The sequence below is a fragment of the Cibotium barometz genome, chromosome 20, assembly GCF_041138505.1.
Source record: "Cibotium barometz isolate CiBa-2024 chromosome 20, ASM4113850v1, whole genome shotgun sequence".
NCBI classification, from domain to species: domain Eukaryota; kingdom Viridiplantae; phylum Streptophyta; class Polypodiopsida; order Cyatheales; family Cibotiaceae; genus Cibotium; species Cibotium barometz.
Window position 1 is genome coordinate 56,421,559 of NC_141065.1, and position 72,089 is coordinate 56,493,647.

Here is a 72,089-nt window from a genome sequence, read left to right on the forward strand (position 1 = left end):
ATCAAAACTAAAACTTGCATAGAAACCATGTTTCCTTAAAGGACTGTCTTACGCCAGAATGTTGGAGAGGGAGCATTTGGTATATGTGTTTTTCTAAGGGAAGTTCGGTTTGCAACAGTTGTTGGTGGTGGGGAGTGTTTGCGGCAAAGCCTGTGACCAGTCTCGGTATGGTTAAAATGGTGCGCTTCTGCCGGTACGATGGATGAGGGCCAACGAAGCGGTCCCTGAGTGAAGTGCCAGGACACCTAAGGAGGATCCTGGAGGGTTCTGACCAGGCGAAAGGATCAAGCAAGCAAAACCTGCTTTTGTTACAAAAACACAGAGTTTACACTTATAGAGTCATGCATTTTTGGCTTGACAAATGCACTAGCCACATTCCAATGGCTTATGAACACTGCCTTTAAAGATTTTCTTAGAACATTTCTCGAAGCTTTCTTAGATAATTTGTGCATTCATTTTTCAATATTTATCCTGTTTACAAAAGGTATTTGAATGATGTAGACCTTATCGCCTATCTCTAAACCCATTTAGATGCCAATTCTGGGTTAAATACAGAGTCATCTTAGGACATATAGTATCCAAAAGCGGGATTTCCACATATGAGAGTAAAATCAACATTATCTTAGGACATATAGTCATCTTAGGACATATAGTGTCCAAAAGTGGGATTTCCACATATGAGAGTAAAATCAACATTATCTTGGAATTACCTCCACCAACGAACTCAAGGGAATCCAAAGGTTTATGGGACATGTAGACTACTATAGGAGATTCATCCTCTTCTATGCCGAGATTTCACATCCCTTGTACAAGCTTCTTATCATATTTGAGTGGGGAGAATAATGCCAACAAGCCTAAGGTACATTAAAGAAAGCTTTGGCTAATGCTCCCATATTTCTTCCATGTGCATATTTATGCTTCTAACTTTGCAATTGGATGCATCCTAACTCAACCAAGTGAACATAAACTAGACCACCCCCTAAGATTTGCAAGCTGACAGTTGTGTGAAGCTAAGATGAATTAAACCACCCCCTAAGATTTGCAAGCCGACAGTTGTGTGAAGCTAAGATGAATTAAACCACCACAAAGCATAAAAGTTTAGGAATGGCCATGAAGAAATTTCAACATTACCTTTTAGCTAATAATTGTTTTTTCTATGTTGATCATGAAGCCTTGCTATACCTTGTCCAATAAACCTTGCTCTACAGGAAGAATCATTAGGTGGTTATTGTTGATTCTTCTCAAATTTAATTTCATAGTGGTGGTACAACCTAGCAAGAAACATGTCATGTTTATTTCATGTTCCTAATGGTGAAGCACCAAGTATAAGAGATGATGATCTATTTCATGTTCCTAATGGTGAAGCACCAAGTATAAGAGATGATGATCTACCTGATGTTACACTGTTTAAAGTTGAGGCTATACCAGAGTGGAGTGAGAAAATCGTTAATTTTCTAGCTATTGGTTTTTCAAAAGCAAAGAAGTTAAGGAAAGATCTAGCAAGGAAGTTAAGGAAAGATCTAGCAAGGAAGTTGCTTAAATAAGTAGAACTTTACCAATTGGTTTCTAGAACTCTTTATAGAAGAGGTAAGGATGACATATTAAGGAGGATGAATACTTACACATCATCAGATAAGCACACCAAGGGGTAGCTAGTGGGCACTTTTCAATAGATATTACTACAAGAAAAATACTCTAATTTGGGTATTGGTTGCCCACGCTCCTCAAAGATTGTGCACTATTTGTCAAAGGATGTGACGAGTGCCAACGATGTGCTAAACCACAAAAGAAGGGCATGATGCCCTTGCACCCTATTAAATCTCTAGAACCCTTTATGAAATGGGGCATTGATATTATGGGACCCATTAGTCTGGCTACACGTAGCATCCAAGAAAGGTACATTTTAATAGCTACGGGTTATGTCACGAAATGGGCCAAAGCAAGTGCTTCATGAAAAGTGAATTCTATGGCTATATCTAAGTTTCTTTATGAGAATATCATTGCCCACTTTGGTTGTCCCTTTTGAGTTGGTGAGTGACCAAGAGAAACATTTTATAAATACTGTAATCCACACCGTACAACCCTCACACTGCAAGTTCACACCATACAACACTCAAGAAAATGTGGTCAAGCTCAGAGCACCAACAAAGTCCTCATCTCCATATTAACAAAAACTATTGAATCTTGATGTAATGATTGGGAATTCAAGCTCAGAGTAGCTTTATGGGCTTACCAAACCTCTTACAAAGTTGCAAAGTTACACACTATTTAAGATAGTATTTGGGGTTGAGGAGATAATGCCATGGGAATTCATGATACCCAGCTTAAGGGTAGTAGTTGACTAAGAGAATTGAGGGTAATATGTTAATTGATTGGCTCTTTATCCTTGAACAACTGGAGTAAGAAAGACAAATTACTATGCTAAACATGTTAACAAAAAAGGATTGCCAAAAAAAAGTGGTTTGATAATAATCTCAAGGATAATGAAATCAATGGGGGAGACCTCTTACTTATGTACGGAGTTTGCCAACAAACAAAAGAAACTAAAATATACCAAAAAAGGACCATTTTGAGTCTGCAAAATAACACCTCAAGGTACCATGCATGTTGAAACCATTGAGGGGGTTGAAAACGTTGCCTTCCTTAATGGTAGTAAATTCAAAAAGTATTATGGTCCTCTTAGCCTTGTGGGCTGCACATGATAAGAAGGTAGCCAAGGAGGAAGCAAAACTAAAGAAAATATCAAGCTCAACAAGAGGCTAAAGAAAGGCAAATCCGACAACAGCAACAACGATGAGAAGTTATCCTTAGATCTGCACAAGCCTTTGTGGGAGAAGTCAAAGGAGCCACAAAGGAACACATAGCACCTCTACGAACGTCTATTCAATTGCCTAGCCCTTATGGTAAAGTGCTCTACAATGCATTGCTTTGATATAGGGGCTACCATAATTTAATTTCCTTCAATGCATGGGGAAAACCTCAACTCTTAGAAACATGTGACACTCACATCTAAAATGCAAGGGGATGAAACTGTAGGTAGAACATGTCCACAAAGATGGCTCCACAACATTGCTCCCCTAGTGGTGCATAAAAATATCATGAGTGGGTTTGGAAAGGAGGAATACTTAGCTATACTTGATAGTACCAATACTGACAATCCGGGTCCATGATAGGGTCACTCTTATCAATCCATGAAAATTCCATGCTCAGCCTATAGTAACAGTAGAGTCATACTTTCATTCTATTATTTTTCATATCTACTTCTTCTCAAGATCTTTTTTAATTTTTATTGTTAGTCATATTTTTAGTATGTGTATAGGTACTATATTGTTGTACATGTTGCTGCAAGCTATATTATCATGGATTAGCTTTTTTTGACATGCTTCCTCCTAATATGGACATGAAATTTTATCAGGGAGCATAACGTGGGGATAAAAGTGATGATATTTGTATAAGTTACCCATTCCTGCTTTCTAACATACCATGACTTTGCAGAAGGTATTGTAGATTTTTTGTAACCATCCCTTCCAACTGTGCTCCATTAGTGTTTATTGGCTAGGAGTGCCCTTTGTTACTTATTGTGGAATATCAATCTCTAGCTTTAAGGGCCGTAAGGGGCTTTCATAAGAACGGATGGAGCTTATGGGTTCTACCTTGTAGATGAGCAATGGAGTTGACACTTGTAGCAAGGCAATTTGTACTTACATAGTGGGTCGCTCTAGGGAGAAGAATGGGATTGGGACTTGGATAGCCAAGAATGGTTTTGTAACATTTTGTGATGTAGAAGCTTCACCATCAATCACCATGTCTCATGTGACAGGGTTTCTCTTTGCCCAGGATCCAGACTTGTTTGGGTGTTGGTGGTGAAGGTTCACTTACAATAGTCTTCCCTTTGTTTGAATTTGAGCTACTGAAGATTTTTTCCATCACTAAGGAGACTTGGGAATTTGTAAGCGACAACGATGTGACTAGTGGTATATATTTATGTTTTGGTATCCAAATACAATGGATACTCTCATCGTAGCCTTGAGCTTTCAATAAGCATTTAGGTATCCATTTTGGGGTAACCTATCATTTGGACCTCCTATGTTGATTATTATGTTGAGGCCTTCTTTGCTTTGTTGTTTGAGATGGTACAGATGGAGAAACCTTGGGAACCCATTTAAAGGTAGATTTGGATTGCTACTTTTTAGCCTTTGTCCTTCTTACATGGAGGTGTTTATCATGTGGAACTAAAAGAATTGAGAGTTCCTTGAACAGTGGTGGTGGACAATGAAGTGGAGGGGGTTTCCTTAGATTTTGTGGATGTTGAAGGTTCGTCCTTGTTGGCGACTCTCGACAAGAGTGAGAGGTGGTAGGGGGTTAGTAGAATGTTCAGCCATGGCTTCACCCATAGAGACATGCACCATTGACCAGTCAATCATACATACAATAGCCTTCATCCATGAATAACCAAGTATTACCAGTTCCGGTAATGTTATTATAGGCGTAGTGAGGAAATCTCCCATCAAGTGCTTATTTCTATCACAATATGTCTCTATTTGTAGTAGTCCAAAACCTTGTGATTTCTACTATTAACACCTTTTCTAGCTCACCTCAATCATTATGAAAAGCTTAATGTATCCTCAACTAGTATGGAGGAACAAGAGAAGACAAGATTCTATGAAGGAGCATACTACATTGGCAACAACTCGTCTTACTCCAATAAGAAGTTCACAAAGAAAAGCTATGTCAAAGAAAAAAAACTCTTGAAGAGAATTTTTTTTTAGAGAAGAAGGTAGCCTGTCTAATGGATAGAAGAAGAATCAGTGGCAATGCATTCTTTCTTGGTGCAGGAGCCATTTCATGGTGTTATAAGAAGCAAAATCTAGTCAACCTTTCCTCTATAAATACAAAGCTTTAACCACCTTAGGCTATGAAGCTATCTGGCTGAAAAGATGCTTGCAAGAATTTGGTCTTTATGGAGTTGATTCTCCTACTCCTATTCTTTGTGATAACATATCAGCTAAAGCCTTAGCCAAGAATCTAGTCATGCATCAAAGGACCAAGCATATTGAAGTCAAAGAACATTTCATTAGGGAGAAAAACTCTAGACATAGTGTTATAGCATTTCAATACCAAAGATAATGTTGCAGATGTCTTCACTAAAGACCCAGGCAAAGAGCTCTTTTTCAAGCATAGAGCAAGCCTTAGCATGATGGAGCTTCCTTAAGAGCAGGTGTTTGAAAAGTAAGGGAAGCCTCCACAGTAGCTCCATACTTGAAGCAAGGGAAGGCTCAATAGTCTTGCACAACAAATATGTTTTAGATTTTTTAAGGAAAGGTGTTTGAAAAGTAAGGGAAGGATCCACCCAGAGTAGCTCCATACTTGGAGCAAGGGAAGGCTCAACAATCTTTCACAATAAACAAGTTTTAGATTTTTAAAATTTTTCATTTTGCAGGTCTGAGTCAGCTATTTGAATCAACTATCAAAGTCAACTAACTAAATCAATTGACTAAAGAAGCTTCTAGAGTCAGCTTCCAACTTGCAGAGTTTGTCAGTCAGTTTTTCTAAATCAACTTTCTGAATTAGCTGACTAAATCAACTATCTAAGCTAGTTGACTGAATTAGTTTGTCAGCTATATAAAAAAGGTTTAGAGATGTTGCATATCTTGAGGAAAGGTGTTAAAAGATGAAAGTTTCACACTATATAAGTTTTGCAAAACCCTGGAGAAATATGTTGCCTATTTGGTAGAAATCGATTACTACATCGAAGGAGAATACAAGTCACCATGAAGTTAGCTAATAGGAAGCTCAGAATTCTCAATCACACCTAACTAAATACATCGGTGAATATGAAGACTTGATCATGACATGTCTAGAAGCTATTCATCCTGGATCATTATAAAAGAATGTTCTATATATGCAATTGCTAAGAGCATAGGAATGATAATGAACTGAAGTGAACAAGATAGGGTATAGAAGCCACTTCTGAGTGTAGCTTTAGTTGACACTCATAACACTGTATGAATTGTCAAATCTAAGCTATTTGAACTCCTTAGTACTAGGACTACGGTTTTTAGGATTATCCCATCCACAAATTAGAGTCAAAATTTATCACTCTTACATCTCAACTATTTTAGAAATATAAACAATGTTGATTTAGTTTTAACTTGTTCATCCAATAGATATGTTGGATGTTATGTCGCATTCTGTCCTCACCGTTTTTCAGAAAAGCACCTCACAAAGAATAATGTGATTGCAAGCATGCCAAAAGAACACACTCATAAGGTGACCACATGTATGGCACTCACACATGAAAACATATGCAAGGAAGCATAAATGGCACTTAGAATTAAAGCATCAAGCACAAGCAAAAGCAAAAACAACAAGCATAAGAGGCAACAAAGACAAAGTCTACACCAAAGGCATAATGAAGAAGACAACGCCAAAAGGTGTGGACACAAAGATAACCAAAGGAGAAGCCTCGGAGAAGCAGTCAAATGCTAAAAATCCCACCTAGGATAACATTATAGTTTGTAGGCCTATGGAAATCCATAATAACAAAGGCATATCCAAAGGTAATTCCACATATTTACATGCACATTTTGTTGGCTTTTCCAAATTGTCTTTCTATAGCGACTCATCAACCATTTTGACAAAGACTCATGTGGGTTCAACGGCAAGTTTTTCCCACTTTAACCAGTGCTTTAGTTGCAATACTCACTCCCGCTCTACCATCAAGGATGTCTAGAATTCGATATCATTTATAAGATATGGAAATGGTTGCATTCATATCCTCCCCTTTATAGTATTCTCCAAGCTTATTGATTGGAACTTTTGGAATACTCTCGTCACTATAAGTTTCAGTATCTCCTTCTTTATCATCTGACTCTTCATATTTGGATTTTTGATAACCTCCTAATAACCAATCTCGTACATTGTTCCACATTGCAAGGTTTCCCAATAAAAGTTATCAAAGGGGAATGGTGACTAGAGTAGACATAATAGTATACAACAATTTCACATCCCTAGGTTGCTTACCTCTTTCTTATGTCTGGGCTTTATTAGGAAACCATATAGATTTTTCTATAAATAGTACAAGGTTTAACGGTAGTCTACAACAATTCCACATCCGTGTGGGTTGCTTACCTCTTTCTTATGTCTGGGCCTTGTTGGCAAACTATATAGATATTGCTATAAATGGCCCAAGGTTTTTCTAGTATATTTGTTTCTCACTTTCATTTCTTGGATATCAAGGAAGAGTCCCCAAAGGCCCCACCATGGAATCTAATCCATTTTAAAAAGATATTAGAAGTGAAGTGGCATTGATAATAGATGGAACATTAGATCTCAATGGAGATCAAGGAGTCAAATGTTGCCAAAGGTTTTTCAAGTTTTGATCTTAATTAGGATCTTACAAGAAACAGATCAAGACTTAAAAATAGTTGTGAAATTGACTAACATAACTCTAAGTAGATTTTTGAAGAATTAAGATTGTCATGGATGGAAGTATTAGAGAAAGATTTGAACGTGGAGTTAGAGATTTGCTTCTTCGAAAGAATGAGAACTTAAGTTTATTCTCATGAAAGATGGGCTTTGGGGGATATAGTAAGTGAAAGGGAGAAATGTCCATGATTAAAAGGGGAAGAAAAAAGATTTTGGCTACTAGGAAGAGATGTATTATCATTAGTACTAGCTCTTTCTTGCCTTTCTAATATGCTAAGATGTTGATTCTACACACCCTAATTGAACATGCTAATCCCTTTCTTGCTTTTCTAATATGCTAAGACGTTGATTCTACACACCATTCCCATTTGGGCCACAAGTGTTCTCGGCATGGAATTGCAAGGTAAACATGCACCCAATGTAATGAGAGGGTAGGGTTAAGTGTAAATAAAGGTTTCCAAGTCAGGCTTTCACTTCATGCAAATGTAAGCATAGAAAATACGACATGCAGTAAATCTAACTATAACAAAGGGTTATTATTCTCTGAGCAACTTTACACCAAGCGACCAGTAAATCTAACTATGATAGAGGATTACTATTCTCAACAACTTTGTACTATACAAAGAGTAAGTCTCTTCATAGATAATGATATATATATGAATAAATTTCATAATCTTTTTTGAGCATTAATTTCTTGACATATAGAGTAAACTAAAACATCATGCATACATAGCTTGCTAAAATTGGCATTAATTTCTCAATGTATAGAGTAAACTAAAACACCATGCATACATAGCTTGATAAAATTAGCATTAAGTTCATAATTTGATGCTCAAAATTGGCATTAATATGTATAGAGTAAACTAAAACACCATGCATACACAGCTTGATAAAATTGGCATTAAGTTTATAATTTGAGGCTCAAAATTTAAAAAATCCCCCCATTATAATATAACGTGTCATGCATCAAATACTTGATACATATTCATAGCTTAGAGAATAATCCTCATTTTTATAAACGCCACAATTTATTGATACTTTATGTAAAATTTACATTATTGCTATAAAGGCATAAACTTATATTATTGATACTTACATAAAAAATTAAATATTTTGTGTAAAGGCATAAACTTACTTTATTGATATTTTATGTAAAAACTATCTCACAAATCACTATTATAACTATAATTCCTCTCTTAATTATTTTAAATATATATATTTTTTAAAATGTGGTCTTTTAATAAAAAATATTTGTGTCTTATTAGTAATTTTTGAATTATGTTTTCTTTAACACATAAAAAATCATATAAAAATACTAAAGTTTTTATTTAATCCAGTTGAATAAAACATACTTTATTTAATCCAGTTGAATAAAACATACTTTATTTTTTATAAGTTCTTTATATTCTTTAGAATAATTCTTTAGAATAACATATTTATCTAAATAATATTAGTTTACTTATTCTTTAGAATAATTCTTTAGAATAATTCTTTAGAATAACATATTTATTCTTTAGAATAACATATTTATCTAAATAATATTAGTTTACTTAGAACACTCTACCACTTCTTTTATTCATTACTCTAGTATTAATTAGATAAATTATTCTTAGTTAGGTCAAATATTTACTTAGATCTCATCAAGAAATCTAGGATAAATTTATTATTTTATCATTGTAAAGGTAGAAATTAGGCATTTCTATAATATAAACTAGGTAACTTATGATGCTAGTTTTATCATGAATATATGTTAAATATTGGTAATATTTTAGGAAATTAAGTTTTAAAAATTTATTTCTATTAAGAATTCAAGTATTATGGGTAAAATATGTGTCATTACTCAATGCTTGCTTTAGAGACAATGCACTAGAACTATACTTCTTTGAGAAATTATTTTTACACAAGTCTGGGTAAAATAGGTGTCGTTACTTGATGCTTGCTTTAAAGACTATGCACTAGAACTATATTTCTTTGAGAAAATATTTTTATGCAAGTCTAAAAAATAGTAACTTGAAAAAACCCTTCTACCTTAGCATTGCCTTTTAGTTTTTGTTTGGCTTTCTTTTCAACTTTAGCCAAAGCTTCGTTCTTCTAAGCTTGGGTGATTTTTTTATCTCAAGGTTTATTCCCTTTCAATGGCTAATATTTTGATTGGAGTAGGTTCTTTCTACCAAAGGTGGCAAAAAATAGTATTATCAAAAATGTCAAGTATCTATTAAAGATAACATTTTGGATAAAATTATGGGCTAAGCTAAGTTCTTAATAAGAACAACATCTATACCCACCAAAATTTTCCTTATGGCTAGATAGTAGAGTCTATAACCATTGCTTTTTAAGATGTATCCTATGAAAATAAGGCCTATGATTCCAAGCTTCATAAGCGGTAATTGTTTATAAGGCCTTGGTGGGGTATCCATTTAGCATAACTACCTCCAACCAAAAAACATGAGGTAAATCCTAGCCTTTAACTATGCAATAATGTGCCATCTCCATGAGAGATCATTTTGCTGAGGTGTGGTGTTTTGGTAGAATAATCCAACATAGAGATTACATAAGTGTTAGCAGATAAAATAACATAGAGATTATGGATTGAACATTAAACATAATTATAATATAAACCATAATTTAGAGATTATGAATTATGGAGAGATTAAACATTAAACATAATTTTAATATAAACCATCATCAAGATTATGCAATACATAAATTACAAAACATTACAATACTTACAAATACAAAGATGTACCTAATTACAAAACTAAATCACACATATGACTATGTATGTTTGTATCTTCCTTTCTTCTATATATGTCACCTTGCTTAGTGCTTAACATAGTAACAACCTAAATCAAGGAACAAAACATCACATTTGATCTGACATGACTATTTTAATCTTATCCCTAAGCTATCCCTATATTAAGGTAAATTATTAATAAGATTAATGGGTTATTTTATGAGCTAACACCTGGCACACTCCATGGGTAGCCAATCCACTTTGATGAGACAATGATTATTTGGATAAGTAAGAATAAATCTAGATTTTGTAACTTCTTGAATCTTAATCAAATCCAAGTCCAAACTTATATAATGGATGCTTAAAATTGACATCTGTTTTATGAGTAAAAGGATAAACTTGCCTATAATAACCTAATAGAGAAGATAAATATTTTGAAAAATAGAATTATACTTTTGGATTTTCAGATTCTTTAGAATCCTTATTCTATACTTTTGGATTTTTAGATTTTGTAGAATCTTTACTTTAGTACTCTGCTATCTGGAGTGTTATGATGACAATATAGTCAGATAACTATGCTATGCCTTTGCACATAAGTATGGGAAGAAGCATCAACAACTTGAAACATTTTGTTGAAGGTTGAACTGGCATGCCAAGAGGCAGAGTATAGCAAAAGCCTGGCGGGATTTTATCCGGTTACCAGGTTGCTTGCCACCGGCTCTTTTGAGAACATGTTAACATGTTAACATGTTAATAACATATTAACACATGTTATTAACAAAAAAAAAATTGTGATCACGTGAATATAAAATCATTGGCTGCAAGAGAGCACTATTGGGAAATCCTTAAAGCCTCCATTGGCAAAAGTCCATTCTTTTCGGTGTTGATCGATGATAGTACGGATCTCACCTTGGAAAAGCACATGATCGTGTATATAACTTACCTAGAAGATGAAGGTAATAGTCCATGCGCTTGCAAGTTTGTGGCTTTGCTCTCGTTGGATGATGGGAAAGCCCAAACAAAGCTCAATGCATTGATGACTCTCTTGGAAGAAATGGGCTTGTCTCTTGTGAAGCTCATTGGTTTGCATCAGATGGAGCCTCATGTATAAGAGATGTGTAGTTAACAAACAAAAATGGGGTTAATAACATCATATTATATTAATTCCTCTAATTTAAAACTGAATTACCATGTGAGAAGGATTTTACCTATGGAGAAAATGGTGGAAGTCCAATCTAGCACAGCAATATAATGTGGATCAGTAGTAGAACCAATTTTAAACTTTGATGAAGCAATCTTGGAGGTAATAGTAGTATTAAAGGGTTAGTGTTTAGTGTACTTATGGATGGAGGGTTTAGTGTTAATGTGCTACTAAAAGAAATGGCCCAAAGTTTAGATACCATAGAGATACCACCAACACCATTTACATTTAACATTGCACACATCAATGGAGTTATGCCTAAATTGACATTGTCTATGGCCAAGAAATTAGTGTAGGTGATGGTGATTTCCAGTATCTTTTGGGATCCTATGGAGATGGATTGGGATCAAAAGTTATATTCAATCAAGACTATAGGAATTTCAGAGAGCTTAGAAGGTGGCAACATGTCACACTCCTTTTTCATTGGTGTATGGTCTGGAAGCAGTAGTGCTGATGGAATTCTTTGTTCCTTATTTTCAAGTGGTTCCAGACTTTCTTCAAAGAAATCAGCCACATGCCATCTGGAGTAGTTGCTATTTAGGGGAAAAAGAGGCTTTAGAGTAGCTAGATTACTGATGTCATTCAAAGGTTTTAGGAGCTCTTTGTGGATCATAATACAAAGCTCAAGATTTTTGATGTGGGTGATCCAATCCTATTATTTAACTTCAGAATGGGTTCCCACCTTGGCAAGCTTAAGCTACTAAGGTGGATCACAACTTACTAGATTTATGTAAAATTTAGTATTGGCACATTCAAGTTGGCATCATTAGATGGTGTGAAATTGCCAAAGCCAGTAAATGGGTTTAGAATGAAACCCTATTTTGGTAAACTCCCAAAGTTGGCAACAATGTATATTATGTCTATTACCATCATAACTGATGAACTATAGACCTTGGCTTCAAACCCATCCAACATATTATAGCTGTAGCAGGAAGTTCAAAGTCTACATTTTTTTGGGATCATTTAGATGCCAACCTGCTAGTGTGCAGTTGATGCAAATAGTGTAGTGCAAGCATGCTTTACAAAATGATCTTAATAGATCTAGAGATATTGAGTTAGTTGGATTTCTAATAATTTGGAGCAAGGTAGCAGCCTTGGAAATAGATCAAGTAGCCTTGACGTAGACTATTAAAGCTATCTATGAAGATTTGATGCACTCTAATGTTGACAAAGCCTAGATGCAAGAAGAGATACTAGACTTCTAGCAGCAAAGTTTACAAGTTCAGAGCTGAAGTGCCAAAAAAATATGAAATAACATCTCTTTACAATGGGATAGCATGAAGCTGTGGTTGGGGTTGAGCCAAAATCTAGATCCTTAAGCAAAAAATAGAGGTAGGGGATATATAGTAAAAGATCTAGAGTTTGATGGCCTTATAGCCAATGATGTAGATTCCTTTGAGGCCAAGATGAAATAGCTCATGAAGAATCTCTATGCTAGCTACATGGAGTGGTTCATATTTTTTAATCTAAATTCCCTCATTCTTAGAAAGCTATATGATACAACCGGAGTAGGTGGATCTAGAGGGGTAGGCAAATTTGGAGATATGTTGGCAAAGAATCCATTGGCTCCAGCAGTGCAAAATCGGAATTGAATCCGGATAACTAAGTACATGTTCAAGCTATCAAGATAAATACAAGCAAGTTACCTCGCAGCAAGATAAGCTGTTAGTTTGTACTTAATGGGAAAGTTTATTTATAAAGAGCATGCCAAAGCTTTCCACTACAATATTACAGTAATGTTAAAAGATGAGATGGTAGATTTGAAAATGGCTGACTAGGAGTTGGAGAGAAGGAATGCTGAGTTTCAAGATCAACAAGCAAAAGATGTAGAAAATATTAATCAACTTAAAAAGAAAGCTTCATCCCTCATCAAAGGAGTTAAAAGTAGTAGCAGAAAAGCTTGATGAGGATGAGGAAGATATCTAAAATCCTAAAGCAAACCATATAAAACACATTGAGATTATGAAGCTGAAAGAATAGGTTAAGGAACTAAAAGCTTCTGTTCATGCGCTGATGAAGGGGATTAAAAAATGTGCAAATTTTATTCAACATATAGTAGAGACACTACAGGCCACCATATAGTAGAGACACTACAGGCCACCATCAATTTCCCCATTATGCAAAATTGGCATGTGATGTAAATGATTATAACACATTTTAGCAGGAAGCTCCACCTCTTGTGCCTAGCAACCTCCCCTCCAACCTTCGTAGGCTCCAAATTTTCCCTCTAGTGACCTCCTTAACCTATGTGGTAGATTTTATGCTTTCCAAGTCCCTTTTACTTTTGTGTGAAGAGAAGGAAAAGAGAGGTGTCGATAAGTTATAGGGAAAGGTGATTTCAATCATGGATTTGGCTGGGGCTTTTGTTTGTTTTTTCAATTCATTTTGAGTTACATGCTGATTACTAGTGGTAAAGGTAAATACATTAAAGCATTACTAAATTTGATTGGGTTTTTTGTTTGTTTTGAGTCAATGTGTTGGTTGTGCATGTTGATTATCTAAGCCATGTGGTAAAAGGAAAAACATTAAAGCATTCTCTATCCTTACTACGAGTGGATATATTTTTGGCCTTGAAAGCTAGGCTTTCTTGGTCTCTTACTTTGCATCCAACTCTATGTAAGTGTGTACATGGGTTTGTTTCCATTCACACTCAATACTTTGATGCATTTTGTGGGTTGGTGGTGTTTTCAGGAGTTTGTAGGTCCATTTCAAGCACATTTTCTTTGGATCATGAGAAATCTTGAAAGCATATGTGAAGAGCTTTTTAAATAAAGTGAACTACTTTGCACATTCTAGTCCAACATAGTGGTGGTAAGTAAAGATAAGTTCTCCATCCTAGTCTTGCACGGCATATTTTTCAGCTTAGAGGTCATACCAACACCTCCAAGCCTACACTAAGCATGGTTGCATGCATAAGTGAAGAGGAGTGAGAGGTTAATATCTTTTGTTCTAACCTAGAATCAAGGGGATTAACTAGCTAGATATTTGGATGGTTGTAACTACTACTACATAGTTTTGTTTTCCAAGAATTTTTCGTGCTTCATTGCTAAGAATTTGATCTTAAATTGCATTGCTTCATGGCTGATCATTACCTTTATGTGGATACTGACAATTGGTTTGAGTTGTAGGGTGTTGATTATCTAAGCCATACAGGAAGAGACATACAAGTGGTAAAGGTAAAAATGATAAAGTATTCTCTATCCTTACTAGGAGTGAATGTATTTTTGGCCCTAAGAGCCATGGCTTTCTTGGTCTTTTGCTTTACATAACCAACTCCATGTAGGTGTGTGCATGGGTTTTATTTCCATTCACACTCGATGCTTTGATGCATTTTTATGGTTTAGTGATGTTTTCAAGAGCTTTTATGCCTATTTTAAGAATACTTCCTTTGTTGTTCAATCAACATGTTGCTTTTGATTCATAAGAAATCTTAAAAGTGTATGTGAAGGGCTTCTCAAGCAAAGTGAACTACTTCGCACATTATAACAAAGAATTATCTTTAAGTCCAACATAGTGGTAAGTAAAGGTAAGTTCTCCATCCTACTCTTTCACATCATATTTTCCGGCTTGGAGGTCATACCAACACCTCCAAGAATGGTTGCATGCATGAGTGGACAGGAGTGAGTGATTCTTTGCTTTGGGACTTCTCACCTTTATGTGGTTTTGGAGTTTTTAGGTGTAGATTCAACTTTTTGACAAGCTAGTTTAGCTCAAGGATTACAAGATTGGATTGTCTAACTAAGTGGGTGGTTGCAAGACCTGAAGTTGAAGCAAAATGCAGCCATGGTACTAAAGAAGGACCTCCTCATTTGGCATAATCTCTAGCATTCATGAGTACTACACCAAATCTGTGCAACTCTAAGTAAGAATCTAACTATTTCCCCACTATACTAGTCGGATCATTCACACTCTTTTTGCATCCATTTGGCCTAGTGAAAGCAAGCATGCATGAAGATAAGTTCTTGGTTGGTCATTAATACTTTCCATCTCCAACTCTTGGGTAAAGATAAGTTCTTGGTTGGTCATTAATACTTTCCATCTCCAACTCTTGGATAAAAAATAAAACTGACATCTAGGATACCAGAATTTTGTAGCAAACTACAACATTTAGGATACGATAATGTTGTAGCAAACTACTAGATTTAGCTTCTAGTTTGCTAGTATCTTCATAGCTCTTGACTAAAAATTTGAGCTTTAATGATATATTTTTATCCGTATTCAGTGGGTTTTCTTAGTTGGTTCTAGAGGCCCCAAGATTTAACCTTTCTTGATGGGGCTTTACATAGTGATACTTTGACCTAGGGTCTAACAAGCCATCAACTTATATCTTAGATTAAAGTCCATGTGTATCTTATAGTTCTAGACCAAGAAACGGACGAGAGAGGTTGGTTTTCCATGCCCACCTCCTGAGCTCTTTCCATTTACTCTTTTTTAATTCTGACTTTTGGACAGCACTTAAACTTAGTAATCCTAGCATCCTGTCAAGTTTGTCCTTAAACATCCAAATCTAGTAATTTACTCTTTTTCAATTCTGACTTTTGGACAGCACTTAAACTTAGTGATCCTAGCATCCTGTCAAGTTTGGCCTTAAACAGTCAAATCTAGTAATTTGTTGACCTCACTTTATTGAGGTTTTCCACCTAGCTAAAAATAGTAGGTGGCTTTGGCAAGAGAGAAAAATGAGTTCCCATCTTCATTGTACCAACTAGCCCGCTATCTAGTTTGGTGCCAATCTAGCATGATTTAGACCTAGAATGGACCTGACCTATCAATAATCAAGTGTGTTAGTGAAAAGTTAAGTCAACTTAAGAGAGTTCTAAGCTGATTTAGGGCCCACTTTCACCTGGCCTTGGTGCTTTGGCCTTATATCTAATCTAGATGAGACTTTGCACCTTGTTAGACACTTATAAGGTCTATCTCCGCTAAGAACCTGTAATGGAGACCTTGTGTATTTGAAAGCCCAAACCAAGAAACTATCCAAAGAGGCCAATTTTCCATCCTCACTTCTATATCTTTCCCTAGTGATCTGACTTCAAAAAATGTAATTACACTTTGCTCTATTACCACTTACAGTAGGCCCATGCCAAGTTTGGTTCCATTCTGACAAGTTTAGATTCCATGCATTTCAAGTGCCCTAGGCTAGTTACAGTTCTGATCCAAGCTAAAAATAACAAGAGGCTTTGCAGGAGAGCAATCCTAAAGTGCTAGTAGTATCCATTGTATGGACTAGCTTCCTACCAAATTTGGTACCAATTCGACCTAGTCTACCTTCAAAATGGACCAAACTAAGAAACCTAGTTTGCCCCCAAAATGGACCGGACTAAGAAACCTTCCGCATTCAAGTGTTAATTAGGCTTTGCATTTTTTAGCCAAGTTAAAAATAACAAGAGGCTTTATGAGAGAGAAAAACCTAAATCAGATAAGACTTTCCACCCAAGCATGCCCAATACACATACACTGACTAAACTAGTCACTTTTAGAGTTCTGACTCTGGGTGGGAGATTTGGCATGGCCTATAAACCCATTAGATTTCCACACCTAGATCTAAAACTCTCCCCATCTAGTCAATTTCAAATCTAACTAGATAGAAGTACTAAGGATAGCCTGAAGTACCCTCTTATATCAAGTTTGGTTCCAATCATAGACATTGTTGGGTCACTACTTATTTCCTTGCTAAAGTTAGCATTCCTTCATAAAAAATTTAACTTAAAGCATCCATAGTATTCTAAATACTATAGTCATCCGTACTATCAAGTTTGAACCATTTTGATGAGATTTGGATTACTTGTGAGCTTTTTTTGTCTCTTTTAAGGAAACGGACGTGTTTTTCTAATTCTTTGGGACTCAAAATCCTTGGGAAAAGAGAATTTAATGCCACCTAATAACTCATAGCCTATTGATAAGGACTTGCACAAGGGATGCCCATGCATCAAAGAGCAAAAAAAAGTGGAGATAATTGAGTAGGCCTAGCTCAGAAACCCATCAATCGCCTAGCTCTAAAACTCTCCCCATTTGATCTTTCTTAGTTTTGAGTTTACACATCAGTGTGGAATACACTTATAGCAAATTTAGTCTTAAACGGACACTATCAAATCACTATTTATTTTTAGTAGTCCTTGCTAAAACTAGTAGTTATTCTCAAAAAAGTAAGATTGAAGCACCCATTGTGTACTTGACACCCTAAGAAACCCACCTATCAAATTTGGGCTTATTTGGACTAGTTTTGGACACATTAAAAGCTTTTCTGGCTTCTTTTTTAGTAAAAATCATTAATTTTTTGAAGTCTAGAATCTTGAAAACATTGGCAAAGAGAACTTTGGGCAAGGCTATAACTCCTAACCTAAGAATCTATTGAAAACAAGGTTAGAGCTGGGTCTATACTTGAAAGTCCAAGCCTATCAACTTTCTTCTCCAAGAGGAAATATTTTAAGAGCTTACATGAACTAGTCAAAGAAAATGTCAAGTGAGGTCAACTTTCTACATCTGGCTCCAAAACAGTCATTGTGAACCAATTTTTAAAATTGAACATAGGGTTGTGCTTCTAGCACCTTGCAGCATTTGTACACCAAGTTTCAGCCCCTTCTGAAAATTGTGGAATACTAAGTATTTTTAGCCAATTTAGCCTTGACTTGGCTTAAACCAGTGTATTTATAACCGGATTAGCCTAGGAATGATCCTATAAACTAATCTCAATGAAAGAAAGAGTCCCATAGCTTCAAATAGCATGGAAAATAGATAAATCTGGCACTCTATGAAGGTAGCTTTTTGAACCAATGCTTAGAAAAGTTATTGGTCTTTCTGTGATAGTTTTTTGAACCAATGCTTAGAAAGTTCTTGGCCTTTTGTCATCAAAACAAGTTTTTTCAGGCCAAAAAAAGCTAGAGATCTTGAATTTGGACTCTCACAAATCATATGGAGCATGAGGACGTTCCCTTAGGTGAAGTCCCCTGAGACTAGTAGGTCTTGCTTTTGGATAAAAATTGAACACTTTGGTAGTTCCAACACCTTGATCTCATTATGAAACCTAGATTTGTGAATGGTGCCAGTGTAGATCCATTGTTTGCATATATAAACAATTTGTACGAGAGTATCTAATTCAAAATACTTTAGCTAATTCTTGGATCTTATGTAGTTAAGTTAAGAGGAACCACATTGTTAGCAGATTGCTACCAAACAAACTACTTGGGATGAAGTCTGGGAAGAAAATCTTATGTACATCCAACTATGTTGCATCCTTGAAATTGTAGAGGTGCATTGAATTTGCTACCTTTAGATATTCTCAAGACTATTATATAGGAGAATATTGTGCTGACATAAGAGCAACTCTTTTTCAAAGATTTAATCCTTTCCTTAATTTGATTAACCACTTGCCTTTATCTTTTGACGAGATTGACAAAGGTGCGATTGAATCTTGGAGACCTTGGTTACTTTGAAGGATCTGAAAATAGAGTGGAAGAAGAGTAATTCTGTTAACCAAAACATACTACCTTGCACGTGAGAGAGGGAGAAAAGAAGAGAATGATGCCATGCAATGGGGGCCTCCTGGAGTTGTCAACCGAGCAGGATGTTTATTACCTGCTCGAATTCCATGTGATCTAATGGATTACGCCAGTTGAGGGGGTTCAAGGGGGAGTGTCTACCTCTTCCTGCTCCTCTTGCGACGTGGGTGGGGGGATTTCCCCTTCCTCCAAGGGTGTAGGGGAAGGGATGTTAAGGGGCAGTTGTGAAAAAGGTGGAGGGGCCATTGTGACAAAGGTGGAGGGGCGGCCAGGCAAGTGTGGCAAGGGTGTTAACCACTCCAGTTAACATTACTTTTTATATGGCTACATGCTTTGTAATTTATCTTTTTGTGGCCATGAAATGCGCTCATCGTATAGAGACATGGGATGAGCTTACAACTTGTGTAACGTCGGTCATGAGAGGAATAGTTGTACATAATTCTAGAGAAACTAGGAAGACTAGTTTTGGGCCCCCAATTATAAATGGGCGGTCGGACATTGTAACTATGAGCTCTTGTATATAAGTCATTTTATGGAATATAAAAAGGGACAATCCCATTTGTCTCATTTGAGTTTTCCTCCTCTCTCTCTCGTGTAACGTCGGCCATGAGAGGAATAGTTGTACATAATTCTAGAGAAACTAGGAAGACTAGTTTTGGGCCCCCAATTATAAATGGGCGGTCGAACATTGTAACTATGAGCTCTTGTATATATAAGTCATTTTATGGAATATAAAAAGGGACAATCCCATTTGTCTCATTTGGGTTTTCCTCCTCTCTCTCTCTCTTTCTCATTTGAGCTTGTGGTTTAGTTTGCTTACATGTTTGTTGTTGGTGTATGTAAGTAGGGATGGTAATGCTCTCTTTTCTCCTCTTCCTCTACCCTCTCTTGGCTATCTACCATGTCCCTTTTGCATGCTATTTTCATGAGGTAGAGGTTGAGCTCTCCATAATAGCTTCCTCCTTTTTGCTCTCTACCTAGCTATTGGGTCTCTTCTTGGGTGACACAAGAAGAGATGGAGTGAGCCCCTAACAACTTCACATCGAGGAGTTAACCCTCTTAGGGTTGGCCAAGTGCAACTCCCTGGACTCAACCCTTGCATGCTTCTTTCTTCTCTTCTTTTTCTATCTTATGTGCAAGGTAGCATGTTATTGTTGAGAGCTTTGATTGCCCAAGCTCATCTACATCTTCATCTATGGAAGTACATCTTGAGCTTGAGAGGGGCTGTTGAGATTCAAGCTCGATGTCAACTTGTGCCAGTTGCACTATGTGCTGGGCATGTTAGGTAGTAACATATGTGAGACAACATCCAGCTGATCATAGTGTGTGGACATTAGCTAGGGTTAGCTGTGTGTGGACACAACACAAGTAGTGTGTTGTAGATTATGGATGATGGCTTTATGCATTGTGTGAGAAGGGAGATGGCTTCCCTCTATGGTTAGGGTTTGCAATATACATTAGGGTTTTCTCTTTTATGTGTGCTCCCTCTCTCTTGATCTATTTTTCATCATGGTATCAGAGCTTGGTGCTCTCTTATTAGGGTTTATGAGTGAGAGTGAGAAGAGGGAGAAGAAGCTGTGAAGAGAAGCTATGAAGCAAACCGTTGGAGCTGTGAAGCTTGGAGCACACAAATTGTTGAAATTTGAGCAAAATGATGAGCTATGGTGGATCAAACACTAGAATCAACATAATTAACAAAGTGATTAAGAAATGATTAAGACGTAATTAGTGAATAATTAGCAAATAGATTAATGTAGGCATGGATACTCAAAAACCAGCAAATTCTCATTAGGGCTATGCCTCAATTTATAGTGTTTACATCAAGCATCAAATCCCATTGATTTCTCCATGATTCACTCCCAGAATATCTCCACCTCTTGCCTGATTCTCTCCACCTCTTCTCTTTTCCCTGATTATCTCCCAGAATATCTCCACACTCCTAAATTCCCTCATGCTACCCATTATTCTCTCCCAGTAGATTCTTCTCACCTTTTCACAGGTTCTTTCACAATTACATCTCCTCTTTTACAGCCTCTATCCAAGAGCTTGTTCCCACACACACCCTTTTCACTTGTATATTTCAACACCTCCCCTCAAGTGAATAATCCTAACACACCTGGACCCTGTATCAAGTTTCCCTCTTACTTGATAGCCCGCGACCAGTGTCTCAAGTCCCTAAACTCCATAGTCCTTGACACTCTCTCTCTCTATGTGTCCAAGGCTACTATAAGTGCCCGCGACCTTGACTAAAGTGCTCACACATACATCTACCACTTGGCCTACATCATCGGTGGCTCAGAGGTGGTTTTACTTTATTGGGGCAGGTTACATTGGGTTGTGGGTTCTCTCTCTCTCTCTCTCTCTCTCTCAGAAAAGATGATCCGACTCCACTTCTCTTGGAGCCTCCATGAAGTTTGCCGATGTCGTTCCTTCTTCACTGGGTTTGCTGTAGCAGTCTCTCGCCATGTGTCCTGGCTTTCCACATTTGTGGCAAGTGAAGGTCCTCCCTCCTACTCTGCCTCTTCCTCGTCCTCGTCCTCGAGAGAATCCTCCTCGGGTGAAGAATGCTTTTTCCTCTCCTGCTGTTGAGTCGAGCCCTTTCTTCTCTTTGCCTCTGCTCTCTTGCTCCAGTAGAGCTGCTTCTATCTCGTGTATCTTCAGTTCAGGCACATTCTTTAGTGTTGCTACAATGTTTTCATAATCTCCTTTGTCCACACTCTTCAAAAGTACAGCTAATGCTTCATCATCTTCTACCTTTTTGCCAATAGCTGCCAGCTGTTGCTTAATGCTTTTATATTTGTTCAAGTGTGTGATTAAAGGTTCACTTTCCTTCATGTCCAGTTTGTAGAATTGCATTAATAGATTTATCTTGGAATTTTTTGCTTGTGTACCAAATAATTTATTGAGTTCATCCCATGCATCTTTTGCCCACTGTATCCCTGTGATATGATGAATGATCTCATCATTTAAACTGAGTGCAATAAGCCCCAATGCTTTTTCATTCCTACTCTTCCACTCATTTTCCCCTCTCTCTGGGCATTCATCTCTCCCTTCAACTAATCCCCACAGATTTTTCCTCATCAGCAAATACATGGTTTTTGTTTGCCATGTATAAAACTGTTCTCCATTAAATTTGGCTATTTCCTGTGCTGAATTCATGGTGATGTGAAGGGGGTCTTACCTCTTGATCCAAATTCAAGATTCAAGGGCAGTGTCTACCCTTTTACAACTCAATCTGGTGTTTAATAGATGATTACAACAATTTTATCAGCATAAAATCACCAGAAATTACATTAAATTGAGAGTAACCAATTTGTACGGGATGGTTAGAGTATCAAATCAACTCCGATTTGCAATCTGAAGCTTTAGGGATCTGTATCAGATACCTAATGGTTAATTTGAACCCTCAATTGTACCAAAGTACAGTGATTAGCACTGATTAATCACTGATTAGCAAATTAATGCTCTGGTTTGTGTGCAGAAAACAGAGTATGCGGGGAGCTCAGATCTGGTGCCTTCCACTTCAAATGAGCTCAAATGCTTTCAAAGGCATCAATAGCAATGAGTCTAGTAGAGGATTAAGCCAAGAAACACAAGATTTGACCAAATAATGAAAGCTTAATCTCTGTTTTACCAAAGTCACCTGCAGATTTGATGAAGAGCTTGGATCTCTCTGTAGACTTGATGAAATTGATTTCTGTCTTCACCAGCTTGTAGAGCATGCTTGATTACCCTTTGTGCTAAGAGGAATTGAAGACATTTGAACTGAGCAAAGAGCAATCTTCATTCTACTTCAGAAAAACGGCGCCTAGAATTCTGCGAAAATCTGCAGCTGCCGTCAGCGGTTTGATGCGTGGAATAGATAGGCTTGAAGCCAAGGAGCTTAGCTAGCTTAAGCTAGAAGCTCATGACCTAATTTGAACTGTGCTAGATGCTAGAGACCCTCCATTGGCTGGGGGTGAAGGGGAAGAGTGAAAGCTTACTAAAAAATTGATTTTTTTGCTAATTATTTTACTAATCCTAATTAATTCACTAATGGGCTCATAAATCTGGTTGATTCTAGGCATGGCTCTGATACCATGTTGAAATTTGAGCAAAATGATGAGCTATGGTGGATCAAACACTAGAATCAACATAATTAACAAAGTGATTAAGAAATGATTAAGACGTAATTAGTGAATAATTAGCAAATAGATTAATGTAGGCATGGATACTCAAAAACCAGCAAATTCTCATTAGGGCTATGCCTCAATTTATAGTGTTTACATCAAGCATCAAATCCCATTGATTTCTCCATGATTCACTCCCAGAATATCTCCACCTCTTGCCTGATTCTCTCCACCTCTTCTCTTTTCCCTGATTATCTCCCAGAATATCTCCACACTCCTAAATTCCCTCATGCTACCCATTATTCTCTCCCAGTAGATTCTTCTCACCTTTTCACAGGTTCTTTCACAATTACATCTCCTCTTTTACAGCCTCTATCCAAGAGCTTGTTCCCACACACACCCTTTTCACTTGTATATTTCAACACAAATACTCAACAAATCTGAGAGCTAAGGACCATGGGTAAGCAAAGCTAAACACCCTTGAGCGGATTGTAGGTGATTCAAGCACAAACAAGGCAAATCAGGGTTGCCCAAAACAAAAGAAAATTTTGGTTTTTGCAAGCTTTCCATTGGAGCTTGAAAGCAGTGATGTATTGTGCAATCTAGCAAAGGAATATGTATGTGATAAGGATTAATGTATTGGCAACTCATGTGCAAACCCTAGAGTAAATCTGGAACAAGATTGATGCATTAAAATAAGAGAAAAATTCTGGTTTTGAAACCTCCTCCAAAATAGTGAGTATATGCTCAAAATTGAAGCAATTTATGAAGGTTTTTTGCATCAAATCAATGCATTGACTTGTTGGCAACCGACCTTAGGTCATTGCTAAGTCTTATGAGCAATCATTTTTGTGTACAAACTCTCCAAAAACCCCTACAAGTGGGCGGCGCTAAATTCCGTAGGCTAGGAGTGCATTCTTTGCAATAGTTCACAATGTTAAGGTCTTTTAATGCCAAATGGATGATATGAATGGATGTGAAGCTTAGCAATTGGGTATATATTGAAGCGAAGAAGGTCTTTGCAAGTTCAACCTTGAGCAACATGAAGATTTGAGCTGATTAATTAAGGATTAATTAGTGAGATAATAAGTGATTAATCGACTAATTACTCACTCGTTATTCATAATTAGACTAATTCCTTTTACACGGAGCTAGTACACATCATTGCTAAGATAATGAATGCCTGGGCTCTCAATTTGGACAAGGATTAAAGAAATTAGAGCAGGATTAATACTGGTTTTATTGGTTTTTCTCAAAACAGAGAAGGGGATTTGATAAATTTGTTATGTACGCACCTTGGTTGGTGTTGATATGCAACATTGAGCTTGTTTAGGTGTCAATGCAAGTTATGTACGCACCTTGGTTGGTGTTGATATGCAACATTGAGCTTGTTTAGGTGTAATGCAAGTTATCCACACTTGATTGAACCACTACATTGCAATTTGAAGCCTTGGAAAGTGTGCCAAAATAGGGTACTTTGGACTGTGTATGCCAGTTCAATTTAGATGCAATCAGTTTGATTTTCTACATCAACAGTGAATTTTTTTGAGTACTTTAGAGTATCTGGAACCCTTATTAGAGTGTGGTTGAGTTGAGGAAGGCTTGTTTAAAGATTTGGACGTGTGCAGAAGGTGCATTTGCATTGAGCAAATATGTCAGACAACCCAGTACAAATTGTGGGTGAAAAGTTGGATAGGAAAAACTTCCAGGCATGGAAGTACAAGATTAAGAGCTTTTTGAAAGGAAAAGGATCTTGGAACCTTGTTACAGGTGCAGAGATAGAGCCAAAACTACCCCGACAACCTACACAACAACAAGTTATAGCTCATAAGCAATGGTCAGAGAGAGCATACAAAGTCTTGCATTACTTGTCTATATGTATCTCGGATGCTATACTCATACATATACATGATGCTGATATTAAGGGACTAAGGTTATGTAGAAGGGGAAGAGAAGGGTGTGAGTGTGAATGGACTTGAGGTCCACTTGCTCACCTATTTAAAGGTGGAGCCATGAGACATTTTGTATTGAGTAAGGCCTAGTTGTATTCATAAACAACTTAATAAGAAAGATAGCTGGTACAATAGGTTTGGGGAAGGCATACTTCAAAAACTTCCAAATTGTATCAGCTCTGAAACTATATACATAATTTGAGCTGAAGCTATCTTCTCTCATCTCTGCAATGGCATATGATGATTTAGAACACTTTGTACCAATATCAATTATTTTGAAGCTAAATGAAAATTATTTTTTCTTACAAGGTCTGGCTGTCCTATCTCAAAATAGCTTGAAAGTATATATTTGGCATTGATCAGCACTCTCCAGCCGCAGCTACTTGAATCATCTTATTGTGGTGTCTGTACAGTTGGAAAGATATGTTAGAAACTGTTAACATCTGAACAAAACAAAATTATTCAATAGGTTCAAAGGCATAGCATGAAATAGACATCAGTAGAGGGAACGACTTTCTACGTCTAAATTTATTGGCTCTATTGAATCCAAAAGATTGACATTAGGAGGACAGTGATCCAATGCATCTAGAAGCCTTCTAATACAACTGCAATACATATAATTCAGTTAGTGTGCATTAAATCAAAATAATGAAGTTTAAAGTTAAAAATAGCACACACAACACTTATAATTTCAGCTCTCTGTGTGTGTTTTTAAGAGATTTGAATATAAAGCATTGCTTCTGCTGGATGTCAATAGAAGCAAAGCTCCAGTGGTCACTACGTAAGGAAAAAAGTATTAAGAAATCAAAGGCTACAAGAGTTCTCAATCTTAAAGAAGAATCCCAAAAGAAGCAGTCACCCACATACTTGTTATGGTATGGGAGTAGCAAAACATCGACAACATCAAAATCGCAGTGTCTGAACCAATTGGAAATATCCATGGGAGATTCCTTTGCATCTCTTTAACTTGAAGGAAATGGCAGGATCAATAATATGAACTGTATGCTGTACAGCGTGGTTAAGCCAGCTTCTCATCATGCTGCATTGGACCAAACAATAATTAGGGTAGGGTGTAAAGGAGGTACAAGAAGGATTGTTTTGCAAACAAATGTAAAATAAAAGACACTTACTAGGGCATTGCAAGAATGATAGTATCTGAGCAATACTCATTCTTATGAGCCAATGCTGCCAAGCATGGTTTTGTCAAGTCAAAATTATTCACTGAAGTTTCATCCTCAATATGGACAACTATGTTAGGGCCCAGCTACTGCAACCTTCTCTGTATCTGCAGCTCCCTCTGTATAGTCTCCACATCTATAATAGATTTGGATTCTTTTATTTGCTGCTGCAGTGACTCCTCATAAGCAGCTTTCCCTCTGGTGTTCTTTGAGTGGGTTACTTCAACAACCTTAACCTCATCTACCTTCAACTTTCTTGTAGGTGGAATTAATAATATGTCTCTCATCTTGATGTCCTGCCATTCCACAGGATGGACCAGCTTGTCATACCTCCATCTCACTCTGGACAAAGTGTTGAAGTCTTTGGCCCCCATCAGAGTTACCCTGTGAGCATGGGCTGCTACCAGCATTGCATCTTCAAAATATTTCTCCAAGTAATCCTCTGCCATTTCCTGTAAGGAAAGAATGGCAGTCCTGTTCCACCTGAAACCAAGGTGCCAACTATCACATATGTCTTTCACTAGTCTCTAAAAAGGTGCCTTGGGGATTGCAAAGCCTATAGCTTTTTGTTGCTTCCTGATCTCCTTTAGCACACCTGCACCATGTTTCAATCTCTTAGCCTTTTGCTGGAGCAGGATCATTGGCTTCCCCTTCCTGCCGCCATGTGCAACTCTTCCCTTTGGAGGCACACTAAATTCCTTGATGCCTGCCCCCAGCTGCTACTGCTGCAAGCCCTGGCCCCTTGCCAGCACTCCTTGCAGTTGACTTGGTTCTTGCCATCACTCTGACAAGCTGTATACAAAGCAATGGAAAAAGATTACAGCCATGGAGAACATGGAATGACACAAGAAGGCAATGACAGGGGTGGATGAAGCAACATTTATAAATTTGCAAAACGCGATTTCGACAGTTTGAAATTCTTAACAGCTCACTCTCGCGTTTTCCTGCAAATACCTGAAGTAACATGCTGGTATATTCCTACAGTGATTTCTCTATCTTTACAACTAAATACAATATGGATTGAGTACAGCCATGGATAACTTGGAAAGACACAAAACCACAATGACAGGGGTGGATGAAGCAACAGTTTTATATTTGCAACAAAACGCGATTTCGGCTGTTTGAAATTCCTAAAGCCTTCTCCTCGCGTTTTCCTACAAATTCATGAGGCAGCATGCTGGAACATGCCTTCAGTCATTTCACTGTGTTTGCAACTTGATGCAGGATGGATTTAGTCTATGGAAGGCAAGAAGTGATCAATCTCTCACTCAACCAGCCCAATTCAAAAGTCTTCGTGCTTGTGGTTGCAGTGGAAAAAGCTAAGGAATGCATATAATATTTTTCCTAATATCTACGCTACATCACATCCCAAAAGTATGTGTGTTATACTATTAAACAAGAAGATAAAGATATAGAGAGTCTTACTGACCTGGAAGCTATCTGTGGGTGTGCTGTGCTGGTGATGAGTACCCTGTGCTGGGGATGAACCTGTGCTGCTGGTCCGGATGCTGATGGTGCAGAGTAGGGAGGTAGGGAGGCAAGAGAGCTGAGAGGGGAGAGCCAAGATAGGAGAGATTAAACAGGAGGGAAAAGATTAGCGCAAAATACAAACAAAGCAGCTACTAAATACCACACGTGTGAAATGGAGTCGTTTTTTCACACGTGTGGATGGGACCCAGATCTCTTGGAGTTTGAACTTGGCACATGTGAATGGGACACTTTTTGCCTTGGAACTTGTGCTAATCATGATTTCATAATCAGTTCCATAACCACTCTTCCCTCCTCGTCTTTCCTCCCTGCCAGCACCCTCCCATCATCCTTTTCCTTCCCTCTCTGATCCCTTCCTACCCAACACACTCCATCCAGACTGCAACCTGCCTGAAGACTACTACCACTGCCAGATCTCCAGGTTACCTAGGCTGCAGCTCAAGTTTGGGAGAGAGCAGAAGATTCACTAGTGCAACTCCAACAGCATGGAAAAGGAAAAAAAAAAGGTCAGAGTTCTATATTCTTTTTAATGTTTTTTTATATATATTTCTTCCATCCATAGAATTCTTGATGTCCAGATATCTGGGCAATTCCCATCCACCACATCCAATATCCCAAATTTCCACTAAGCCCCAGCATTTCTTGTCACATGTCCCAGTCCTGCTGTCAAAGAATCTTACTGCCCAAGAATCTGGTACATCACCCTAGGATTTGATTGGAGATGGATATCAATAGAACCTAGAAGTTTGCAACAAAATGCGAGGAGAGTGGCCCTATATCGCTTTTTCCTGCAAATCCCTATATTCCTTTTGGTTTTCATTTCTTCCTCATTGTTTTGCTTTCTTTGACCTTTGGGGAATTCTTCCTAGTATCATCTACTGTCCAAGAATCTGTGAGATGATCCTAGCATTTGATTGGAGATGGATATCAATAGAAATGGAAAATTGTGCGAGGAGAGTACTTGACATTTTCCAAATGTCCCTACATCGCGTTTTCTTGCAAATTCCTGTGTCCCTTTTGGTTTTCACTTCTTCCTCATTGTTTTGCTTTCTTTGGCCTTGGGGATTTCTTCCTTGATGATGAGAAAAGTTTTTGCTTTGGAACAATTGATTCTCAGGCCCCTCCTTTCAAGAGGAAGCTGGACTTTTCTGCTACTATACTTAGACCACAGGTGAGTCATGTGTGCTCATGAAGGGAGTTGTTTGGTGATATCCTATACATTCCTTGATTGCATATGTCAGCATATAGAATTCATGATATGTAAATTTTGGTTCAGGCAAAAGGAAGAGACTAGAGCAGATAGCTGAGTCTTCCCTCTCAAAACAAAAGGAACCAGAAGAGGACAAATCTCCAGATTTGCTCCTAAAAGGAAGAGACTAGAGCAGATAGCTGAGTCTTCCCTCTCAAAACAAAAGGAACCAGAAGAGGACAAATCTCCAGATTTGCTCCTATTTGACTTTCTTCACAAATGCAAGGCTCAGAGGAACTTCCACATATACCATAGTATTTTCAACAGGGAGTTCACTACTATGAGCTTTGTACTGGAGCATCACAGAGATTTTCTTTCAGACCATTGGGATACCTTCAAACAACTGACAGAGGCAGGAAGAATTGTGAAAGGTGAAAAGGTTTTTGTGCATATAAATCATATTGTCTCCATTGACAGGCTGAGGTACCATGTGAATAGAAGATTTGACAGCCTGCCTGAGGAATATAAATTCAACTGTAACTTGCACACCAGAAAGTGTAGAGTGCTTGAGGAAACCATGGCATTCCTTATGTACATTGTCTTCCATCAGCACTCTCTAGAAGAGCAAGGGCAGGAGGCTGAAGAAGAAGACACATCTGAAGCAGAGGAAAAAGAGGATGTTCCTGTGGCAACAAAAATGGCAAAGCATGAAGAAGATATCAACCTCCAGGATGAGGGGCTGCAAGTGGCTGCTCTTGACCTTGTTCAACTGAGGACTGAAACTCTTAGGACAACATAGCCAGTTGAAGATTTTGATGTTCAGAGTAGCAACTATGCAGTGCCCATGCTTCCAGGTGTCTTGATTGGTGGTAAAGATTATGTTTTCCTCCATGATATAGAGTGTATGTTCAATTTGAGGGAGGACTATGCCATTTCCCTTATTGCCCAAGCTTCAAGGCTTGACAAGGAGGTTGGCATAGAGGATGACCATTCACTACTGGCTTTGGAAATAACTTTTGATCCTGCAGAGGCCCTTACTATTTGTTTCAAAGAGGCTGAAAAGTTCCAAGAGCCAGATGAAGCTGCCTTCCAGCTCACACAGGAAGCTATGAATCTCTCAGAACTATACAAGGGAAAGCTTAAAGAAGAGGCTGGACTGGAGGGGAGAGGAATAAATCTTTGGAAAGATGAACTTCTTGTTGTTGCTGATGAAAATGAGAAGGTATGATCTTGTTACTTCAAATCAAATACTTTATCTTGTGTTTAAATGTTTTGTAGTTGTGTATTGTCTCACTCCAATCTTTTGATATGTGGCAGCTACAAATTGAGGATGACACATTCCTCCAGAGAACAAGTGGAAGCAGGCCAGCTGGGTTTGGCAAAATGTCAAGCCTAGCTCATTATATTCATGATCTAGGCAGTGCTAAGATCTTGATTTACCATAGGCAGTTGAGCAACAATGGAGAAGCCATTGTTTACTTCTTTAAATGTTTGTCTAGGGTTTTAGGTGGACATGATCTTTCATGGCAAAAGGAAAAGATCATTTTGATAGAGAGGTTGTCTGCCATAGATATATTTGGGGATTATGTGAATAAGCAGACCTCTAGGGCCTCTTACTTTTTGTCTTACACTTCTTATGCATTAGCATGTGGTGTTAAGGAGCCCAAATGTCTGGAGGGCTATGGAAAACACAAGCTCATAAGGTTTCGAGAGCCACCCATGATTGCATCAGGCGACACAATCCAAGAAGAAGAACACGTGGAGATAGCTAACGACAAGGATACCCCTCCCATACAAGCAACAGAGGCAAGCATTGATAAACAGACAGTCGACATCAAGCCAACAAGGAAGAAAAAGAGTCCAATCAAGTTCAAAAAGAGAGTTCCGATTGGCAGGCCCTGGGAGTAATAGGATTTAGTCATCAAATATAGCACAAACATTATGTTGAAGTTGAACTGATTTGTACAAAGTCTTTGATCCTCTACCTTTCCCTCATCAGTTCCTTGTCCGTACGGACAATCAGTACCCTTTTGAATTTGTCCCATCACCGTACGACACTTCAATACTCTTCCCACACTCAGTAGCTTCTAAAAGCGTTTGACACTCAGTACCTTATTAGTAAGGATCAATAGTGTGTCTAGCATAATTAAGTAGTATTGATTGAATTTTTTGTGTGTAGCTCATGGATGTATTGATGCTTGTTAATATAGATCACACGTTTCACAAAAGAAATACTTTTGATGGAGTCTCAAAACATAAAGGCATAACACCAAGAGTCACTTGTTCCACAAACTAAAAATCTATTGATTGAGTTTGAAAACATGTGGACATAACACCAATAAGTTACAAACTGCTATTCATGTTTACTTGTCCATTTATGGTTTCTAAATATCTTCGAATCCCTCCATTGTCTGTCTCTCTGCTGCCATTGAATTGTCCAAAGTTTGTCTTCGTCTTTGCTTTTGGGCTAGAATAAAAGCAAGCTTGACTTTGGAGCTAGCAACTTTTCTTTTAGCATGCAGCCTCTGTAGAATGCCTCGGTAAAACCATTGGAAGACTTCCTTCAGACTATTTGCCTTTTGACTCCCTCCGTAGTGTTGTGTGTGTCTGAAAAATGCATTACGTGCCATGTAGTGAGACTTCTCCATGCCTTGGGTAGACCAAATTGCTGGGCATCCATACTTTTTGACAAAATAGAGAAGGTGGTTGTAGATGATATGCTGTTTTCACAGAGACATAAGAATGCATAGTAAGTTATAAAAAAAAAGAGGATCACACTTAAGTAAAAGAAGAAGACAGAACTTTACCATGTAGTGAGTTATATTGCAGGCTGTCCACGCATCTTTCATTGACTTCCCAAAATTGTAATCACTCTTTGTCCATGTTACATTGTCACAGAGCATGAAGAGTTGATCAAGAGACCTCCACACCTCTGCCTTCACATTTCGTGCTTCCCCATCTGCCTCATGATCTTTCACGGCATTATGGGCTTGCTTCCACAATCCATAATTAATCCTTGAAACTGTTCTACCTTGCCTTACTTGCTTACTACTGTGGGTTGAGACAAGAATCTTCTTGCCTTAACACCGCAATAGAGGGCTTGATTGGTACCTCCCTCCCATTGGTAGACTTTTTAAAATCCTTTGTGATATGAACATCACCTCCATGCAGACCTATATCGGATAACACTTTTTCCAATGCTTGAAGAGCATCCTTTCTATTTTTTTCGGGATGGAGTTTCCAAGCAAATCCAATATACAAAAATACCAATTTCTCAATAATTCGACATAGACCATGCAATGTGCATATGTGAACATTACATAGTGGAATGTCAAGAATGGCCTTGAAGTCAGGGTTAACTTTATCTCTATTAGGTGCTCTCTTCCACCATTTGGAATCCATTACTTGAGCTGATTCTTTGCAGTAAAGACAAGGAGACTTTGAGTTGCCTCCTTTACTAACGTTATACATGCACTTAAGTGTTTTAAGATCCCCCGCCATGTGCCTCTCTACTTGAAAATCACCTTTTTCCTGCAACATGGAGATTCTCTCCTTGCACTTATCTTTTAATTATTCTTGGTATTTCCGTTTGGTGAAACACCCAATCTAGTGTTTCATGGTCTTCTGTCTTCACCTATGATTATAGAAAACAAAAGTCTTACTATAAAAGATTTCAAAACAATGACTAAAGTCAAGTACGAAAAAAAAATGATCATACCTGGAACAAGCCTAACCACCATATGTGTTTCTCCGACTACACACTAAAATACTTCGAACTCGCTTCAGTCAAAATCAATGATATATGTTAACCTATGACAGAGATTGAGACGTACTATGTTTTACGTCATGTAATTAATTTAACTATTCTGAGTCATGAGCCGGGCTTGTCGGCACCATATGCAAAGAATAAAGGGATTGGGTGATCGCCGATGAGAGGCGCACCTTGAATAAAGGGATTGGGTGATCGCCGATGAGAGGCGCACCTTGAATATCAATAGGATAAGGGTTAGGATCGGCCAGCCATGTATGGGCACCCATGTGTGAACGGCCAAGTCACCTATAAGAGTCAAATGTAACCCTAAAACCCTCATTCTCATGTGTTGAATACAAGAGTACTCTTGCCTTATCTCCTTGGTTTCCTTCTCCTGCGTGTGTGTGTGTGTGAGAGAGAGAGAGAGAGAGAGTGAGAGAGCAATCGAGCACTGTGTAGCGGCACGGCGGCGGTGAGGCGGTAGAGCGGCAACGGCGGCTCCTCCTTCACAGCTGCGACGTGGGAATCCTTTACGGCGGTGGTTTGAGTGGTGAGTGACACACCCTTGCATTCTGTTTGAGCTTACTTTTCTGGTTGTATGCTTGTAGCCATTCGTGGCTCGCATACGGTGTTCGGCAAGTCCCCAGCTACGACCGGTGTGGTAAAAGCGCACATTTTTGGCGCTGCTGCCGGGGAGTTGTCCTGCACCAAGCTCCAGTTTGCAGCTCGGGCTGCTGCGTGAAGTGAAATTTACACTTTAGGAAAGGCGTCTGTGTGTTTGTTGTTGAGGTGTTTCTGTGTTTTGCAATCTGTTCTTGCAATTTGTCTTCTGCATTTCTGTTTCCTTTGTTATTTTTCCGCTCTGCGTGTGGGCGTACGTTCTGTTATTTGGTATTCTACGTGCGAGGGGGGATTTCTGAATCCCCAGACCTGTGCTGTGTGCGAACTACGCCGCGGCCAAAGCTGAACCCTAGAAAGAAACCCTAGAAAACTTATCCCAAAAAAAAGAGAAAAAGAAAAAATTAATTTCAAAAAAATTTTTAAGAAAAAAGACCAAACGTGTGGAAAGAAAAGATTTTTTATTTGGAGAAAAAAAAATTGAAAAGAAAAACCCCCGATTGACCCCGACCTCGGTCTCAGTCTCAGTCTCGGTCTTTTGATATATATATATATATAAGAGTGAGCCTCCATAGCTTTCTTTCAAGTGAGAGCTTATGGGAAGTTGAGCCCTCTATGTAGCCCACTCCCCAAGGAGTGAAGTGAGCATGTGGGATAAAGCCTTCACCCTTTCCTCCATAAGCAAATAGGCTTTTGCCCCTCCCCCCACAGGGAAACGGACTGTTTTGAGGACCACAGGAGCTCTGGATAGGCGAACACGGTGCTGTAAAGCACGCTAGGACCCTTTGAACGATACGCTCGTTTCGAGCTATCACACGCCCTAGTCCAGGTTCGACCATAAGTAAGGGGGTAAAAAACGAGTTAAAAATAATATAAAAACAAGTAAAAGCGGGGTGTGAAACACCTAAAAAACCACTTGTGTGGGCTTCAAAGGTAGTCACCAACGCCCGTAGGGTACCCACGTCACATGCATCTACGCTCTGGTCGCACGCTCACACCATCCCTCCACGTTGGCATCTTGGCCTTCGGTTGGAACCTAAGGGAGTGCAATCCAAGATCCACGAATAGTGGATAGTGACTCGTCCTCTGACTCAGAAGCCATGGAAGGGCACCCTACCAAGAACCCTGAGGAGACAAGCCAAAACATGCCAGTTTGGGCCCCACAACCATGTTTAGTCGTCACCCGAGCTGCAACGACATAATAAGTCTACATGAATATATTTCACTTGTACATTAAAAAGATAAAATAAAATAAAGAGAGAGAGAGAGAGCACTAGCAATCCACCTTACAAGAAGCAGAAGATACCATATATCTATATCGTTCGGTCGGATTGCTTACACTCGTGCGACAAGCTTTTTCTCCCAATTAGTCGACCTTTTGCTTTCATCATTCTGTCGCATGTCAACCCGTTTTTACTTCTCACATCCTATCACCATAGCCAGCATCTCCTGCAAGCATCCCTAAGCCCACATCTCTATTACATCTATGTATAGTAGCTCTACCCCCCTTCTTTCCATCGAGCTTTCAAAAACAGGAATGGGGTGGGGTGGGGTTGTTGCTCATTCGCTTGAATGTGCATCCCCTCCAACAAGGAATGAAGCTATCTATATCCATGGAAAACTGAACCTGAGCTGTAACGATCATGTTAATAATATATACAAACATAATCGATAGTACACAACCTTCTAAAATTTAACGTGTGAAGGAAGATTGCCGACACTCACGAATGGGTTGTCACTGGGTCAATTAGAACCATTGTCCTTACAAACCATGATTGACTTTGATATGTCTATTGAAATTACATGTGTGAGATCTTCTTTTATAGCGTCCTCATATATATCCGTCGAGCATTTACCATAAGACTTGGCGTGCTCTCTCTCCCGCTCGCTCTCGCCCTCGGACTCGGATCTAGTTAAACCCCACACTGTGCCGTTCACTTCTGATTGTAAAGAAAGAGGTCATCGGTCACACTGGCCAACCATTGCATGCTTCCAAAGATGGGAGTAATGTTTGCGTTTGGTGAAACGACCCCATCACAAAATGTACTTTGACAATTGCCTGCTACACATGCCAAGCTTGTAAATTTGAAAACAGAAAAAAAAAAAATTAAAAAGAGAAGGGTGGCGAGACAGCAAGCTTGCACAAAGTACAAAGATCATAAAATTCAGGTGGCCCTTTCCATTTGACACTATGGTCACATGTTCCTTGAGATTAAGCAAAGGTTCTGGGTCTTCACATTAACCAATTGTCAGGGAGGATCGGGACCATTTGGGTCTTTTTTTTCTTTGCAGAGAAACTTCTATGTGAAAGTAATATCAAGTAACCAAAAAACAAAAAAAATCATTGAAATCCACATTCCATGGTGTTGATCTTCACAAGAGGCTCAATGCACAGCTTGTCCACAGCATCACCACTGCCCAAATATGAGTTTACTACTGCAGCCCCTTGTTTGCTTGGAAGACCTTACTTCATTACGAGGCTAAAACTGGCTTAGTCTCAGAATTGAGGGAGCATTGACTTCATTACTCTTCTTTTATGTCAACATTCCAGTTCATTTAAAACACATTTGCAACATTCTAAATGCCTTACAAAGCTATCTACTATCTTACCAGTTCTGTGGGTAGTAATATACTAGCATGTCCACTACAATGACCAGCACAAGCTTTCCAATCTTAACATCTTTTACAGGAGACTACTATGGCAACTTCATAAGGTGTTTCTACTTCAAGGAGCTGGGATATAGCCTGTAAAGATCCCATCAGTACACAACTTTACTACTGCAGCTGAAATTTGGGTTTGTAATAGACACACCCACATACACACACACACACACACAATTCAAACACTTCAATTGCAAATATCCGTTTTTAGAAAATTTTGCAGCAAGATGTATCATTTTTCTTGTATTGCCAACAATGCACCTTACATAATGCAGGTCAGCAAGTAAAAATACATGGAATAATCGTTGGGCAGACACACCACCAGACCACTATCATCTCTTTGCTACCAAAAATCAGTTTGAAATTGAAGCATTCAAAAGCAGAATAAAGAAGGCAGTGCTGTTCATCTTAAGCCAAGGCTACCACCCTCATAACTCGATCTGCCAGGTAGCTGACCTCCCTCCACTTGGCTGCTGGCCAATGCGATATTGCCCATTGCTTCTTCTGCCTTCTCCATGGCGTCATTGGCCCCTACAATTGTACTACTGACATTTAGAGCATCTGAGGCGACTTGGCATGGCTCGGATGATAACATGGGTTCATGAGAAAGATGAAGTCCTATGCCGAGCCATGGGTGCAAAAGACATTGGCCGGCAGTTGGCCGCTTTTCAGGTATGAAATCTAGTAAGGGCGAAAGAAAATCGCTGAGCTCCATGGCATCCTGTTGTGAAAATTCATATTTCTCAATTAATACTCTGTCTAATGGCCAGTATCTCAATCTTCTGATGTGTCTCAAGTCCCCATGACGATTGAAGTAGTCCCGGGAATAGCGCCCACCAAGAGCAATCTGCACCAACCACATCAAAAACAACAAAAAATCACCTCTTCAATTCCCAATGAGACATGAGAGCCTGTAACTTAACCAAGATCAGCATGGTAATCATTGGTTGGATACTAGATCCAAAAAGACATCAAGACTAAAATAAACTTGTCCGCATGTCTGCATGCGTGCGTGGGTGAGTGAGTGAGTGAGTGAGTGAGAACGAGTAGCAGAAGACTTAAAACAAATCACATGCACACAGATACCTATCTACCAGTGCTCTGTATTCCCTCCGTGGGTAATGCTCTGTGTAGATGCCAGCCAAACCTATGCATAAGGCTGAAAACGGAACTAAACTGGAAATACCACTGAGCCAAACTTCCCTGACAACCCAGGTAACCTGTCTACAAATGGGTTGCTGGCTGTGCTGTACTTTCGGGGCTGACTTCATCTTGAGGTGTCCTTTATGCAAATTTGAGAAAGTCCCGCTGTTGAGTTTGTAATTACTATTTTTTGGTTCTGTAGTTTAATTTATCAAGTATATGTGCCGTCTCTATTTCCCACGGTTGCCATATCCGTTTCCGAGGGGGGTGCCGTTTCTGTTTCCCTTTCCCATTTCTGGTGACTATGATCAAGACAAACCCCCCTTGCTCTAAGCAAAAGGGTAAAACGGAAAGAACCTTTCTTCTAGCTCGCTGAAGCTCCCGCCCCTCCCTGCTCGCGCTACCTGCACACTTGCGCCCCCCTCATCCTTCGCGCCTCCCCTTGCCCCCCCCCCCCCCCCCCGCCTGCCTTCGCTACTGCGCCGCCCACCCCCTCCCTCGCTGCACTGCCCGCCACCCCTCCTTGCCTTCGCGCCCCCCCCCTCTTCTCGCGCACCTCCCCTCTGCAGCGCCCCGACCCCCCCCCCCCCCTTTTCTTGCTGATTTCCGCCCCTAGGGGGGTTTCTCCTTTTTTCTCCGGCTTTCATCTTCCGCCTCTCTGTGTGCAACTCGGTTCTTGCAGGATCTCCGCTTTCGCCTCGCCTTCGCCATAGCGTCAGACTCTAATGGAGGCTCCTCCCGCCCCGCCTCAGAGGGACTCCCCCGCAGCCCCCTCGCCCGCCCCTGAGGACACCCCCATCAGGGTTTCTCTTTCGCCGGAAGAGGAAGCGAGCCTCACCAGCAGAGGTGGAACGCCTCCAGGCTCATTCCACCATCTGCCATATAGTCGGCACTCGCCCCAGCAGAGGGGAGATCCGAGATCTTCTCCAGGCCCGCCTTCTTGCAGATGTGGGCAAGATCCTGGACGTACAGCTACTGGGCCGTGGACATTACCAGATCGAGTTCGAGACCGCCCAGAGCGTGGCCAAGGTCCTAGCCATGAGTCCCCTTGACATCAGGGGTGCTCGGGCTTTCTTCAGACCTTGGCAGCACAGCTTTGACCCAGTAGCGGCTGAGCAGGGAGAGCACCTTTTCCATGTTACAGTTTGCTTCCCTGGACTCCGCCGGGAGTATCTTCCGCTCCTCTCGAGGCTAGGAGCATTGGTGGGCTCGGTACTAGAGACTGGCCTCACAGCAGCTTCACTGGTGGCCAGAGCAGCTGGGCTACCGTCGATCAAAGTTTTGGTGTCTGACATCTCCTCCCTTCCTAAGGTCATTCAGCTACCTAGGATAGGGGGGGATGGATTGATCAGAGAGTGGAGTTTTCGGGGCTCCCAAACCAGTGCTTCATTTGCAGGCAGGTCAGTCATCTGGCCAAGGCCTGCCCTCGCAGGAGACCCCGACCCTCACCACAGCAGCAGGCCCCTGATGGCCCGCCCACAGATGCGGCTCGGCAGGCTGCCTCCAGGACACCTGCTAAGGCCACAGAGACCTCGGAGTGGCAGCCTGGACAGGGGCGCCGTCGAGGGAGACAGCCACAGCAGCACGCCCAGAGACCACCGCAGCAGCAGCCACAGTCTCAGCATCACTGGGTTCCCGTGAGGAACAGCTTTGCTCCCCTCCAGGAGAAGACCCCTGCAACGACTGAGGACCAGGAGATGCCAGCACCCCCTCCTTCGCCCCCCCCACCCCCGTCCCCTCCCACCCCCTTGCTTCCACCTTCGCCTCCTCCCGTCCCCGCTCCGGTTTCGGCAACGGCTCCCTCTCCACCCCCCTCGCCCCCCCCCCCCCCCCCCCTCCTCCCCCCCCGCCCGCCTCACCTTCTCGGGAGGCCCTGGCAGTCCCCTGGCGTTCACCTGCAATCCGGAGAGCACAGAGCACCGACCTCGCTCAAGCACCACCGAGGAGACCTACCATGCCGATTCGGGCTTCATGGATATCATCTATCCGCAGTCGGCTAAGTCGCCTTGGCATTAGACAGCGCTCGGAGGCTTTTGATTACGCCTTCACACGGCTTTTTGGAGCAGAGGGCCCCCATGAGCCAGCACCCATCCGAGTTCATGTAGTGATACCTCCGGCCCACGGGGAGGAGGCACTTGATTCAACGGTGGCCTTCTCGTTCCCTCTATGTGGCCCATGCGATCGGGAGTGGACTCTAGAGCTCGCTCTTAGCACTTTGAAGACTCAGGCAGTTAAGTTTTCTCATCATATGAGCGATCTGGAGGTGACAGATGTGATAGGCCGACTATGGGAGTTGGCTCATTTTTTCTTGGATCCCGAGAGAGTGGATGCCTCAGGGATTCGTCATTTGGTCGTTCGCATAGTGGTAGACTTAGCACGCGACCCTGGATATGTATGTATACACGAGGTTGCTTTGTCAGAGCAGGAGGCAGTCGCCATGGGCCACAGCACAGGCGCTTGATCCGTGATTCTTGCAGTACACCGGGTGGGCAAATTCGCAGCCGCTCGGATGGGGACTACTCTCCATCCAAGCCGCTTGCGAAGGCCCGCCGTACGACTGGGACAGCATCCACCTCAACAGGCCATCCATGAGGATCATCTCATGGAATGTACAGGGCCTTGGCGGAGCACATTTTATACGCTATCGTGGATGCTTGAGGCAGGAGCTTCAGAGATGCCTGGTTGGTGGCAGCATTGATATTTTGATGATGCAGGAGCACCACTTGGGTGAGAGCAGGATCCGGAGATATGGTTCGGTGATGCCTGGTAGATGGGACACCTTTTGGTCTGCAGGGTTTGGTCCTTTGGGTGGACAGGGAGGAGTATGCATGGTCATTGCATATGTATGGCGGCAGGCCATTGTGGATCGTGGGATCATTGTGCCTGGTAGAGCACAGTATGTCATTCTGAGGATACATGATGAGCTATTGGGCGTGCTCAACGTCTATGCGCCCAACCATGCTAGTGCCAGAGCAGAGTTCTGGACCCAGGTTACGGATGCATTGCCAGAGGCCGCACATTGGTGTGTCGGGGTCAACATGCTTGAGGACCCGGCCGATAGGGTGGGAGGCAGTCATGTTACAGTGCACGGCACGGAGCTTGCAGCTTGGGACCGGTTTTGCATGTCACTGAGGATCACTGATGCATGGCAGCATGGGGCCTTCTCCCGCTCGCAGGACAGTCTTAGTTTCTCTCGGTCGGATCGTCGACAGGGAGGGACTAATCTATCACGGATTGATCGCTTTTATGTGGGCGATTGTAGGGGAGCGAGGGGGCTCCGTTGGCATTCTCGCTGGCACCTCATTTTCAGATCATGCGCCAGTTATCTTGACATTGGAGGAGAGGACACGGGAGCCCAGCTTGCAGTTGAGGATCCCAGAGAGGGTACTTACAGATCCCAGTCTCGCTGAGGACATTGAGAGGATCTGGCATGATAGTCAGTGCTCTGACCAGGATGCAACAGGCCAGTGTGCCCAGGGACTCATTGAGCTCAGCTCTTTTTTACACGCTGCAGCTTTGACACGGCTGGGAGAGATTCGCGAGCGGGAGCATCGGCTGAGACGCAGCCTTGCTTCGCTTCAGCGCCTTCAGGAGCAGCAGCCTCCATGTGAGTGGGTGGCGGCCCAGCTGAGCCAGGCACGCCAGGAGGTTAGAGAGGCAGAGGAGCAGAGACATGAGTTTTACTATCGTCGTCAGGCCTCTCAGTGGACGCAGCTTGGTGATAGAGTGACTGGGGAGTTTTTTGAGATCACTGGACCCCGCCATGCTCGAGCAGGAGTCCGTCAGCTTGGTAGGCCGGATGGATCGGTAGCTACTGAGCCCGGGGAGATCAGAGCCATTGCCACTGCATTCTATAGAGACCTGCTTTCAGCGGAGCCAACCACTGAGGATCGGGATACTTGCATACAGACTGTGTGGGCCCATGTGCAGAGGAGGGTCACAGATCGTATGCGTACAGTTCTTGGTGCGCCTCTTTCAGAGATTGAGCTTGCCGAGGCCTTGAGGGTCCTGCCGCGACATAGTTGCCCAGGGGAGGACGGACTGACGCCGGCCTTTTTTATGCGCTATTGGGACCTTTTGGGGCCAGGCCTCCGCAGGGGCTTTCAGTATGTTTTGGACACTGGGGTGATGCCACAGAGCTTTTCAGAGGGCTTGATCTTTCTTATCCCCAAGGGGGAGGGAGAGTCACATGATATTCGGCATTGGAGACCTATTACGATCCTCAATACTGTCTACAAGGTCTTAGCCAAGGCCTTGAGTTTGAGGATCCAGCCCTTCCTGGGGGAGTTGATTCATGCTACCCAGACAGGATTCGTCAAGGAGCGCAGTATCCTTGACAACATCTTTACTTTCTGGGAGGCGACGGCCCGAGCTAGATTTCTTGGTGAGGACTTGGTCGTGATGCTTCTCGATTTTGAGAAGGCATACGATAGAGTTGATTGGGGTTTCTTAGAGGGCACCATGCTTCGCCTGGGCTTTGAGCCAGGCTGGATTAGAGGGGTGGCGGCTCTGTATTCCACAGCTCGTAGCCAGGTGTTGATTGTAGGAGGACGGGGGCCGAGTTTTGAGCTGACCAAATCAGTCCGTCATGGGTGTCCCCTCGCCCCTTTTCTTTTTCTCTTCTTTGCGGAGGCTATGAGCATGTATTTGACGGCAGAGGAGGTTGGTTTGAGAGGACTCCAGCTCCCAGTCAGGGGGGAGGACCTGCTCGATGCTGAGTTTGCTGACGACACGGGCTTATTTTTGCATGGCCAAGAGGCCAATCTTCTTCGGGCAGAGCAGTCGCTCCAGGTTTTTAGTGCAGCTTCGGGAGCATTGATCAATTGGCGCAAGACAGTGGCCTTTTGGATCAGCAGCGCTCCCACTCCGGCGTGGAGCCCGGACCCCGATTTTAGATGGATTCCTCCTGGCACAGCAGTGCGGTATTTGGGATGCCAGATTGGACTAGATTTGTCACCTGAGCAGCAGATTGCCCCGCTTCTTCTGAGCATTCGGAAGAAGCTTTTGTATTGGAGTACAACTCGACTATCCTTGGCTGGGAGGTGTTAGAAGTCATCTCCTGTCTAGATTTATACACCAGGGCCTTTGTTGTGGGTGTGCCCGCCCTTATGAGGTGTTTTCCCATTTTTCCCCACTCTCCGTATTTTTCCCCTATTTTTTCCCATTTTTCTGAGGCTTGGGAGGGCTGCCAGAGGGTGCCAGGAGCAGTACAGTGCTGGCCGACTGGATGTTTATCAGTCGTGGGCACTCTTACTGCTGGCCGACTGGTTTTGATCAGGTTTTGGCACCAGATAGCTGGCCGACTGCATTTATGCAGTCGTGGACTTCTTTTATCAGTAGTGGGCTTCTCTTATGCTGGCCGACTGCCCTCTAGGGGAGTATATATAGGTCCTCAGCCCCCATACCTCATTTGTATCATATCTCGGGATCTTCTTGTGTATATAGAGCAGAGTTACACGCCTACATCTGTCTCTCTCTTGTGCTGTTTTTCTGCCTGCGTTTTTGCTTTTGCTCTTGTGTTCCCAAATTTGGTCATCATCTCCGCTGCATATTCTGACATGGTATCAGAGCCTAGGCTCTAGATAGGTCTTGGGATTTGTGTGAGCAAGAGGGGGGCTGTTTTGTGGCTGATTGGTGGACTGTTCTGGACTGTTCGGGAAGAGGAGAAGCAAGAGGAAGGCGGGCTGATTTGCTGGACAGCCACTTGCAGGTATCAGTTCTTCTTTGTTCCCACCCACCCACCCTTTTCAGAGTACATCCCCGCTATGGCAGATCTGTTTGAGATGGCCGAGAGACATGTGAAGATCCCGACACTCCCCACGTTTCCGGTGGACCGTCAGTTGGACGGGAGCAACTACGGCATATGGAAGGTGATGATGGAATCCGTTCTGGAATCCTACGATCTCGCCGATTTCGTCGTTGTTGGTGTTCCACGGCCGGAAGTAGAGGAAGGGGAGTTACCGTCAACCCGAAAGGACCGGGAGGCCCAGACGCAGATGTGGGATCGCGTCAACGCCAGGGTCCGTTCGTTTATTTTCCTCAACTGCACACCGCAGGTAACCAATCATGTCAAGCACATGACGCTGGCCAGAGGTATATGGCAGCATTTGGCTTCTCTGTACAACAGGGTATCACCCATGAAGAGGATTTCTTTGGAAGTACAGATGCGGGTTATGAGCCCTGCAAAGTCGGCGACGATGCGGGAGCATATTAACAAGCTGCAGGCTCTTCAGCAGGAAGTTCTCCAGGCTGGGAAGGAGATATCGTCAGAGGACATGGCCATAACGTTGCTGTCACATTTGCCCTCTTCGTACTCAGCATTCTACTCGTCATTGATTACCAGTGGCAGGCTCAGCACCATCACGTGGGAGGAGCTTGTGCCCATGGTCCTGGACCAGGAGGAACGATTCACGAACCCTCCTCAGGGTGGAGGTTCGGAGGCCTTTACTGGCCAACGGTCGAAAGGCCGTAACTCGGGCAAGGGGAAGGCTTCATCGGAGAAGTCTTCTGAGAAGATGTCCGACGCTGACCGCGAGAAACTAAAGGCAGAGAGGACCTGTAATGATTGTGGCGAGAAAGGCCACTACTGGAGGCAGTGTCCCAAGCGGAAGACCGAGAAGGGTGAAGACTCCTCAGCAATCATGAAGACTCCGGCTTTTGTGCACCTGGAGGTGATGGACACCGATGCTTCATTTTCTTCAGGCAGGGAGGAGATTGGAGGATTCTCCGCAATGGATACTCGGGAGTGGATTCTCGACAGTGGTGCTTCCAGGCACATGACTCCTTCCCGTTCCGGTTTACAAGATCTCTGCAGGCTTTCTGGTCATATTCTTACTGGGGATACGTCCACTATCCCAGTTCACAGTGAGGGCAGGATGGAGATAGTTCCCGATGGCAGAGGGGGGAAGCATTCCTCCCAGGTGTTGTATGTTCCGGCACTTGGTTTTCATCTGTTGTCAGTGCATCAGGTTTGCAAGACTGGCGTACGGGTGGAGTTTGATGAGCATCCGGGACAAAGCAACAGGCCAAGTGGTTTGGGAAGGCGGAGTGGAGAATGGAGTCTACAGGCTTTCAGCACTCTCTCTCCCAGGTCCTCAGGATTGTGATGAGTGGCAGTCTGGTAATGGCTACTCAAGTGTGGATACGCTGCAGGTGCGAGCTTTTCGAGACCAGGTGGTGGATAGCTTACCAGTAGATGGCAGCAGTTGGCAGGAACTTTCCAGTACTGAGGTTGGTAGTTCTTGTGTTCGTGAGTCAGAGGAAGCTGAACAGGTCACTTATGCTCTGATGTCTCGTCGTGTTCGGGACATAGAACTTCCAGTAGTTGAGGATGTTCTTTCCACAGGGACCTTTCGGAAAGCCAGGCAGGTGGCAGGTGCTTACTTGCAGCAGGAGGTGGTTTCTCCAGGCTTTGTGGTTCCGGATTCAGAGGGGGTGGTTGACAGGTTTCAGAAGGCCTTGCGTGGTCTTCAGAAGGTTTCCAGGACTTGTTTGTGCATCGTAACAGGTGTTGATCCTTGTGAGCAGTGTGATGTCTCTATTACTCAGAAGCTGTATGGTTCATTGATCTGGTTGATGGACACCAGATTGGACGGGAGCTTCCTGATGAGGCAGTTGAGCTCTTGGTTGCAGATGTCTCTTTGGGAGGCAGGATTGCGTTTCCTGTGGTTTCTGCGGCATGCGAAGGATCATGGACTCTTGTACACAGGAGGGGGATTGTTGGATGGAGTCCGACTCCACGCTTGGAGTGACTCGGTTTGGGGAGGAGATCCGGACACGAGGAGATCTACTTATGGCCCAGGAGCAGTTTTACGGAGCAGGAGGAGGTTACATGGCAGGTTTGGGCTTCCACTGCAGGAACCCATGGTCATCCAGAGGCACTTTGTTCGTGAACAGATTGTTGCTGATGACATCTTGCTGGAGTTCTGTTCGACGGAGGACAGTACGGTGGACCTCTTCACGAAGTCGCGCTCAGGATTTGCTCAGGCGGCACCCCAGCTCCCAGTGGTTGGTCACACAGCCAGGAGCTGAGAGGGGGTGTTAGAAGTCATCTCCTGTCTAGATTTATACACCAGGGCCTTTGTTGTGGGTGTGCCCGCCCTTATGAGGTGTTTTCCCATTTTTCCCCACTCTCCGTATTTTTCCCCTATTTTTTCCCATTTTTCTGAGGCTTGGGAGGGCTGCCAGAGGGTGCCAGGAGCAGTACAGTGCTGGCCGACTGGATGTTTATCAGTCGTGGGCACTCTTACTGCTGGCCGACTGGTTTTGATCAGATTTTGGCACCAGATAGCTGGCCGACTGCATTTATGCAGTCGTGGACTTCTTTTATCAGTCGTGGGCTTCTCTTATGCTGGCCGACTGCCCTCTAGGGGAGTATATATAGGTCCTCAGCCCCCATACCTCATTTGTATCATATCTCGGGATCTTCTTGTGTATATAGAGCAGAGTTACACGCCTACATCTGTCTCTCTCTTGTGCTGTTTTTCTGCCTGCGTTTTTGCTTTTGCTCTTGTGTTCCCAGATTTGGTCATCATCTCCGCTGCATATTCTGACAGGAGGGTGGTGGTGGCAAATCAGGTGCTGTTAGCGACCATGTGGTACATTACGTCTTGCTGGATCTTTTCGAGCTCTTGTATCAGCCAGGTGCAGAGGCTGATCAGGAACTTTCTTTGGTCTGGGCGGGACGGTCAGCCAGCCCGGGCAAAGGTTGCATGGGCAGTTATTACACTTCCGCTGGCTCGGGGAGGCTTGGGCATTATAGATCCAGTCGATCAGAGTAGAGCCTTATTGGGGAAGCTTATTGTTCGGGGGCTGCTTCCAGGCGCAGATGATGTAGAGAAAACCTGAATTAGGGTTTAGAGTTCATTCATGGGAGACATACACAGAGAAGCAAGGGAGAGAGAGAGAGAGTTGTGGGGATAAGTCAACTCATGAAAAGCATGAGTGTGTGACTCCCCTATCACACATGTATATTGCACTAGTACACATAGTGCACTTAGTACATTAAAAGTACTAAGTGTACTATGTACTATAACTTATGGGCTTGTACACACTATAAGGGTGGGCATAACGCCTTTACCCCAACAACCTCCCACTTAAAGGCAAAGTGCCCTTAAGTAAAGGAAAAGAAAAAATCAGCATGTACATGATAATATACAAGGCCATATCAAGGCTGAAACTGGCCTCATCCAATGCCCATCAAGTGTCTGCAATGAGCAAACCGCTCCGGAGGCAAACTCTTTGTCAACAGATCAGCCGGGTTGTCATCCGTATGAATCTTAACAAGCTGAATTTGCTTGTTCTCTATCACCTCTCTGATGAAGTGATACTTCACATCCACATGCTTCGTCTTTGCATGAAAGACAGGGTTCTTTGCCAACTGGATGGCACTCTGACTGTCACAATGCAACAATGGAATATCCCCTGTATAGCCCAAATCAACCACTAACCGAGATAGCCATAATGCCTCCTTGCAAGCCTCTGTGGCTGCAATATACTCGGCTTCTGTAGTAGATAAGGCAGTGCACTTCTGCATCCTGGATATCCATGACACAGCACCTCCTGTGAATGTAAACACATAACCGGTAGTAGACTTCCGGTTATCTGGATGACCGGCATAATCCGAATCCGTGTAACCATGCACTAATGCATCCTGTTTGCCAAAGCAAATGCACAAATCCTGTGTGCCCTTCAGGTATCTCATGACACCTTTCACTGCTTCCCAATGCTTCTTGCCAGGGTTGGCCATGTATCTAGAAACCACTCCCACTGCAAATGCAATGTCCGGCCTAGTAGCAACCATGGCATACATGAGACTGCCACAAGCTGAAGCATACGGAATCTTGGCCATATCAGCCCTGTCTCTATCTGACTGTGGGCTGTCCATAGCACTGAGTTTCACATATGGAGGCAAAGGAGTACTAGCTTTCTTCCCCCCGTCCATATTAAACCTCTGCAAGACTTTGCCAATGTATTCCTTCTGAGACAAATACAACACATGCTGATTTCTGTCCCGAAGTATCCGCATACCCAAGATGTGATTTGCATCACCCAAATCCTTCATATCAAAGGTTTCATGCAGCCTCTTCTTCAAAGCATCCATCTCTTTACGAGATTTCCCGGCAATCAACATATCATCAACATACAAAATGAGAATCAAGAGACTGCCATCCAAAGCTTTCTTGGTGTACAAGCAGTGATCTATGTCACTTCTCCTGAATTTCTGAGATTTCATGAATGTATCAAATTTATGATACCATTCTCTTGGTGCCTGTTTGAGCCCATAAAGACTCTTTTTCAGCTTGCATACAAGCTTTTCCTTCCCACTTACTGCATAACCCTCTGGCTGCTGCATATATATCTCCTCATGGAGATCACCGTGAAGAAAAGCAGTCTTCACATCCATCTGAATCAAGTCCAGATCATCATGCGCAACCAAAGCCAACACAGCTCTAAGTGTGGTCATTTTGACCACTGGAGAGAAGATCTCCTCAAAGTCCACACCATATTCTTGCTTGAAGCCCTTAGCCACTAACCTGGCTTTGTATCTTGGCTTTGCATCTGGTGCAACTTCCTGTATACCCACTTGCATGGCAAAACCTTCTTGCCTGCAGGCAAAGGCACCAACTTCCAAGTTCCATTTTTGTGCAGAGAATCCATCTCTGACTTCATGGCACGCTCCCATAGAGCTTTGTCTGCCCTCTGTAAAGCCTCTTTATAACATGAGGGCTCCCCACAGTCAGTGAGCATCAAGTAGTCAACCCCTCGAACAAACCTGTCAGGGACTCTGGAGGGTCTTGTGGACCTCCGTACCCAATGACCATCATTTGCAGGTTGCTGTCCAGCCTGCATATCACCCATTGGTGGCTCCTGTTCCATGCCATAAGGCTGAAAAATCATGCCCGGTATATCCTCTAACTGTGGTATATCCATAGGGATATCTTCTGCCATATCTGGCTGTCCATTTGGACCATTTTCAGCACCATTTAAGGGCTGGTTTTCCTGCTGTAATGGCTGATTTACAGCCCTTTGTTGTTGTCCATGATGTCCATCATCATCAAAGATGACTCTGCTAGGCTCCTGTTGCCTTGCAGGCTCCTTATACATGCATGTTTCATCAAAAATGACATCATTGCTGCGTATGATCTTTCTATTCATGGGATCCCAAAGTCTATACCCCATTTCACCTTTGTCACCATATCCTAGGAATATGCATTTGTGAGACTTTGGATCAAGTTTGGTGCGCATTTCCCTGCGTATGTGCACGTACGCAACGCAACCAAACACTCTCAAGTGCTTGTATGACGGAGGCTTCCCTGTCCATACTTCTTCTGGCACTTTCCCACCAAGCCTCGTGTTAGGTGACCTGTTTATAAGGTGAACGGCTGTCATAACAGCTTCAGCCCAAAAACCATGAGGTAATGCAGCATGTGACAACATAGAACGGACCTTCTCCTGAATGGTCCTGTTCATCCTCTCTGCTGTCCCGTTTTGTGGAGGATCATAAGGAGTAGAGAGCTCCCTCTTGATGCCTTTAGCATCACAAAAGTCCTGAAACTGTTTGGACGTATACTCTCCACCATTGTCGGAACGCAGAGCCTTCAGTGTTTTGCCAGTTTGATTCTCAACATGAGCAACAAACTTCTGAAACACTGAGAATGTATCACTCTTCAAACGAAGAGGATAGACCCACACCTTGCGTGTGGCATCATCAATAAAAGACACAAAATATTTTGCCCCTCCCAAAGAAAGCTGAGGCATCTCACATACATCTGTATGCACAAGCTCTAACTGAGCATCTTTCTGTCCAAGAGCTTTCTTGTGGGGGCACTGTAGTTGCCTACCATATATACAATGCTCACAAAACTGAAAACTTGAAAACTTTAGAGAAGGCAAGTAACCCAAACGAGACAATTGCTCCATTCCTTTGACACTCATGTGTCCCAACCGGCTATGCCACATAGAGATTTCCGGCAGCTCGGTTGCATTTACATTAGCATGGTGACAAACACCTGCATGCATAAAGTAAAGAGTGTCCACCTTAGAGCCTCTGGCAACAACCAGTGAGCCCTTACTAATTTTCCACTTTCCACTACCAAATGTGGTAACATAATCAGCATCATCAAGCTGTCCAGTAGAAAGCAGATTCTTCTTGATCTCAGGCACATGCCTGACATCATGGAGCATAAGCTGTGAGCCATCTGAAAATACAAGCCTCACATCACCTCTGCCAAGAATTTTGCATGCATGGTTATCACCCAAATAAACCACTCCTTCATTGCCAGCAGTGTACCTGACAAACAAGTCTCTGCAACCTGTGACATGAAAGGAGGCACCTGAATCAATGATCCATGAGTGCATACCATGACCACCTGTAAGAAGTGAATGGGCATCAAGTGAAGACGTAAAGAGGACCTCATCCTCACTGCCACCTGCATGTGACACATTGATTTCTTCGATCTTGACTCCACTTTTGCCCTTTGGCTTTACATCTTTGGCTTCGTCTTTCTCTTTGTCTTTGCCTTTTCCCTTTTCTTTTTGATCATTTTTCCATTTGTAGCATTGCTTTTTAATGTGTCCCTTTTTGCCACAATAATGGCATTCCAAATCCTTTTTGGAGCGAGACTTGCTCCTTCCCCTTTCTTGGCTTTTCCCCCTTTGCTGGGATCTCCCACGTGCATTCATTGCATTAGACTTGCCAACAGAGTTGTTTTTCCTGTTCATCTCTTCTTGAAGAAGAGCACCCTCAACATCTGCATATGACAGCATAGCATTCGAATTGCTAGTGGCTGTCCTGAATGTGTCCCAACTCTCTGGCAAAGTGCATAACAAAAAGGTGGCTTTGAACTCATCGTCCATTGCCAACTTTTGATTGATGACCTGGCTGACAATACCATTAAACTCATTTAAATGGGCTGTCATAGACGCCCCTTCCTTCATCTGAAGGCCTATGAGTTTCTTCAACCAATACACTTTGCTTGAGGCACTTTGTTGGGCATACAAGTCCTGCAATCTCTGCCACATTCCCCAAGCTGTCTTCTCTTCACGAATGCTGAAAAGTAATGAGTCTGACACAGACAACATGATAGTAGATCTTGCCAGCTCATCCATATCTTCCCACTCTTCAGCTGTAAGAGAAGCGGGCATCACACCCCTTTCTTTGATAGGCTTGTGCTGCTTTTTCTGGAGCAACACATTGTAGCACTGGGTTTGCCAAATATCATAATTCTGCGAGCCTTCAAGCTTTTTGATGTGAAGCAATGAAGAGCTCTCACCTGTGGTTGCCATAGCAATATGCAACCTTTAATGCCTGACTCCCTGCAAATGTGCAAACACTGCACCCAAGATGTGCAAACACTGCACCCAAAGCACACAAAGTGCTCACAAATGTTCTCCCAAGCTTTATCTCCCACTGCGGAAGCAAGAATGCAACTTTTCTCCCACTTTTTGTGATGAAAACACCAAAATCTGGTTGCTGCAGATTTTGGACAGCACCTTAAATGTGCTCTTTTGCCCTTCCAAAGTACTGTACAACAGTACTAATTGCTTACAAATGATGTACCAAACCTGTACCGGCAATTTCAGCAGCTGAATTTGAACCTTTTGATCACTCAAAACAGTGTACAGCCATGCCAAAACATGCACAAAGCTGTGCCAAATCTGTACCAGCAGGTACAATAGCAATAAATGCTCTCCTGGCTGTCCAAATGAGTGAAAATCAGACTTTTACAGTCCTGTACACTGCATAAAACAGTCCCGAACAGAAATTGGGCAAAAGCCCCTTGACTGCAAGCTGATTTCTGAGGATTCAAGACATAAATGTCTTGCCTGCTGCTTTGCCAAGCTCAACAAGCATACAAACTTGAAAAGCCCCTTGATTTGAGATCAATTTCTGATCATACATGGTACATTGACGCACATAAAGGCATCCAGAGTGTTCACGATGCTTCCCCCTGGCCACATATACATCCAATACATGAAAGCCCCTTGATTTACAGGCACATTGAGTGCTTGTAAGGCATCAGCACATTATCCACAGCATCAAATGCGATTGCCTGCATGCAAATCAACTCAATCGGCACAAAAGCCCCTTGATTTGCACTGCAATTTGCTGCAATTTTGCCCAAATGTGCGATTTTTCACATCATACAGCATGTATGAGTGCTTAATTGCACATTTACATCAAAAGCCCCAAATTTCGACATCCAATTTCCTGCAAATTGATCCTGATTTGACCAATTTCCTGCAAATTGATCCTGATTGTGACCAATGTCACCCAATTTTGCCAATTTTGCTCAAAATTGAGCAATTGGGCACCTGTACCTGCTCAATTGATTTAATTGATAAGAAATTCGCAAAAATTAGAGGCAAATACCTCTGAAATTTCTGATTTTTTTTTTTGAGTTTCTTGACTTGCAGGCTGAGATTCAGTTGTTGCAGGAGAAAGGGGGGGAGCACGTGTTGATGGAGATGCGCCTACTGTGCTGCACACCCACGCTGCTGGCTGCCTACGCTTAGCTTCTGGGCTGGTGCTGCCGGGTGCTGTTCAACATTCTGCAGCCGGCGCTGAACCAGATCAGCAAGATGAGGTCGTCGAAGGAGTTAGTAGGCGCCGTAGGCCTGGGTGCAGCGGCGTCGACGCTATTAGTTGCGAGCGCTGGTGTTCTTCTTCGCTCGCCTACCTACCAGCTACCGTCGAGTCAACGTTGCCGCCTCCGCCTAGTGGCTTGCGCTACACGCGTTGCTGCCTTCGCCGCTTGCGCTACACGCGTTGTGTGTTCGCCCGACTACGCTCACGTATTGCTGCTGTTCGCTTCACTCGCCTAGCGCCTATACGCCCAGCGCTTATGCGCTTTGCCTTGCGACCAGTTGATGTAGGCGCCTGACATCTCCAGTTGCCTTGCGACCAGTTGATGTAGGCGCTTTGCCTTGCGACCAGTTGAGAAATGAGCACCTGGCAGAAGCGTTTGCTTTGCTGCTGCCTTCGTTCACGCCCAGCACTCAGCTAACAGAGGTTTCTTTGCTCGATCAAACAGAGAGGACGGGTCTGCTCCAGCTCCAGCTCTGATACCAGTTGATGTAGAGAAAACCTGAATTAGGGTTTAGAGTTCATTCATGGGAGACATACACAGAGAAGCAAGGGAGAGAGAGAGAGAGAGTTGTGGGGATAAGTCAACTCATGAAAAGCATGAGTGTGTGACTCCCCTATCACACATGTATATTGCACTAGTACACATAGTGCACTTAGTACATTAAAAGTACTAAGTGTACTATGTACTATAACTTATGGGCTTGTACACACTATAAGGGTGGGCATAACGCCTTTACCCCAACAGCAGAGCCGTGGAAAGAGCTTCTCTTGTAGCGGCTGCAGGCTCAGGCCCCCCCAACAGGGGGCACTTGGGCACCAGAGATTCGCTGGATCTTCATAGAGATGAGGAGGACAGGCCTCAGTAGAGGATGGGAGGACAGATTTGCTTTGAGCATCCTGAGAGCTTGGGAGCTGCTGAGACCGGGGCTCTCTCAGCGACCTCCTTCTTGTGTTGAGGAGCGGACCAGACAGCCGCTCATCTGCAGCCGAGCGGTTCGCACAGAGCAGGGTCATATGCTGGGTTCTCGGCCTCGTCTAGCCTAGGGACCTTTAGCGGCAGGCCCAGCACGTAGTTTTGGAGACTGGCAGGCCTTCTGCAGTCTCCCAGAGGAGATCCAGGTGGAGAGGCTGAGTCACTTCAGAGGGGGGTTGATTATGAGGGATGATATTCAGGAGGCACTCACAGAGGAGTGGTTCACGCCTTTCGAGATAGCGGCCCCACGGTGGATGGGAGCCTTTACACAGTTGGAGATCCTGATTGCTGTCAGAGCTTGCACTGAGGATGGCAGATGCCTCTACTATGAGATTCAAGATGAGGGCAGACTTCAGAGAGTGGAGGTGGAGTCGCCTTTGGTTGCAAAGTGCACCTTTCAGAGGATACGGGTAGTGGCCACCGCTTCTCGGAAGTGGCATATTGACCCCGACATTGCAGATGTGCTCCCGGATTGGCGCATATGGGCATATGCAACGCGCCCCTTGGCCCGGCTACAGTGGGACCCTGGGGAGTACGAGTGGCATGATCCTTATGCATCCCTTGAGGCCACAGAGATCACCTTTTTCCAAAATACTGTTCGGCTGGGACGGCATATTTTGACGGCGAGGAGGACGGTATCTCCAGCTGCAGCGGGGCACTGGCGGCTACAGGGACTCTCACAGGAGTTCTTGGAGGATTTTTGGGCTCGGCTTTGGGCTAGTCGACAGGCCCACAGGATCTAGACTTTCCAGTGGGGCTGGTCGCACACAGGGGCTCAGCAGTTGGCTCCTGGCTTGTTTACAGCGGTCTTTCGGCAGCCTGCGTCCGATGCGGCCACCCTATGGAGACACAGAGACATTGCCTATGGGATTGCCCTCAGGCGCAGCAGATTTGACTGAGGATGCTACGTATTCTGGCCCCCCTCTCTCCAGAGGGTATGTTTACATGGGGTGCCACTGCTTGGTCGACTTCGTCAGGGCCTGCTATGGGCTATGAGATGGAGCAGGACAGTCAGGCCATCAGATTCATTAGGGGCCAGCCTCGCCTAGTTCCGTCACCAGATTTCTCGTCCGCCAGCTGGACACAAGAGAAGGATTTACGATAGGAGCTCCTCAGCAGCCTCACCATCGGAGGGTCCGGTGTTTCACGGCCTTTGAGGGGAGACTGGAGCCACCAGCACAGACTGTACGGGGGATCTGGCAGGAGTTGATCCACACCCTACGAGGACAGTATGACCGCATCCGGGGCGACTCGGATGAGGCGATCTTGCGGCGCCAGGTCTTTCACACCACCTGGCGCAGCGGCCCCTTCTATACCTTACACACGGGATCCCCCCGTTGGCATTACAAGCCACCTGTTTGGCTGTTCCCCCCTCCTATTATATGATTTAGCCCCTCAGTCCTTTGTACTGATGCTTGTATTTTGTAGCACCTAGGGAGAGTCTCCTGGGCTGCCTTGCTGTATTCACTGCTCTGTTTCTCTTATGAGCAAGAGAGATCTTTTGTAGCCCTACGAGCGTTTTTATATAACTAATGAAAGGATCTTTTCTCGGAAAAAAAAAGGGTAAAACGGAATGATAAGAGCATTACAAAAGGGAACACACACAAAACATTTAATTCAGATTTTAGGGGACTTCCTTTACAAACCCATGACTCAAACAAAATGGAAAAAATATCATTTCAGAAGTTTAAAAGCTTCCCCTTGAACACATGACAATGAGAGTAGTCTCTTACGACGACGTTTCCATGCCAATGCCAATGCAGATTTTGTTGTGAAAGGCAACGGTGCCCTATTGCAGATGCGTGGACCTTCCATGGCACTGCAGCAGCTCCAACTTAGTGTAGGAGGCTTGATTTTGAAAAAAGCACCAAATTCTATAGATGCAAAGGCTTCAATTTGATGGTTTTGTCCATATTTCAAAAAAGCTATTTGTCCCCTTTCACATGATGCCTATTGATGTAAATGAATGTAGTGAATGACCTCAGGCACTACAAACCTGATTGACCAAGATGCATATAGTAGATGGTGTGGCGAGCTAATTTGCAAGCCAACCGAGTGTCCTCCTCCTGGCAGCTCCTGAGCCTTGCATTTTTCTCCTTCAGGCTAAGATGATGTGCATTTTTGCATAAACGCTGCTGTGGGCTGAATCATGATGAGAGATGGCTGTTGAAACTTAGGATTTTACCTTCCGCGATGTACCTGCAGTTGGCTACCCAAGAGAACTGCCCTGTTGGCTGCATTTAAGGCTGCAAGCCACCCTAAAGTGTGTTTTGCATTTTGCACTAGGGCATAGTTGGAACAACAGATGGACCTCTATTTCCACGCGTTAATGGCTATTAGACCTACCCAAGTACATGCTTGTATAGGCATCAAGCCTTATCTTTTGACCAAAACCTAATAAAGATTGTTCACACCCAAAGAGGGTGTTCACACCAACTAACTCCGAAATACCCAACATGGCAGTACTTTGTACCACCTACACAGTGCAGCCAATATACAGCAGCTTTGTAAGCTTCTCCACAATGTCTAGGGCGCACAGCGCATGTCCATAGTGTGGCCTGGCCACAAACTTGCACCTATTGCCCCTCTTGCACATGACCTCATGTACAGATCTGTAAAGCCTGTGTACAGCCCCTAGGGCTCTTGAACATTCTGTATAGCCTGTTCACAGGCCCATACTACCCTAGGGTAGCACCCAAAAGTTTCATGCCTTGCTTACGCATGTATCTTGGACACTGGATTGATCAAACCTACTTGCACCACCAAAAAACAACCACCAAACATGACAAACGAGCACCTGCATTTTCACAAAAGTTCCATAAATTCAGCAGCATCATCTTCCCTCTCTCAAGCCAAGCTTTTCTCCCTTCCAGCCCGGGCACATACTGCCCTCACCCCCCTCCCCCCCTCCTCTTTAAGGATCTCGGAAGCTACACGAAACAATCCCTTGGATAGATCAAAATATCTTAGCGACAGAATCACTTCTGCCTCCTTTGAGATTTCCATTGGTGGCTTCATACCAACAAGCCTAGCTCTGATACCAATGCTAAGACCACATCATGTAAACCACCTTTGGTTAGCCAAACAAAGAAACGTAAGGACACTCGCATCTAGCTCACCGCCTAACCATAGAGCCATTCAGGCTCACCCCCAAACTGGAGATTAGAAGCATCTAGAGACTTGGGTCCACATGCAAAGCCCTGCTGTCCTGTACCACTAGCACACCCCCCTCTGATCTGAGCACGGAGTGCCTAGAGTCTAGGTATAAGAAGCTCTCTTTCAACTGACTCAATAACTCACTTCCGTACTCCACCCAATAACCAAGTGTCATAAATAGTCCAAGCCTCTAAAAATTGCTAGACCTCCCTGTTTAGATGCCCAAACCCATCCCCCTGTTAACCCTACTGGGGCCTCTCAAGATGTAACAGTTGGGATCTCTAAATGAAGGGGATACCCCCAACTATTTCATATGCCCTTAAAAAGAATGATAAAAGTCAATTAACATGTGTAGCACCTAGGTGCGTGTGTGCGTGTTGAGGGATTGGAAAGAGCACGCCCGGTTTGGGAGGGAAGGGTCACTACCTTTTTCGGCATGCGGCCCAAAAGCTCCATCATTAAGGCCAAATGATCCTGAAAAGAGAAGCACAACATGTATTAGAGAGGAATAGATTCTATGCCCAAGCAACCATCTTGGTATCTTCTAATCCAACAAGGTCCTATTCACGGTCAAATACCAAACTTTGCCAATACATACCTCATCACGGTCAAAGTCATCACCACTGCGTGGATCAAACAAGAAATCACCAGTTGCAAGCTCAAACACAATGCAGGCAAATGACCACATATCAGCTGATGTAGAATACTTGGCACCAAGTAAGACCTCTGGACAGCGGTATTGTCGTGTCTGTATGTCATTCGTGAACTGCTTGTATGTCCAGCATGCATTGCCCAAGTCCACTATCTTACAATGAAGATCTAGAGAGCCAAGGTCTCTCTTGGGCAAAGAGTGAGCCTCCTTTTTGCGCGCCTTCTCAGGACGGGGTGCAATCCGACCCTCTGAGCTTTCTCCAAATTGACCGATAAAATCCCGAGACTCCTCATTAACTAGGCTAGTGGCATCAGACTCACCCTTGTCCACCTCACCATTTCCATGCTGAAAGCTCCCACTCTTCTCCATCTCATTTTCAAGTGCATTTGCACCAGCCTTTTTTGCCCTCTGCTTTAGCTTCTTCTTCTGGTTTTTTGTCAGGCCAGACAGACCACTACCCTTGGCATTCTTGGGGTTGGAAGAGAACCCTAACTTCTCTCCAGTGTTACCTAGCAACGGCCCTTCACTTGTATTCTGAGGATCTTTCTCTGAATCAATTGAAGTGCGAAGCAGAATATTCTCAGGTTTCAAGTCAGTGTGTATGATGGACAGCTGACAGTGCAGATAATCTAGCCCAACCAGTACATGATAAGATATACGCTTAACCATCTGTAATGGAAGACCCTTGTAATCATAACTCTTGATCAATGTCAAAAGGTTGTCTCCTAAGTATTCAAAAACCATGCACACGTGATGCCCATTCGGCCCACTGTGCTTGAAGTTGTCCAGCAGCTTCACAACACTCTTTGTATCATCTGGATCACCGGCAGCAATCTGCTTTAGGATTGCAATTTCTTCCATGGCTGCCTCCGTGTAATGCTGTGCACTTTTTTGAACCTTGAGTGCTACATATCTCTGCAGCAGCACGAGAAGCATAGCAAGGGAATCAATGAGCACAACATCTATATAACTTCAACCCTGCCCGTGCAACAGGCGGGGAGTTGGGCGGGCAAGTTGTCTGTCCATCCCTGATGGGCGGCCTGAATGGGCCCATCCCAGCTTGAGCTGCACCATTTATCTAGATCTGTAACAAACAAGAAAATCATACCTTTTGTTGCACGTCCCAAGCAAGCCAAACAGTGGAGAAATGGCCCCATCCCAGCTTGCGCTGCACCACATACCGCCCGGCCTTGAAGGCATCTCCGACACGCACAGCATGGTAGCCGCCGCGGCGGTAGTCCTCTGTACCCTCATCTTCCGACTCTGAAAATTCAGAGCTGTCTGTGTGGGGTGCCGACTCCGTCCCCGCCATAGCTGCCTCCCTGCTGCAAGGTTGCCTTTGATTATTTCAACATGTGCGGCAACGACAAGAAGCCATAGCTCAAGGTCTAATGTTATGAAGAACGAACTATAAGCTTATTGTATTGATTAGCTAATCGACCGCTTAAGGCGACCGAGGGTTTTCTTAGCATTGTTGTTAATTGACATGGGCAATTATATATATGTGCAATCAATTTTAAGGTTAGAGCTTTTCTTGTGATTCTAATGTGGTGTGAAAGACCAAACTGCTTTTTTTCATGTAAGACGATTAGGGGTGTGTCCCCTTATGTCACCTTCCCTATTTAGTTGAGGAGTTCGGCCTAGAGAACTTTGTGAGAAGTACATCACCAATAAAATGTCATGTTGTAATTCAAGAGTGTGCTTTTTCTCATACATTTACAAATTCATCCTCTCGCATGCATCTCCTTAGCTTATATAGTCGTTTAGCTCAATTAGTAAGGTGGAGCTAGCTTGATAAGCTGATGTATCTTATCCTTATTCAATGAGCGTTCTCGCAAAAAACCATGTGATATGTCATTGCTCCATTTATGTCACGGCCTTTATGGCACTTGGAAAATAAATTCTAATTCTCAAGCACAAAAATTAGAGCATAACATAGACTTGCACAAATTATAAGCATAAACCTTAATAAATAAAATTAAATAAACAAGAGAGCTAGAGAATAAGAAAGAGATCACCGTTGACAAAACATTGGGTTGAATCTTTCGTGAATGAGTGTGGCCCTTGTACCACTCATCCATGTTTATATGTATTAAAAAGCTTGCTTTTCAAAAAGATAACTCCAAAAACAAAGCACAAGTGGTTTTGAGTTTTTGAGCATAAAAGCTCTTATAAAAATATAGCAAGCTACAAATATAAAGTCTTGGGCCTACTAAAAGTATAAAATACTAATTGTTATATACAAAGGTTTGAGGCCTTATCCTTACAAAAATATTAATGCTAAAGTATAAAGCAATAATAAGGACCCAAAATGTTATGTTTGCATTAATTAATTATATTTTCTTTTAGTGGTTGCTATACATAACAGCTAATTTTACTAAGGTTGAGTTTTACTAAGGGTCGCGAGCATGTGTTCTATGTGTTAGGCATCTGTGTCTGCTCCATCTCCGTCTAGATGCTCCTCCGTCTACAATTGCTATGGCGTATCCTTGCTTTGCAACTTCCACGTCTAAGGCTTCTTTTGGAATTCCATGTGCTCAATCTCGGTCTGCCATTGCTGGGATTGGATGTTCCTCCGTTTACCATGCTATGACGGATCCTCGCTTTGCAACTTCCACATCTAAGGCTTCTTTTGGCATTCCAAGTGCTCCATCTCTATCTGTGATTACTCAGATTGGATGTTTTTCCATCTGTCGATTGCTATGGTGGAGCGTCGCTCTACGACTTCCACGTTTAAGGCTTCTTTTGGCATTTCGTGTGGTCCATCTCTGTCTCAGTAAGTGCTATGGTGGAGTGTCGCTCTACGATTGAGCGATGTTGCTTTTCACATCCAAGATTGCATTTGCATTCCCTTGGATTGCTATAGGAGAGGCACAAAGCCAGCTTCCACAAGCCTATCCATCCCATGGGATGGATGTCATGCAATGGATGCTGCTAGTATATTTGCATGCATGATTCTAGCTGACAGTTGCATTTGTGCTCTTCCACGTTGAACACTAGTTCCATGCAGAGGCTATCCATCCCATGCATAGGATGGATATCACATGGTGGGTGCCGGTGCTATGTTTGGTTCGAGCCAACAGCTGTGTTCTATGCATATTTCCTTATTTCATGTGACCGGAATATGGAGAAATTCAGCTTCTACGAGTGTGCTGATGTTACTGGGCATGGAGTGACATAATAGGAGATGAGTATCACATGCAAGGTGGTTGTGTATTTGCATACTTCTTGTTTCTTATTCCGGCATACCACTCCATTAGATCCATTATAAATACTGGCTTCTTGTTGTTTTATGTATGCTTCTAAGCATGGCACCTAAAAGAAATCCATTGCAAGATGTCAAGAACTTGGCGCCTATTGGCTTATCCGCTATGCTTCTGTGTGATGAACTAGAACCCACTGGTACCATTGCTCTGAGAAACCCACCTCTAAATTTTGTCCCAAGAAGGATCCTTACGCCACTCAAAGATCCCAGCTACGTTCGTAACGTTCTCGTAGTGAAAAAAGAGCAAGATCGGTTCGTTTTGTATTCTTTGTATACTTTCTTTGTAGAGCAAACATGCTTTTATGTTGATATATAAAGTTTCCATATATACCCTTACTCTTCTTTGCATGCTCTTCAATAACCATGGGAAAAAAAAGGAACTATTACGAATTCGGTGTTTGTAGGACACCGACAGTTTTATGGTTTACACACCTTCTTATTTATATGGTTTCTCTTTTTTGTAGGATCTTTTGGGACTATGGAGAGAAAAGGCAACAAGAAGTCATCGGATCCTTTTGTGAGAAATTGCCCAAAGTTTCCTGCTCCAAAAAAAAAACTTATTGAGGCATCGGCATAGGGAATGGAGGTATTGATATATCCAACTACGAACCTCTTGAAGAATTTGTACGTATGGAATGCCTCAAAGGAATTTTAGCATTGGAGAAAGGTGGAACACTGAATCATCTACATTTTTAAATGGTCGTTTCTATGATGGCACCCTCTTCGATAAGTATTGGGAAACTCATAAAAAGATACATGCAATGGGATTTCTTCAAGCCTAAAGTAGGATTAGTTATGTGTAGTGGCTTGCCTCAAATACATATGCATACTTTTGAAGGTATGATTGGATACTACAAGAAGTATCTTCACAGAATCCATTTCAAAAAAATTTGCTATAATATTTCATGTCACGAAATAAGTCGTGGACGTCAACTATACGCTCTATATGGTCAACAAGATCTCAAAAACAAGCTATGCCTATCAGCAGTGAATCTCTTTGAGCATGCATATGTCTTCATGGAAAATTCATTCCAAATAAGCTTGGTGTGACACTCGAGAACACTCTACTTCAAAAGGTGCAAACCGGCAAGTACTATCTTGCGACATCATGGATAATACCAAAAATAGGGAATGGCATGGATTAAAAAAGAGACCCAATAAGAAGGTATTTTTATAGAGCAAACAAAGAAGATGAAAATGATGCAGATGATAGACCAAATGAAGAAGGTAATCACAAAGGCAGTTTGTCAAAATCCAATTGTTGTCGATGCTAAGGAAAGTGCTGAAGAAGAAGACTACAACAAAATTACTTGTTTGTTCAAGAAAAAAACATCAATAATAAGTGGACAAGACTACATCCCCTTGTCACCTACAAGAAAATATGTAGGACTCCCAAAAGATGATGCTTGTTTTCTGTAGTTCACATGGATAGTATTGTCGTGTTGAGTTTTATGCTTCGCTTTTATATATAAAAATGTCCATCATTTGTGTGTTGTATATAGCTGATTAAAAATGTCCATCATTTGTGTGTTGTATATAGCTGATTAAAAATGTCCATCATTTGTGTGTTGTACATAGCTAATTAAACACATTAATCATGGTAGATATCATACCAGCACACATAGCTAATTAAACACATTAATCCTAGTAGATGATATAAATAAAAGGCACATCCAAAATAAAATATCCCAAAATAAAATAATGGGCGTCCCCATAGAGGTTATGACTAACATTCCCCTTGCAAATTGACCTCAATTACATGGATGGTAAGAGTGGATGAGATTTTGGTAAGGACAAAAAACCTTTTATGGCATCCATTTGGCATCTTCAATAGGATGACTTTTGAAAGTGACGATACTTAACATAAGTGTTGCTTGTGCATATAGTGATAGTCTCATGGTTGGTCAATGATAGACTCAGGCACAAGATGTTCTTCTTGTATAATCTTGAAAGGTCCATGTCAGTGGCATGTTGAATTAATTTAATGCCATGTTAGTGGCATTAAATTAATGCACACCAAATAAAAGTGTCAATATGCACACCAAACAAAAATTATAGAAACATATTACTATAATTTTACAAGACATGTGAACATAATAAGTGTTCACATGTCTTCCAAAATATCTCATAGTTGTCCAATACATGTTCCACCCGCAATTAACACATAATCTGCCACTCAATCATCGTCCATATCTAAAATAATATTAGTCAATGCACACAATTGATGAAATACATTAATCCTAACTATATCATACCAGCATACACAGCTGATTAAACACATTAATCCTGGTAGATATCATACCAGCGCACATAGCTGATTAAACACATTAATCCTGATTAAACACATTAATCTTGGTAGATGATATAAATAAAAGGCACATCCAAAATAAAATAATGGGTGTCTCCATAAAGGTTATGACTAGCATTCCCTCTTTCTTGGGTTGTAATTGACCTTAATTACAAGGATGGTAAGAGTGGATGAGATTTTGGTAAGAACGGAAAACCTTATCTGGCATCCAGTTGGCATCTTCTTTAGGATGTTTTTTGAAAGTGACAAGATACTTAACATAAGTGTTGCTTGTGCGTATAGTGATGGTCTCATGGTCAATGATAGACTCAAGAACCATAACCTCCATATGAGTAGGCTCTACAATATCCTCAAGTTCCTCCACCATCCCAGGCTATTAAGTTGCTCCACCAATCCTAGGGTGAACCACAACATCCATATGACCAAGCTCTATAATATCCTCAAGTTCCTTCACTAATCCCAGGCTCTACATTATCCTCAAGTTACTCACAGATCCCAAGATGAAGCATAACATCCATATGAATAGGTATATCCTCAAGTTCCTCCACCAATCCATGCTATGAAGTTGCTCCACCATTCAAGTCTTCCTAGACAATGTCTGGAGGAAGCTATTGAGCATTGTCATCTATTTCGCCCAACATCCGCATGGTCAGATATCCCATGTTGTTTAACATCATCCATGTGATCATTCTCAATGGCATGCACATGCTCATTCTCATCAACTTTAGGGGCATGCCCAACATCCACATGGTCAGATATCCTATGTTGTTCAATATTATATACATCCTCAATAACATGTTTCTCTACATCGTCTACGTGATCAAGCTCATCAACATGAACATGCTCATTCCCATCAATTTTAGGGTCATGCCCAACATCCACATGGTCAGATATTCCATGATCTATAACATCTTATACATACTCAGTAGTGCGTTTCTCCACATCATCCACATGGTCAGATATCCCATGATGTTTAACATCATATACATGCTCAATAGCATGTTCCTCCATATCATCAACATGATTAGGCTCATCGGCATTCCCATCAATTTTAGAGTCATGCCCAACATCCACATGCAGTGGTAACCCATGATCCATAACATGTTCTCTGCTTCTTTGAATTTCATGTGTTTGTGGTTGCTCACATTTCTTATCTACACGACTTGTTTTGGCATGAAATAATAACATTGAAAACATAAACACGTAAGAGCATAACAACATTTGAGAAATTACAACATTCTACAAAAATATAGAGTTTTTGAGGTCTAGCAATTTGCACAATTTGGGAAAGTCAATTGAAATTTTTTTGGCACAATTAGATGTTACTATTCAAAAGATAATTACAAGTTGGTAGGTAACTGCACCCAAACAACGGTGAATCCCAAGAACTATGTTTATGAAGAAAGACACCACTTCGACGAGGCTTGTCAAGTTACTGACTCTTATTTTTCCTATATCGAAGTGTCTTGTAAGGCTGTCTTTGTACCACTTTGTTATTCCTTGTTGAGCAATCTTGCTCTTTTGCGGTTGGTAGGCATGTGTATGTTGAACACTCCTACATCTTTGTCTACATTCATGGGAGCATATTAGTACTTCACCTCCAAATCATAGTTCCAATGTGTAGAAGGTTTATGGATTTTAGCTACCCTTTCTTGGCCAATCTTGACCTTTTGTGAGGTTTTGGCATGTGCACCTTGGTCTTCCGAGCCTCATGACCTACATTCCACAAGTTTAATACAATTTATACTAGCTTTCGTGAACTATAAACATAGTTGACTTATCAATTTATCATACTAATTGTTTTAAATTAAGTTTATCCTTATTATTCTTCTTTATTAGGAATGCAAGGGAACATCTATTTCTTCATCTGGCACTTCAGCATCCTCCTAACCTAGGAAGGGGTATAGATGCTTTGTCTTCGAGCACATCTTTAAAGCTATTATTCCCACCACCTCCACTACTGCCTACTCTTTGGCATATTTCATTGTTGCAATCTATTGCACATCATCAAAGAATGACTTCTTTGGAGTTGTTGCTCCCTCAAAGTTTTGCCTATATAAAAGTGGCTTCTGATTTGAAGCCTGTGAAAATTGTTCTAGTAGGTAATTTATTACATCAAATTCATAACAATGTAAACAACATGCTTATATTCATCTCCAATATTTAGAGGTCACACCATGTATACTTGCAATTCCAGATTTCCATATGTGGGCATCCTGTAGGTGGCCGGCCTACCATCGATGCCTATGATAAAACCATATCATTAAGCTAAGCTTTCCATGTAAAACCTAAACCTTCGAGAAAGATGGAAATTAAACTCTAATTACCTATAGACATAGAGACCATTTTCCTATCACTTTTATCCTCTCGGTTATAAATTGTGTATAATCGTTTTGTACACAACTACCTTGGTCTATGCACATGTGAAAAAAGCAAAGAAAATAGTAGGAATGCCTACACTTCCAGTGTTCCATTGCCTCAAGAAGAAATGAACACCCACAACCACTACACTTGGATTCATTTTCCAACCATCATAATCTCCCCATGCTTAGGCATCTTGCACACTGAAACCACTTTCATATTCAGGAAAAAGTTATAATGCTAGGATGCATCTTCTCTACATCATTCAACGTGTCGTGCAACAACAAGACATGTTAGTCAACCTGTTATATAATAGTGAAGTAAGTGCTATATATCATAGGGTAACTATGATGTAGCAGTGTATATTGCTATAAAGCACTATAAAAAGTACTATATATCAATATATTACTATATAATAGATGTTGTTGCTATATATCTTAATGGAAATGCTATACATGTACAATTTCTATATAGTAGATATTGTTTGCTATATAGCTCTATGAAAATGCTATATACCATTGTAAACAATTGCTATGTAGCAACACTGCTGTATACCGTTTGCATGCTTAAATATGCCTTGGTTTACATCTAGGAGAGCCCTACATAGTTGTCTAGCAATGCTAATATCATTGCTATATAAAAGTGATATATAGCACTGCTATATAGTTGTGATATTTAGCACAGCTATATAGCTAGGCTAGAGCTATATGATATATGTTACATAGCACTGCTATAAATATACCTTTTTAAACACTTAGTAGATATGCCATTCTTTATAGCTCATAGTTGTCTAGCTGTGATATAAGGAATATAGCTCTATGGAAATGATATATCCCACTGTAACAACCGCTATATAGTAGATGCTATTTGTATATATGAAGCACCATAGGAAGTGCTATATAGTAGACACCATTATGTAGAGTAGAATAGCATGTGCTATAAAGAATATATTGCACTACCAAATCTACATAGCACAGAGGTGGAAGTGGGAGATAGCAGAGACACTTGCTATATAGCAGACACCATTGGTGTAGAGTAGATTAGCATGTGTGCTATATAGAATATACTGCACTAGCAAATCTATATAGCATAGGAGGAAGTGGGAGATAGTAGAGACACTTGTTATATAGATAAATATAGCAAGTGCTCTATGGCAATTCACTATTTGTATGTAGAAGAGACACTTGCTATATTGATAAATATAGCAAGTGCTCTATGGCAATCACTATTTGCATATAGCAGTCATTGTAATTAGCACTTTAGCATAGCAATCACTATAGGTATAAGGCCTTGTAGTAGTAAAAGTATATATATAGTACTAACCATTTCTACATAGCAATGGTACTATATCATAACAATCACTATTAGTATAGGGCCCTATAGTGATATATACATATGTGTGTGTGTGTGTGTGTGTGTGTGTACTAACCATTGCTATATAGCACTATATATCAGATGCTTTATTAGCCTCAAATGTTCAATATAGCACTAACAATTTGTATATATATAAATTGTTAGTGCTATATGGAACATTTGAGGCTAATAAAGCATCTGATATATATAAATTGTTAGTGCTATATGGAACATTTGAGGCTAATAAAGCATCTGATATATAGTGCTATATAGCAATGGTTAGTACACACACACACACACACACACACACACACACACACATATATATATATATATTAGCCTCAAATGTTCCATATAGCACTAACAATTTATAGAGCAATATAACAGGTGCTATATATTGCCATCACCATAGGTCTCTAATAGTAAGTGCTATATATTGCTATCACCATAGGTCTATAATAGCATGGTTACATTTGGAAAAAGTTAAGGGTTAGAATATATAAAAGTTAAGGATTAGTTGATATGAAAGCTCTATGGCAAGTGCGTAATAAATAAGAGGTAAGTGCTATATAGCACTTTGGTTATCTACTAGGAGTTTCAAATGTGTGATGTATTAGATGCTAGGTGAGAACAATTAAGCAAATGTTAATATGGCATTAATTATCACTCTAGAAGTCTAGATAATAGTGATGAGATGACAAGGTAGAGGGTTTACCTTTGCAGACTATACTTTCTTGTTGGTAACTCCTCGGTATTCTTTGTGGACAAAGAGATCGTAGCATTTCCATCAGCTTTTCAGCCTCCGAGGACATTGTGTCTTCTAAGGACAATTGTGGCTTTAATATGGCCAACATTCTCTCTTGGATGGGCTATTACCTATTCTGAATATATTGATGCTCCCTCAGCCCTATTCTTTGTGGACAAAGAGATTGTAGCATTTCCATCAGCTTTTCAGCCTCCGAGGACATTATGTCTTCTAAGGACAATTGTGGCTTTAATATGGCCAACATTCTCTCTTGGATGGGCTATTACCTGTTCTGAATATATTGATGCTCCCTCAGCCCTATGAAATTTGTTGTTAGCACCTTTAATTCATGCCATGCTTCCTCCACATTAGTAATAAGCAAGACATATTCTAGCTACATTACACATTTCTTCTATTGCATCCTTTTGTGAGCATCACCATATGTAGCCATGATCTTTGTACATTTGTTATCTTTGCTGGGAGAAGCAATCAAAGGTGTAGCAGAGTCAACACCAGACATCAGAATATCAAACTTCCTCTTATTGTCATCTAGGTTGCCATGCATATGAAGTATAAAACCATAATAGATTGAGCAAAGGTTGCCTAATCCACCCTATACTTTGATTTGTTTGCTATATAAAGGCCTGAGGTGTAGTTTTCCTAGGCAAATCCCTTTACATTTGCAAGTGAAATATCCTTGTTAGTAGGAGAATCTTCGAAAACCTTGAAGTGTAGTAGCATCAGGTCCTCATATAGTTCTCTCTTCACATTGTTGTTAATTTTGTGCAGCAATGTGATGAGCTATGGTGGATCAAATGCTAGAATCAACATCATTAATAAAGAGATTAGATGATGATTAAGATGTGATTAGTGAGCAATTAATTGATAGCTTAATGTAGGCATGGGTAATCAAAAACCAGCAAATTCTCATTAGGCCAATGCCTCAATTTATAGGGTTTACATCCAAGCATCTAATCCCACTGATTTCTCCTTGATTCACTCCACCTCTTTTGCTTGATTCTCTCCACCTTTTTTACTTGATTCACTCCACCTCTTTTGCTTAATTCACTCCACCTCTTTTGCTTGATTCTCTCCACCTCTTTCCAAAATATCTCCACACCTCCTAAATCTCCTCATGCTACCCTTTATTCTCTCCCAGATACTTCTCACCTTTTCAAAGCTTCTCTTACATTTACAAATTCTCTTTTATAGCCTCTTGCCAAGGGCTTGTTCCCGCACACACCCTATTCACTTATATATTTCAACACCTCCCCTCAAGTGAATACTCCTAGCACACCTGGACCCTATACCAAGTTTCCCTCTTACTTGATAGTCCGCGACCAGTGCCTAGCACACCTCCCCTCAAGTGAATAATCCTAGCACACCTCCCCTCAAGTGAATAATCCTAGCACACCTGGACCCTATACCAAGTTTCCTTCTTACTTGATAGTCCGCGACCAGTGCCTCAAGTCCCTAAACTCATAGTCCTTGACACACTCTCTCTCTCTATGTGTCCAAGGCTACTACAAGTGCCCGTGACCTTGACTAAAGTGCTCACACATACATCTACCACATGGCCTACATCATCGGTGGCTCAGAGGTGGTTTTACTTTGTTGGGGTAGGTTACATTGGGTTGTGGGGTTTCACTCTCTCTCTCTCTCTCTCTCAGAAAAGATGATCTGACTCCACTTCCTTGGGAGCCTCCATGAAGTTTGCTGATGTTGTTCCTTCTCCACTGGGTTTGTTGTAGCAGTCTCTTGCCATGTGTCCTGGCTTTTCACACTTGTGGCAAGTGAAGGTCCTTCCTCCTACTCTGCCTCTTCCTTGTCCTCGTCCTTAAGAGAATCCTCCTCTGGTGAAGAATGCTTTTTCTTCTCCTGCTGTTAAGTCTAGCCATTTCTTCTCTTTGCCTCTGGTCTCTTGCTCTAGTAGAGCTCCTTCTATCTCGTGTAGCTTCAATTCAGGTACATTCTTTAATATTGCTACAATGTTTTCATATTCACCTTTGTCCACACTCTTCAGAAACACTGCTAGTGCCTCATCATCTTCTACCTTTTTGCCAATAGCTGCTACTTGTTGCTTAATGCTTTTATATCTGTTCAAGTGTGTGATTAAAGGTTCACTTTCCTTCTATCTCGTGTAGCTTCAATTCAGGTACATTCTTTAATGTTGCTACAATGTTTTCATATTCACCTTTGTCCACACTCTTCAGAAGCACTGCTAGTGCCTCATCATCTTCTACCTTTTTGCCAATAGGCTTAATGCTTTTATATCTGTTCAAGTGTGTGATTAAAGGTTCACTTTCCTTCTATTTCATGTAGCTTCAATTTAGGTATATTCTTTAATGTTGCTACAATGTTTTCATATTCACCTTTGTCCACACTCTTCAGGAGCATTGCTAGTGCCTCATCATCTTCTACCAATAGCTGCCAGTTGTTGCTTAATGCTTTTATATCTGTTCAAGTGTGTGATTAAAGGTTCACTTTCCTTCATATCCAATTTGTAGAATTGCATTAACAGATTTATCTTTGAATTTTTAGCTTGTGTGCTAAATAATTTATTGAGTTCATCCCATGCATCTTTTGCCCATTGTATCCCTGTGATGTGATGAATGATTTCATCATTTAAACTCAGTGCGATAAGTCCCAATGCTTTTTCATTCCTCCTCTTCCACTCATTTTCCCCTCTCACCTCTGGACATTCATCTCTTCCCTCAACTAGCCCCCACAGATTTTTCCTCATGAAGAGCAGCAGATACATGGTTTTTGTCTGCCATGTGTAAAACTGCTCCCCATTAAATTTGGCTATCTCTTATGCCGTACTTATGATAATGTGAAGGGGGTCTTACCTCTTGATCCAATTTCAAGATTCAAGGGCAGTGTCTACCCTTTTACAACTCAATCTGGTGTTTAGGTGATGATTACAAAATCGATTTATCAGCATAAAATCACCACAAAATAACATTAAACCAAGGGTAACAAATCTGTACGGAATGGTTGGAGTATCAAAACATCTCTGAATTGCAATCTGAAGTTATAGGGATCTGTATTAGATATCGAATGGTTAATTTGAACCCTCAATTGCACCAAAATATAGTGAGTAGTATTGATTAATCATTGATTAGCAAATTAATCCTCTCTTTTGTGTGCAGAAAACAGAGTATGCGAGGAGTCCAGATCTAAGGCCTTAGAGTTCAAATGATCTCAAATCCTTTCAATGCCATCAATAGCAATTAGTCTAGTAGAGGATTCTGTCCTCTTGCCAACGGCTTGTTCCTGCACACATCCTATTCACTTGTATATTTCAACAATTGTAACATGTCATCTTCTGCTTAGGAAGGGGTTTAGAGCATGTGAAAACTGACTTCCAATCTTCATCACTAATGTCATCTAGCTGAATGCCCCATGGATTAAGTCCATCCCTGAGAATCCATCCATGAGCCTCATAGAAATCCACAGACATCTTGTAAAACTTCCATGGCTCCTTTGGTCACATATCTATAGTTATATTTGGTAGTGAGGTGTGTGAACACACTAGGACTAGCCGAGGCACTTTTTCCCTCTTTGGGTGGTTTTTTCCCCTATGCTAGTATACACCCATCTTGGGGTATACTTATCTTGTTTGTACAGCACACATTCATTATCTATCTATGATCTCATTGTGTGCTCTCTTGAGCTTCTCCATTGTGTGTGTATGTGTGCACATTCCTACAACCCTATTCCCAACATTTGGTATCATTTGCTCCTCGCCCCTTGTGCTACTGCCTACTTCTCACCCCGAGTTGCATGTCCTCTTGAATCGGATCAAGGAGCCCTTTTGGTATCATTTGCTCCTCGCCCCTTGTGCTACTGCCTACTTCTCACCCCGAGTTGCATGTCTTCTTGAATCGGATCAAGGAGCCCTTTTGGAAGATAAAAGAGGATTATGAAGTGCAAAGTACATTGTACTCAATTCTTCGATCAGATTTTCATTTCGAGCACGTTTTGGGGGCTGTTCACGCTGTTTTCAGTTTTCTACAAACATCTTCGGGGATCGTATTTACACTGTTCTTCATCGGATTTTGGAGTAGTTTTGTCAGATCTACTACATATGGGTGTGTGGTCGGCATTGAGAAATGTCTTGGTACTTCTGATGAACATGATTTAGAAGCCACATCTGCAGACACAAACTCACTTTCACATGGTACATTACTGCAACCCATCATACCTCCAACATAGGACAAACAAAGTGGGATGGAAGAGATGCATAAGCACATGCGTTACTTGCTTTGTCAATTAAGAGGAGAATCATTCCTCACATTTGGTCATGTAGGACCATTAAACATGCGTTACTTGCTTTGTCAATTAAGAGGAGAATCATTCCTCACATTTGGTCATGTAGGACCATTAAACATGCGTTACTTGCTTTGTCAATTAAGAGGAGTATCATTCCTCACATTTGGTCATGTAGGACCATTAAACATACTTGGGATGCACTTGCATCACTATACCAGGTACATAATTAAGCACGTGTTACTTATATATACAAGCAGTTAGAGTCAAAGCATATGGATGAAGGAGACACCATGGATAGTTTCCTTACAAAATCAAGGATTTTAAGGAGTAGCTGGCTAGTGCTGATGAAATATATCTTGAAAGTTCATTGGTGCCTACTGTCTTGAATGCGTTGTCGAACTCGTATCAAGGTTTTTCTTCTATCAGACTTATGATGAAAGTTAATCCAAATGTCTGCAAGTTTGAAGAGTTGGTTTCTATGCTCTTACAAGAAGAGAAATCCAGGAAAAACAGATCTGTCATGAGTACAAGAGATCGAGCCTTTGTTGCCATCAAAACAGAGGTAAAGGTCAAGGTAGTTACAAGCCAAAATCAGAGTCATTGGGCAAGCATGCCAGACAAGGAAGGTGATAAGCTAAAGAAAAAGGGCAAATGTAACTATTGTAGAAAACATGGTCATACATTAATGAGTGCAAAAAACGACTAAAGAAGGAGAAACAGAAAGACTTAAGTATGGCTATGTAGCTGATGCATCATCACGCAATGTAGAAAAAAAAGAATCTACAAAATATGCATATGATGATTGGGCTTTCATCATGCAATGCAGTTATGACCCTTCTCATAAGGATGTATGCATGGCTGTTACAGATGTACATGTATGGTATTTTGATAGTAGTACTAGTAAGCACATTACTTCTCATTGCAGCTTCTTCTCATCACTTGAATCTTCTCCACAGGGAAACACTGTAACATGTGTGCAAAAAACTCCTCATAACAAGAGTTGATAAAATTTTTCTTATTGCTGCAAATGGCGGAACAATCATGCTTTCATATGTATTATATGTACTAGGGATATAGAAGAACTTGTTATTTGTCTCTGCCATTAATAAGGCTAGCTTAGTGGTTCCGTTTGAGGATGATAGATGTATTGTTCATGATCGCAGTGATGATAAGACAATTGTTGCTTTTGGTACTTTGTCTCATGGCCTTTACAGGCTAGATGCATATGAAAGACAGAGGAAATGTGTGATGCTAAGCTATGGCATGCACGCTTTGGTCACTTGAACTTTGGCAGTTTGTTGTGTTTGCATAAACATAACATGGTGTTTGAGTTGCCACATCTTGAAGCCCTTATTAAACATGTTTGTGAGGGCTGTATTCTTGGAAGAATGAAGCGGGCATCATTTTTCAAAGATGGTTCAGTTAGAGCTATCCAAAAATTGCAGCGTATACATAGTGAT

At 41.8% G+C, this 72,089-nt stretch overlaps 1 protein-coding gene across 1 annotated transcript; it reads right to left on the bottom strand.

The window, feature by feature from the left end:
• Positions 1–36,023: 36,023 nt before the first annotated feature.
• On the bottom strand, positions 36,024–57,791 carry LOC147628065 (uncharacterized). The gene is made up of 4 exons (XM_086815031.1): positions 57,431–57,791; positions 56,269–57,237; positions 56,097–56,144; positions 36,024–36,655 (listed from the first exon to the last, which is right to left on the bottom strand). The coding sequence occupies exons 1-4, from the start codon at positions 57,632–57,634 to the stop codon at positions 36,212–36,214; spliced, it is 1,665 nt and encodes a 554-aa protein (XP_086671157.1). The 5' UTR covers positions 57,635–57,791; the 3' UTR covers positions 36,024–36,211.
• Positions 57,792–72,089: the final 14,298 nt, after the last annotated feature.

Coding starts and splice junctions, on each gene's coding strand:
- LOC147628065 (XM_086815031.1), bottom strand. CDS start 57,634: ATGGCGGGGACGGAGTCGGCACCCCACACAGACAGCTCTGAATTTTCA. Junction 57,238..57,430: donor CTTGGGACGTGCAACAAAAG/GTATGATTTTCT, acceptor GTGCTGCTGCAG/AGATATGTAGCACTCAAGGT. Junction 56,145..56,268: donor ATGACTTTGACCGTGATGAG/GTATGTATTGGC, acceptor TTCTCTTTTCAG/GATCATTTGGCCTTAATGAT.